Source organism: Prionailurus viverrinus, chromosome B1 (genome assembly GCF_022837055.1).
Source record: "Prionailurus viverrinus isolate Anna chromosome B1, UM_Priviv_1.0, whole genome shotgun sequence".
NCBI lineage: Eukaryota > Metazoa > Chordata > Mammalia > Carnivora > Felidae > Prionailurus > Prionailurus viverrinus.
Window position 1 is genome coordinate 60890478 of NC_062564.1, and position 72089 is coordinate 60962566.

General features: G+C 34.3%; 1 non-coding gene and 1 pseudogene across 1 annotated transcript; one reads left to right on the forward strand and one right to left on the reverse strand.

Annotated features, from left to right (window-relative positions):
* The first annotated feature begins 70156 nt into the window (after window positions 1–70156).
* LOC125164762 (olfactory receptor 4F3/4F16/4F29-like) lies at window positions 70157–70937 on the forward strand (annotated as a pseudogene).
* On the reverse strand, window positions 70936–71042 carry LOC125164990 (U6 spliceosomal RNA). The gene has a single exon (XR_007151899.1). It is a non-coding gene; the product is annotated as a U6 spliceosomal RNA (small nuclear RNA).
* Window positions 71043–72089: the final 1047 nt, after the last annotated feature.

Sequence of the window (72089 nt, forward strand, 5' to 3'; positions counted from 1 at the left end):
TCGGCTCAGGTCATGATCTCATGGCTCATGAGTTCGAGTCCCCTGTCAGGCTCTGTGCTGACAGCTCAAAGCCTGGAACCTGCTTCAGATTCTGTGTCTCCTTCTCTCTCTCTCTCTCTCTCTCTCTCTCGATCTCCCTCTGTCTCTCTCTCTGCCACCCCCCCCCCCGCTCCCACTCTGTCTCTCAAAAATAAATACACATTAAAAAAAGAAGAAGAAGAAGAAAATGGTAGTTAATTGTGGCAGATACTGTAGAGATTCAAGAAGGTGAATTGCTCTAGAGCAAACATAGGGAAACAAACATTGTTGACATTGGTTTAGGAAATGATTCCTTGGATAAGTCACCAAAAGCATAAAGATGACAAGAGGCAGCACTGATCTAGGCCTGAGGGAGACAGAGAATCTGAAGCAGGCTCCAGGCTTTGAGCTGTCAGCACAGAGCCTGATGCGGGGCTCAAACTCATGAGCCATGAGATCATGACCTGAGCCAAAGTCGGACACTTAACCAACTGAGCCATCCAGGCACACTGGTCATTATGGTTTTAATATACATTGTCCTGATGACTGATAATGCTGAGCAGTTTTTGTGTGTGTGCTCATTAGCTATTTGTATAAATACTTTTAGAAAATATCTAAATCTTCATTTTAATTGGTTCAAATCTTTTATTACTTATTTGTGCTAGTCCTTTACGTATCTTGGAAAAGAAAGTTTGTCAGACCAAGGAATGACAAATCTTCCACTCTGTGGCTGGCTTTTTCATTTGCTTAAATGATACATATATTTTATGAGTCAAAGTTTATATTCTGATAAAGTACAATTTATTAAAATTTTGTGTTTTATAAGTTTCTGTGTGTGTTATAGCTAAGAGATCTTTACCTATGCCAACACATAAATGAATTCTTGTTTTTTTTCAAATATTTTATAGCTTTAGTTTCTGCATTTAGGCCTATAATCTATCTCGAACAAATTTTTAAGTATTGTGTGAAGTCGTTTATATTTTTGTTATTTGGTTTGTGTTTTCAGTTGTTGAAGAAATATTGGTTGAAAAGATATTCCCCTTTGAATTGCCTTGGCAACTTTGTTGAAATTCAATTGATTATATATCTGTGGATTTATTTCTGAATTCCTTATCCTGTTCTATTGATCTATTTGTCTATTCTTTCATCAATACCACACTGCCTTAATTGCTGTATATTTATAGTAAATCTTGCAATCAGATAGTAAAAGTCATCCAACATCATTCTTAAGATTGTTTGGCTATTTTAAGTTCTTTGTATTTCCATATCAACTTTATAATTAGCCTCTCCCTTTCTACCCAAAAAAAATCTATCAGAATTTTTATTAGAATTCCATTAAATCTATAGATCAATATAGTGAAATGGACAACTTAACAATATTTAGTCTTCTAGATAGTCTATAACAATTATGTGTCCATTTGTTTCAGATTCTTTGATTTCTTTCCAAATGTACAACTTTCTATGTGGATACTTGCACATCTTTTATTAAATATATCATTAAATATTTTATTGGTGCTATAATGAACAGTTTTAATTTCATTTTATAATTTTTGACATTAAATAGAATTACTATTTACTTTCTCATATTGATATTATATCCTACAACCTTGCTAAAGTCACATAGTAGTTCAAACAGGTATTTCTAGATTATTTGTGATTTTCTATAAAAACAATCATGTTATCTCTTCATAAATTCTTACTTCTTCTTTTCCAATCTTTAAGATTTTAGTTTATTTCCCAAAGCCACAGTGAAAGAGGTTTTGTGTGCCAAACTTGAAAATGGCATACATGAATTTTGTCCATATTTTACAGTTCAGTGACACCCTGCTTTGTTAAACACCACCTCCCTGATATAGAAGATAAATTCCTTTTGGGGAAGTCACTCTGGTTTATGGTTGTGGAGCTGAATCCTGCTTGTGATTCTTTCTTTCTGAAAACTCTTTGGATTTGGGACTACCTTTATCAGCCTCAATAATTGGGTAAATCAGTTCTTTGTAATCAAAAAATACATAAACTCTTATAAAAAATATAACCCACTAATTCTGCTTCTCTGTTAAACACTAACTGCCACAAATTTTGCATATCTTTTCTATAAATTATTTTATAATTTATGAGATAAATTGGCTTAATGCATTGCTTTTGTTTGTGGTAGCTCTAAAAATCAATATATATATTTTAAAAATTATCAGTTTGGGGAATGTGGATGGCTCAGTTGATTAAGTGTCCAACTCTTGATTTCAGCTCAGGTCATTATCTCATAGTTGTGAGATTTGAGCTCCATGTTGGGATCCATGCTGAGTGTGGAGCCTGCTTAAGACTCTCTCAGCTCCTTTCCCACTAACTCTTTCTCTCTCTCTCTCAAAAACAAACAAAAAGAAGTTTAAAACTTATCAGCTTCATGCCTGCTACCTACAACTTTTATCAATGTCTAGCCAGACTCTTAATTTGAAAAAAAAAGTATCAATTCTTTATGGTGACATCTACACTTGTCTACACTGATTTTTATTATTATTAATGTATCATGTTCCACAAATTTGTCTACTCCATGCATACTATAATTTGTTTATCATGTCAATACATGTTTTACAATTATGTGAATTATATCAATAAATCCCCACCTTTAATATATATGAAAATAATTATTTTACATAATTATTATACTAATACAATAAAGGTATTAATATATCATTAAAATTTTTAAAAACATATCTTAAATTGATATTTATTTCCTCATTGGTATTAAACCCTGTGATTTTTAGCCTTAAGTTATAAAGATTTGATCGCCATTTCCCTTTTTTGTGCATACAGTATTTTTCTTTTACTGACTGTCTTACCTATCTTATTTTCTATTTTTTCCTGATCTGTCTATTCCCTTAAACTCTGTAATCTCCAAGATTTACCATCTATTTTTACGATGTGTTCTGTTGCTTCTGGAATGAAAATAATGGTGTCCTCAGAAGCCTAACCATCCAATTCCTCCTATTTATGCATTCCAAAAGTAGATCAATTAGTTAACAGCTAGAGTGGGAAGGTAAAGTTACTAAATAACTGTTAACATTCATTTGCTGTGTATGTGGCCTTTTTGTATGCATAGGCTGTGGTAGTTTGAAAGTGAAGTATAAGCATAAAAAATAGTAAGAAGGCAATAAAATCTTGAAGCTCACTCCCAATATGCCTTTTAACTAAATACATCTTCCAGAAAATATTTATGCCTCTGTGCATCTCTCTGCTTCTTCCAAATGTGAATTTCAAGAAGAGTTTCATCTTATAGAGATTATAATTTTATATATATTAGTTATTTTTTTCACTATTTTATTGAGAAATAGTTGATATACAACACTGTGTAAGTTTAAGGAGAATGGCATAATGACTTCATTTACATATATTATGAAATGATTACCACAAATTTAGTTAACATCCATCACTTCAAATATATACAAAAGAAAAAAAGAAAAAAATGTTTTATTCTTTCTGATGAGAACTCCTAGCAACAGTTAAATAAACCATAACTATGGTGTTAGCTATAATCATTATGTTGTATATTACATCCCCCAGTAATTATTTATAACTAAAAGTTTATACCTTAATCACATTAAATTCCCCTGCCCTTCACCCCATGCCTCTGGTAACCACAAGTCTGATTTCTTTTTCTGTGGGTTTGAGGTTTTTTTTAAAGATTTTGCATACAAATATTTATGCTTTTATGTCCGACCTATTCCGCTTAGCATGATGGTCTCAAGGACCATCCATGTTGCCACAAATAGCAGGATTTCCTTCTTTTTTATGGCTGAATAATATTCCAATGAACTCCTGTGCACGCGTGCGCGTGCACACACACACACACACACACACACACACACACTTGTCCTTCTTTTTCTTGCCTGATTGGTCAGGCTTAGAATTCCCATCCTTACATTGAATAGGTGTGTTGAGAGTGGGCACTGTTATCTTGCTCCTGATTTTAGAGGAAATGATTTGAACCTTTCACCATATAGCATGATGTTAGCCATGGCCTTCTAAAAAATGGCATTTATGTTGAGATATGTTCCTTCTATACCTAATTTGTTGAGATTTTTTTTTAATCATAAATAGATGTTGGATTTTGTCAAATGTTTTTTTCTTTATTTATTGATATGATTTTGATTTTTTTCTTTTATTCCTTGTAATGTATGACATTTCTTGATATGTGTATGTTGAACCATTGTTGCATTTCAAAAATACATCCCACTTGATCATGGTGAATGATTCCTTAACATGTGAATGAATTCAGTTTGCTAGTATTTTATTGAAAAATTTTACATCTATACTCATCAGAATTATTGGCCTATAATTTTCTTTTCTGGCCTTGGTCTTAGGGTAATTCTAGCCTCTTAAAATGAGTTTCATTCTTTGGAAACATTTGTAAAGGATTGGAATTATTGTTTTTTAATATTTGGCAAAATTCATTGTGAAGGGTCTGGGCTCTTCTTCATTTGGAGATTTTTTATTACTGCTTCAATATTTTACCTACTAATTGGTTTGTTTAGATTTTTCTATTCCTTCATGATTCAGTCCTGGTAGGCTCTATGTTTCTAAGAAGGTATGTATTCATTTCTTCCAGATTGTTTGGTTTATTGGCATATAGTTGTTCATAGTAACCTGTTAGGATCCTTGTAATGTCTCCTCTTCGTGTATAATTTTGTAGATATATACTTTTCTCTCTTTTCTGTTGTGTTCTTGTCCTCTATTTCTTTTATTTCTTCTCTAATCTATATTATTTCCTTCCTTCTGATAATGTGGGGTTTCATTTGTTCTTATTCTAGTTCCTTGAGGTGTAAAGTGAGGTTGTTTACTTAATATATTTCCATTTTCTTATTGTATGTATTTATTGCCATAAACTTTCTGTTAGAACTTCTTTTGCTGCATTCCATAAGTTTTGTTATATTGGGTTTCCATATTCCTTTAATTCATTATACTTTTTTATTTCCCCTTTAATACATTAGTTGGTCAAGTGTGTTGCAGGAGCACCTGGGTGGCCCAGTCAGTTGAGCGTCTGACAGTTGATTTTGGCTCAGGTCATCATCTCACAACTCGTGAGTTCGAGCCCTGTGTTAGGTTCTGCACTGGCAGTTCATGGAGCCTGCCTGGGATTCTTTACCTCCCTCTCTCTCTGACCCTCAGCACGCCCCCGCCCCCCCGCCCTCACCCCACTCTCTCTCTCTCTCTCTCTCTCTCTCTCAAAATAAATAAATGAACACTAAAAAAGTGTGGTATAACTTCCAAGTATTTGTGAGCTGTTCAGTTTTTCTCCTGTTTTTGATTTTTAATTTCATATGATTGTGGTGAAGAAGATACTAGCATGATGATAATCTTTTTAAATTAGTTAAGACTTGTTTTGTGACCTAATATATGATCTATTCTAAAATATATTCTATACAGAGTTGGAAGAATGTGTATTCTACTTTGGTTGGATAAAATGTTCTGTATATGTCTGCAAGCTCCATTTTGTCTACAGTGTTGTTCAAATTTCCTGTTTCCTTATTGATTTTCTATCTGGATGATCTATTCAGATCAGTATTAGAGTCCCCAACTATTACTGCATTGCTGTGTATTTCTCCTTTTATTTCTATAGTTGCTTTATATGTTATATTTGTGTGCTTCAGTGTTAGGTGTATAAATATTGACAATTGTTAAATCTTGATGGATTGACCCTTTTACATTATCTAACGATCTGTGTTTTGTCTCTCTTTACCATTTTTAATTTGAAGTTTATTTTGAGTGATCTAAGTATAGCTACCCCTGTTTTGTTTATTTACCCTTCGTTTGAAATGCCTGTTTTCATCCCTTCACTCTCAGTCTGTGTGTCCTTAAAGCTAAAGTGAGATTCTTATAGGCTGCATATCATTGGATTATATATATATATATATATATATATATATATATATATATACACACACACATATAGTCGGACATTCTGTCTTTTGGTTGGATAATTAAATCCATTGAAATTAAGTAATTGTTGATAGACGAGGACTTACTATTTCCATTTTGTTAATTGTTTTCTAACCTATTTTGTACATTCATTGTTCCTTGTTTCTTATCCTGCTGACTTCTTTTGTGATTCAGTGGCTTTTCTACCCATAGTCTTTGAATTCTTCATCATGATCTTTTGTGTAACTACTTCAGGTTTTTCCTTGTGATTACCATGAGGCTTAAATAAAATATTTAAAAATTGCACTTTTTTTAAACCAGCAAATTAACTTTGATAACATTCCTAAACTTTATACTTTTATTTCTCCTCCTCTTCTCGTTTTAGGTAATTGATGTTGCATTTTACATATTTTTAATGCCCATCCAATAACAGATTATTATGGTTATTTTAAGACATTTTTAAACTTTTAAATTAGAGTTGCATGTGAATTATACATTACCATTATCATATTAGATAATTTGACTTTGGCTAGATATTTGCCACTACGAGTGTGTTTTATATTACCTTCATATGTTTTTACAATGTTAATTAGTATCTTTTAATGTCCACTGAAAGAACATCATTTACATTTATTTCTTCTAAGGCAGGTCTAGTGGTAATGAACTCTCCCAGCTTTTTTTTTTTCTGCTGTAAAGTTATTTCTCCTTCATTTCTGTTCTTGACTGTCAATTTCTTTTTCTTTCGATATTTGAGTATATCATCCCATTCTTTCATGGCCTGAAATGCTTCTGTTGAGATTTCTGTTGATAAACTTATTGGGGTTCCTTTTATGTAACTTGTCATTTTTCTTTTGATGCTTTATAATGTATCCTCATGCTTCCTGTTCATATTAAACTTATGTGGGGAATTTGGGCCTCATGGAACTAGATGTCCATTTCTCTTCCCAGGTTTGGGAAGTTTTCAGCCATTATTGTTTTAAATATACTTTCTTCCTCTTCTCCTTCTTGGATTTCATTAATGCAGAGTTTTGTTTGTTTGTTTGTTTCTTTTATGTTATATAAGTCCCACAAGCATTCTTTACTCTTTTTCTCTCTATTTGCTCCTCTGAATAATCTTAAAAATCCTCTCTTCTCGGTTTCTGATTCTTTTGTATGTTTGAACGTAGTGTTGAAGCTCCCTATTAAATTCTTTATTTCAGTCAATGTATTTTTGGACTGTATCTAGGACTTCTGTTTTTTTTTTTTTTATTTTTTCTGTTTCTTTGTTGAACTCATTTTGTTCATGAATGATTAATTTGTTTTGTCTGTGTGTTCTTATATTGGCTAAACATCTTTTTAAGAGGATTATTCTAAATTATTTGACAGTTCATAAATCTATTTATTTAGGTTCAACTCTTGGATATTTATTAGTTTCCTTTGGTGGTGTTATGTTTATCTGATTTTTCATGATCTTTGATTCCTTAAATTGGTATCAGTGTATTTGAGGAAGTGGTCTCCTCTTCCAAACTTTACCAATTTACTTTGGCAGAGATGGTTCTTCACTAGTCTGCTCATCTTGGAGTTCTTGACATCTTAGCTGGTATTGTCCTTGGGCAGGTGGCTCTATTTGGGGTATGACCACTGCCCAAACTGTGAGGTTAGTGGCAGAGTGCCACTGGATGTGAACAGATGGATGGGACTAATGGCTTGGCTCTCTGCCCAAGCATGGCTACAGAATGGGCTCCACAGTTGCCTAGGATTTTCTGCAAGCTTTCTAGATGATCAGGACTGGGCACTGTATTCAGCAGTAGACAGGGCCATGAATTAACTTCTCTGCCCTGAAGGGACAGCAGAATGGGCCCCAAAACCTGCATGGCTTATTTGGGGACCTGAACTAGGCAAGACTATGCTCTGAATTCTTGGCTAGGCAGGCTTACCAGTTTCACTTTGCAGATAGGGAAATTCACAGGCTAATCTCTCTGTTCAAGTGCCACTAAAAAGAGGGCAATTTGGTGGGCTACACATTGCCTCATGTGCCCTGGTTATGTTGTCTGGTTGGGCCAGCTGAAGGCTATACTCACCAGTGGCAGGGCTACAAGTTAGTGTCCCTGTCCTAGAGGGGCCTGTACAGGCCCCACCGCCACAAAGTCTGTTGTTTGGAGATCAAATTAGGCAGAACTGTATACCAATTTTCCTGGCCTGATGGGCCACCGTCTTAACTTTGCAGAGGTGTGGGGCCACCAGCTGGGAGCTCTAGTTAGGTTTCTTGGTCAGGTTGGGTTGAAGCTATATTCAGCTTTGGGCAGGGCTTCAGACCAGACCCTGTGGACACCAAGGCAATTTGTTAGGGGATAAAATCAGAAAATCCTACGCTGCAGACAGTCAGTACTGCCTGCCAGGCTCTCTGCTCACAAACCGCTAGGCAAAGAAACTTTTCAGTCCAATTTCCTGGTTGGTTTGGACTGAGATCCACACTCAGCAATGGGTGAGGGTATGACACAGCTCCCTTCCTCAGCAGAGGGGCAGACTAATGTTTCAGGATCAACAAGAATCTTTGTTCGATTTCCCAAATTAGGCAGACCTGTATAATGTTAATTCCTTGGTCAGACTGTGTTGTCCTGGCTTTGCCATTGAGCAAAACCTTTCTTTGAGACTTTTATTTGGATACTGCAGGTACGAACTATGTCTGCAAAGATCTGAGAGCTGGTTGCTACAAGCCCCTCTTCCTCCTCTGACATAATCTAATTTCTAGCGAGCAAGCCCTGCAGATTCTCCCAGGATCCCCACAATGTGAGGCCACATTGGACCAGCTGAGAAGTGGCTCACAATGCTGGGGAACCTGGATGTCACATTGGGCTTTTTTTCCCCACTGAGACCTCTTCATGTGATATTATTCTGGTCTGGGAGAGGGGCTGTCACACTGCAGCTACTGCTATTTTTAAGGCCGTCCATCTCAGTCTCTGTGGTGTAAGGGGACTGCTTCAACTTCACCCTGTTCTAGGATTTTAACAGTGATGACTTGTTCATGAATAGTTCTTGTTCTTGTGAGGGGTAGTGAAGTTGGGAATGACCTATATTACGATCTTGGGGATGTCATTAATTTTAGTATGAGCCATTGAAAAGCATCATGTTCATTTTGGACAATTAATTTTCCTGAGAGTAGGATTCATGTAATTATAAAATTTATATGTCTTTGGTATTTTGAAATAAAGGTAAAATTTTTAAAGAAGCTTAAAGTAATTGTTAAGGAAAAATACGTATTTATTAAAAGTTCACTGAAACGTAGATTATAACTTTTTTTAAAAAGTATTCCCTCTTGGGGCACATGGGTGTCTCAGTCGGTGAAGCGTCTAACTTCGGCTCAGGTCCTGATCTCACGGTTTGTAAATTCGAGCTCCACTTCTGGCTCTGTACTGACAACTCAGAGCCTAAAGCTTGCTTCAGATTCTTTGTCTCCCTCTCTCTCTGCCCGTCCCCAGCTCATGCTCTGTTTCTCTCTCTCAAAAGTAAATAAATATTAAAAACATCAACTAAATACAGATTGCTATGCATATAGGACATTATGCAATGAACCCGAAGGTAACCAGAAATCAAAAACCTATAATAGGTACACAAAAAATAAGGAGAAAAGAATTTAATCCTAACACTAAAGAAAGTCATCAAACTACAAAAGAAGGAAGGAACAAAAATCTACAAAAATAACTAGAAAACAATAAAAAAACAATACTGGCAAGAACATGCCCACCAACATTACTTTAAATCTAAAGGGAATAGGGGCTCCTGGGTAGCTCAGTTGGGTAAGCATTTGACTTTTGATTTTGGCTCAGGCCATGATATCACAGTTCATGAGTTGAGCCACGTGTCAGGCTCTGTGCTGATAGCATGGAGCCTGCTTGGGGTCCCCTCTCTCCTCTCTCTCTGCCCCTCTTCTGCTCACTCATGTGCTCTCTCTCTCTGAAAATAAATAAATAAACTTTTAAAAAAAAGTAAATATAAAAGGAATAAATGCTTAGAACAAAAAACCTAGAGTGACTGAATGGATTTCACAAATAGACCCAGCAGTATGCTGCTTACAGGAGACTCACTTCAGACCTAAAGCTACAGACAGACTAAAAGTGAAAGAGCGGGAAAAGATATTCTATGCAAATGAAAGCAAAAACAAAACAGCCAGAGTTTACATCAGACAAAGTAGATTTTAAAACAAAGACTGCAGCAAGAAGAAGAAGAAAAAAGAGGGCATTATCTAATGACAAAAGGGATCAATCTAACAAGAAGGTATGACAACTGTAAACGCTTATGCATTTAACATAGAAGCATTCAAATACCTAAAGCAAATATTAACAGATAAAAATGGAGATATTGGTAGTAATACAATAGTAGGGAACTTTAACACTCAGTTTGCATCAACACATCAACAGACAGAAAATCAGTAAGACAACAGTGGCTTTGAATGACGTATTAGACTAAATAGAATGTCTTCTATATATTTGTTAAGTATGTTATTAACAGTAGAATACATATTCTTTTCAAGTGCACATGGAATATTTTCCAGGAGACATCACATGTTAGGCCACAAAAAATTCTCAGTAAATTTAAGAGAGTTAAAATTACATTAAGTATCTTTTCTGAACACAAAGACCTGAAAGTAGAAATCAATTACAAGGGGAAAAATGTAAAAAATATAAATGCATGGAACCTATACTTGCTACTATAAAACCAATGGATCAACAAAGAAATCCAGGAGGAAATTACAAAAAAATATGAAGACAAATGAAAATAGAAACACAATGGTCAAATATCACTGGAACACATCAACAGTAGTTCTAAGAAGTTTATAGGAACACAGGCCTAACTCAAGAAGAAAAATCTCAAACAATTTAACCATATACCTAAAGGAACCAGAAAAAAAAGAAAAAACCCAAAACTAGGACAACAGAGGTAATAATAAAGATCAGAGGAGAAATAAAATAGAGACAAGAAAGGAAGGAACGGAGGCAGGGAGGGAGGGAGGAAGGAAGGAAGGAAGGAAAGAAAAAACAAGAAAGAAGGAAAGAGAGGAAAGTTCAATGAAACTAAAAGCTGGTTCTTTAAAAAGATGAACAAGACATATGAACCTTTAGACTCATTGAAAAAAAGAAATGGCTAAAATTAGAAATGCAAGTGGAGAAATAAAAACCCCACCACAGAAAAACAAAGAATTATAAGAGAATACTATAAAAAATTATGTCAGCAAATCAGACAACCTAAAAGAAATGGATATATTCCTAGAAATACAATCTTTAAAACTGAATCTGAAAGAAATAGAAAACTTGAACAGACGAATAATAACAAAAGTGAATCAAATAACAATAAATAATAATAATAATAATAATAATAATGATGATGATGATGTTAACAACAACAAATCTCAATGAACAAAAGCCCAGGTGACTTCACACATAAATTTTACTAAAAAGAAGAATTCCACTAATCTTTTTTTTTTAAATATGACATTTATTGTCAAATTGGTTTCCATACAACTCCACTAATCTTTAAAGAAGATTTAATATTTATTCTTCTCAAATTATTAAAAACAAAAACAAAAACAAAACAGAAGAGTAAGGAAAGCTACCAAGTTTGTTCTGTGAGACGAGTATTACCCTGATACCAAAACCAGACAAGGCACTATTAAAAAGAAACAAACAAAAAACTACAGGCCAACGTTTTTGATGCACATAGATGCAAAAATCCTCAACAAAATATTAGCAAATTAAATCCAACAATACATTGAATGAATCACTTGCCACGATCTAGTTTAAAATTTTTTTTAGGGATGCAATTATGGCTCAATATTTGCAAATAAATCAAAGTGATATATCGCATTACCAAGAGGAAAAATAAGATCCATAAACAACCATCTTGATGAAAAAAAAGCACTTGACAAAATATAATGTCCATTCATCATCCTGAACAAGAGAAAGGTTATGTTCCATCACTACTTTTATTCATAGTACTGGAAAGTCCTAACCACAGCAATCAAATAAAAAAAAGAAATAAAAGATTCAAATTGGTAAGAAATAAGTAAAACTGTCACTATTTGCAGATGACATAATACTATATGTTAAAAAAAAACACTCTAAAGAATCCACCAAAAAGCTAATAGAATAAATATTGTAAAGTTGCAAGATACAAAATTAATATACAGAAATCTGCTCTATTTCTATATACTAACAACAAAGTAGCAGAAAGAGAAATTATGGAGACAATCCCCTTTACAATTGTATCAAAAATAATAAAATATCTAGGAATAAATATAACCAAGTAAATGAAAGACCTCTACTCTGAAAACTATAAGACATTGATGAAAGAAATGAAAGATTACACAAATAGAAAAGATATGTGCTTATAGATTGGAAGAAATAATATTGTTAAAATATTCATACTACCTGGGGTGCCTGGGTGGCTCAGTTAAGTGTCTGACTTTTGATTCTGACTCAGGTAATGATTTTGTGGGATCAAGACCTACATCTGTCTCTGTGCTGACAGTGTGGAGCCTGCTTGGGATTCTCTCTCTCCCTCTTTCTCAGCCCCTCCTCACCTCCTCTTTCTCTCTCTCTCAAAATAAATAAATAAATGTTAAAAAATATTCATACTACTAACAGTAATTTTCAGATTCAATGTAATCTCTATCAAACTACCAAAAATATTTTCCATAAAACTAGAGCAGATAATTAAAAAAGAATTTTATATAGAAACACAAAAGATCCTGAATAGCCAAAGTAATCTTGAAAAAGAAGAACAAAACTGGAGGCATCAAAATCCCAGATTTCTGGACACAAAGTTATAGTAATCAAAATAGTCTGGAACTGACAGAGATACACAGATGAAAGGATCAGAATAGTGAGCCCAGGGGGCACGTTGGTAGTTCACCTCGGTTGAGCGTCAACTCTTAATTTCAGCTCAAGTCATGATCCCAAGGATGTGGAATCAAGCCCCATGTCAGGCTCTGTGCTGAGTGTGGAGCCTAAAAGTCTCTCTCTCACTCTGCTTCTCCCCCTGTCATGTGGCACTTGCTCCCTCTCTCAAAAAAAAAAAAGCCCAGAAATAAACCTATGTTTTTATGTTCAAATAATCTGTGACAAAGATGCCAGAATATACAGCGAGGAAAATACTGTCTCTTCAGTAAATGGTATTGGGGAAAACCTGACAGCTATGTGCAAAAGAATAAAACTGGACCACTTTCTTACACCATACACAAAAATAAACTCAGATGGATTCAAGACACAACCATGAGACCCAAAACCATAAAACTCCCAAAAGAAAACCTATGCAGTAATTCCTTGGACATCATCAACCTTAGCAACATATTTAGGATATGTCTTTTCAGGCCAGAAAAACAAAGGAAATAAAACTATCGGGACTATGCCAAAATAAAAAGCTTTTGCACAACAAAGGAAACCATCAATTAAATGGAAAGGCAACCTACTGGACAGAGAAGTTTTCTGCAAATGATATATTTGATAAGGGGTTAATACCCGAGATATATAAATAACTCACAAACACCAAAATACAAATAACCTGAGTAAAAACTGGTACACGACCTGAATAGACATTTCTACAAATAAGACATACATACATCCAACAGACACATGGAAAGATGCTCAGCATCACTAATCATCAGGGAAATGTAAATCAAAACTTTAATAGGATATCACCTTATACCAATCAGAATGGCTAATACCAATAGAACAACAACAAAAAAAGCAAGTGTCAGCAAGGATGTGGAGAAAAGGGAACACTTATGCATTGTTGATGGGAATGTAAATTGGTGTAGCTACTGTGAAAAGCAGTATGGAAATTTTCCAAGAAAAATAAAAATAGAAATATCATATAATGCACTTATTTCGTTAATAGGTATGTACCCAAAGAAAATGAAAACACTAATTTGGAAAGACTATCCACCCCTATGTTTACTGCAGTATAATTTACAATAGGCAAATAATGGAAGCAACCCAAATGTCCATCTATAGATGAATGGATAAAGAAGGGGTAGTATGTATACACATGGAGTATTACCTAGTCACATTAAAGAATGAGATCATGCCATTTTCAACAACATGAATGGATCTACAAGGTATTATGCTAAGTGAAACAAATCAGACAGAGAAAGACAAATACCATCTGATTTCACTTGTATATGGAATTGAAAACAAAACAAAACAAAAGAACAGACACAGACTCATAACTATAGAGAACAAACTGGTGATTGCCACATGGGAGGGAGCATGAGATGGGTGAAATAGCTGAAGGAGATTAAGAGGTACAAGCTTCCAATTACAAAATAAGTCATGTAGGGGCGCCTGGGTGGCTCAGTCAGTTGAGCGGCCGACTTCGGCTCAGGTTATGATCTCGCGGTCCGTGAGTTCGAGCCCCTCGTCGAGCTCTGTGCTGACAGCTCAGAGCCTGGAGCCTGTTTCAGATTCTGTGTCTCCCTCTCTCTGACCCTCCCCCGTTCATGCTCTGTCTCTCTCTGTCTCAAAAATAAATAAACGTTAAAAAAAATTAAAAAAAAAAAATAAGTCATGTAGATGAAAAGTACAGCATAGGAAACATAATCAAAATATTATAAGATTTTATGGTGACAGTTACATTTATTCTTGTGATCGTGAGTAATGTATAGAATTGTCAAATCAGTATGTTGTAATTTGAAACTAATATAATATTGTATTTTAAATATATTTTAATAATAAAAGTTTAGAAAGGAGGAGAGAAATAAGTTTTACCATATTATGTCTAGAAGAGTCAAGATTTGAAAAAATAAAGTGGAGTATAATTTTCAGAAAAGAAATCAAGCTTACTATATTTAAAAAAAAATTTTTTAATGCTTATTCATTTTTGAGAGAGAGAGACACAGTGTGAGCAGGGGAGGTCAGAGAGAGAGGGAGACACAGAATCTGAAGCAGGATCCAGGCTCTGAGCTGTCAGCACAGAGCCCAACTCGGGGCCAAATCCATGAAACATGAGATCATGACCTGAGCCGAAGTCGGACGCTTAACTGACTGAGCCACCCAGGGCCCCAGAAGCTTACTATATTTTTTATCAAACTTTAAGTCAACTGAAATTATTTTTGAAATTTCATAGAGAATTGGAAAGGACAAAAACAAGATATATAAAGACAGGGAGATAGAGTCATAGATTAAGGGGTAGAACATTAAACGGAAAGGGAGAGAAACTATTCGTATTTGCAACTCTTTATTAATAAGGATTTTTCTGCACAATGCAACTAAAGAAAATAAAAAAGTCAGTTGCTGAGTCTGGCATCACATTATAAATGGTAGCTGTACATTATGTTTCAATTTGGGACATTACTGACCAAAATATGTCTTCACCTCTCCTAGTCTGTGGGGTTTTGGTACAAGAGAGTGATATATGCAAGCAGTATTTGCTGAATAGGATTTAAAAACATGGGAAAATGCATAATAATAACTAACTTTACAGTATTTCTGAAAGAAAAACTAAAGAAAACAAAATTGTAAGTCAAAGCACTCAAGGGTTGTTTTTAAGCACTTGAGAGTGGTGTTTTTATTCATATGACCTAGAAACTTGTGGGCAGTCTGTAAGTTGAACTGTCAACATGTAAAGGGATGGAGAGCAGATCTCAGATGCTCAGGAACAAGCTCTATTTTGTCTTGCCCAAGTGTGTTTATAGCATTGGAGTGGGAAGTAAAATAAAATTGGTGGGACCAACTCTTAGTTCTGAGACACTGAAATTAGATTTCAGATTCTTACCTGAAATATCGGCTCTCTGATGGGTTCACAAAAAATTATGATTTTTAGAATTACCTTTTTAAAAAAAAATTATTGTTGTCAGAGTGGTCAAAAGGCTCTCTCTAGCCAGAATCCAGAAGCTCTGTGTTTAGTTTTTCTGAAAGTTGTATTTTGACAGAACTAATAAGTTGATCCAACTTGCAGACCATACTGCTATATATGTGTTCATTTTAAAAATAAAAATGGAGTGGTACCTGGATGGTTTGGTCAGTTAAGCATCCAACTCTTGGTTTCTGCTGGGGTCATAACCTCACTGTTTGTGAGATCGAGCCCTGCATCAGGCTCTGCGCTCTAAGTGCAGAGTCTGCTTGGGATTCTCTCTCTCCCTCTCTCTCTGCCCCTCCCCCAGTCTCTTGGTCTCTTATTCTGTCAAAGTAAATAAATAAACTTTAAAAAGTATAAAATAAAAATGGAATGATATTATTTGAATAGATATTTAGACTATTAGGTGATAACTACATTTTAAACTAAGGCATGTTAATTTATACCTAAAGACTTTCAAAACTTAATGTTGTAAATCTTGCAGTATCCCTGAAATTCAAGTTGGACTAATTCAGATCTAGTATCTATTAATCATTTATATTTTGAAGTATTTTTTCCCAAAAATATTGTCACTCTAGAACATTTCTACAAGTGAGTTTGAGCCAGAAGGCTATCCCCATGTATATACTTGTAAAAGCAAGGTAGGTTTTTTCCTCTGAGGGACATGGCTTACCCTTGAATTAAGGGTACCCTGAAATAAACTCTGATCTGTGAAGGAACTGTGATCTAAAAAATGAGTGAGAGCTCTTTAATCTCCATTTTGGTGACTCATGGCAGGATTCAAGTCCTCTAACTGGAGTATTTACAGTTATACAAACAGCGTAACATTTTACTAGTTGGCTCATGAATTTCATTATAATGATCGATTAGTCACCGGTTTCCCTAAATCATTCTCATGACCATTTTTTCTGCTATCCTTTTATAGAATAAACATTATATAATTTGAAATATGTGACTATTAATATATATAAAATACAAATATACATGCTCTACTAGCTATTTTCAGACAGCTCAAAGCATATTAAGGGGCCGGATTAAGACACCTTAAGAATTGAAAGCCAGGCATGTTATTATTGTTAATGCCCTTACCTAGAAATGAGTGTCTGTTACTATACCAAAACATGTTTTCTGAAGAATTTATCTATTTTGGAGTTTTTAATATTAGAAACAGTTTTAAGGGTATTTAAGTTCATGTACAGGTGTAATATATATGTTAAAAAAATGAACAAAATACAACTACAAATAATGCTTTCTTTTACTTTTGCTTACATTCAGATCCTATAGAAATTATTGTCCGTCCTTCCCACACCCCCATCCCTGGAATATAACTTTTTTCTTGTATAGAATTAACTGCAAAAAAAAGATTATCAGAAAGAGCAGTTAGCCAAAGACTCAATTTTAGTACGTTAATAACAAAAATAAGTTAGGATAAAAAGTTGAACTAATTTTAGGAGGAAATGTTGTCCAAATTACTCAAAACATGGAAATAAAATGTGTTTATAATTATGCAAGGCTTGTGAATACATTATAGATAACTTGTTATTGTTTTTGTTATTTTGAATACCTTATTACCATGGCAACCTCTGGATCATACTACATATGGTCCTTTAGAGATTTCAAAAATATCCTTGTAGAAAAATGCAAATTCTTAATGTTGTAAAATCCCAGGAGGCAAAAATGTGTTACAGCAAACCATCACAGTTTAAAATTACATTTGGCTTAATGTTTATAAATATTTAGTATCTATTGAAAATAAACTTTCCTTAGGAAAAAATATGCAAACATTTATATTTGGCAGCACCTTTTTATCATAGCATGTTTCATGACACTAAATTTAATATAAAAAATGACAAATTATGTAATTATAATAACTAAATAAATGTAACTATATTTTTCCAATATTCTTTGTGCTTCTTAAGATGAATTGGTAGAAACACCACCTGGATTCATGCTGTGTGTTCTTTTACGGTCTCAGTGTATTTTATCTATGAAATTCAGAGTGTTCTAGCAATATGTCTTTAATATATTTTACTACTCATTTGTTCTATCAATCTAGGAAAATCATTAAATTCTCCCAAGTTGGTTACATTATATGTAAAATTAAGGGACAATAGCATTCTAGTATATTTTATAAATTTAGTTGTTTTCCTCCAGTCTGTAAAGAACATTTTTCTATATTCAAATGACCAATGACACATTATCTGTACAAAATCCTAAATGAAGTAAAAAAAAATTCCAATATTATATAAATGAATCCAAAGAAACAAATTAATTTGTCTTTATATCCTGTGTTGAAAAATTTTTGCAGTCATAATTTGGTTTTTTCCTCCCTATACTTTATTGATGATGTCATTCAGTTACTATGCACTAGCTCTAAAATACAAACACATATTACAGCATCTCCTATTATACAGAAGATGTTGAGGTGATGGTAATAGATATTTTGAAAAATTGAGAGTAAATGGGACACCTAGTTGGCTCAGTAGGTAAAGCATCTGACTCATCTGACTCTTGATTTCAACTCAGGTCATGATCTCACGGTTTATGAGGTCAAGCCCTGCATCAGGCTTTGCACTGACAGCTCGGAGTCTGTTTGGGATTCTCTCCCTCCTCTCTTTCTGCCCCTCACTCACTCGTGTGTGTGTGTGTGTGTGTGTGTGTGTGCGTGCGCACGCTCTATCTCAAAATAAACATTAAAAAAATTGAGAGTAAATGGAAAAGTAACATTACTTTTAACATTATACAAAACCAGGAAATAACCTAATATTGATCACTTACTGAATAGTTAAAATATTATTGTATAACTATATGACAAAATATCAGGTCACCAGAGTGACATGAAAAAAAAAAAAATTGGTGGAGGATGCCTGGCTGGCTCAGTCAGTATGGCATGCAGCTCTCAATATTGGAGTCATGAGTTAGAGCTCCATGTTGGGCTAGAGTTTACTTAAAAACTGGTGGAGACGGAAGTGCCAGGAATCTCTTTCTCCACCTCAAAAACAATTGTATGGCACAAAATGGTTGAAGTGACTATTCTAAAACACTGAGCTCTGCTTGAATACTTACAGTTTCCAGAGGAAAGCTTGGCTGGTAAATTACAGTGACTGTTGGTGGATTTGTGTCTTTAATATGATAGCTGGCTATTCATCCAACATCCCCGATCTCTGTAACAGGCAGCTGTGGAGATGAAAACCTGTCTTCTGGAATGGCTTTTTGAAGCCAGTGTGGGCAATTAGGGATTTTGTCCTCCAAATATTGGGCTTATGAATTCTGATTGCTGATAGCTGCCTCTTATTGACAAGATATAGGTACAGAGTCTCAACTTTATTACCTTACTAGCTGAAGAGGCCTCCAGGAGACTTGAAGGAGCCCATTCATTTTGTTTTTTGTTTTTTTGTTTTTTTAACATTCAAAAGCAGGGTATACAGGGATATTTAGAAAGCCATATTCTCAAGGGGGGAACCAGGCTCAGAAAAGATCTGAGAAGACTATAAGTTTTCACTTTAGGCTAGTTACCAGGAGAAAAACCTTACAACACTGTAATAAACAGAAAATCTTGTGGAAGGGGAATACTCTGAGGTTCAGAATTACCACATTATAAGATTCAAATGAATTTTTTTTTGTGACACCAAACAGCAACAACAACACAAGGCATACAAGGAAATAGGAAAGCATGACTTATTCAAAGGAATAAAGTAAGTTGACAGACAACATACCTGAGGAAGCTCAGACATCAGATTTAATGGAAAAGGATTTAAAATAACAGTCTTGAAAATGCTCAAAGAACTACAGGAAAATATGTGTGAAGGAAATGAGAATATCAAAAAATAGGCAAACATTATAAATAGGAGACAGAAAGAAGTTCTGAAACTTAAAAGTATAGGGGTGCCTAAGTGACTCAGTCAGTTAAGTCTCCAGCTCTTGATTACTGCTTAGATCATGATCTTGTGGTTCATGAGTTCGAGCCCTGTGTCAGACTTTGTGCTGACTGCTCAGAGCCTGGAGCCTACTTGAGATTCTGCGTCTCCCTCTCTCTCTGCCCCTCCCCTGCTCATGCTCTGTCTCTCTCTCTATTAAAAGTAAATAAACATTAAAAAAACTAGCAGAAGGAAGAAAATAATAAATTGGAATAAACAAATCCCCAAATAAATTGGGGATAAACAAAATAGACAATAGACAATCAATGAGACCAAAAGTTGGTCATTTGAAAAGATCAACAAATTGATAACTTTAGCTACCTTGACAATGATCAAATAGCGAAGTTGCAGATAACTGAAGTCAGAAATGAAAATAGAGATATTACCACCAACTTTATGAAGGAAAATAGTATCATAATAATATGAACTATTGTATGTCAAGTTATATAACCCAGAAGTGGAAAAATTCTTTGAAACATACAAATTACTTAACCTGACTCAAAATGAAACAGAAAATCTCAACAGGCCTATAAGAAATAAAAATACTGAGTCAGTAATGAAAAATTTTTCAAAAAGGAAATATCATTTTTGAAATAACAAAAGGTTGTTTTATTGGTGAGTTATACCAAACATTTAAAGAAGAAATAACACCAGTCCTTTTAAAACTCTTTCAAAAACTTGAAGAAGAGGAAACACTTTTTAATATTTTTATGAGTTTAGCATTATCCTGATACCAAAAATAGAGAAAACTATAAGAAAATTACAGACCAGGGGCATCTGGGTTGGGCGACCGACTTCGGCTCAGGTCATGATCTCACAGTCTGTGAGTTGGAGCCCCGCGTCAGGCTCTGTGCTGACAGCTCAGAGCCTGGAGCCTGTTTCAGATTCTGTGTCTCCCCTTCTCCCTACCCCTCCCTTGCTCATGCTCTGTGTCTCTCTGTCTCTCAATAATAAATAAACATTTAAAAGAATTTAAAAAAAAGAAAATTACACACCAATATTCCTTATATAGATGAAAAATCCTCAACAAAATATGATCAAATCCAAGAACATATTAAAGGGATTGTTCCCCAGGACTAAGTGGGATTTATCCCCAAAATACAGGGTGATTTAATATAATAAATCTGATCAATGTAATATATCGCATTAATAGGAACAAAAAGGGAAAAACAAGATCGTGCCAATGGAAGTAGAAAAAGCATTTGACAAAACCCAACATCCTTTCATTGCACAAGCTCTCAGAAAATTAGAACTAGAAAAAAGTTTCGTCAAGATGATAAAAGGTATTGATAAAAAAATAATCTACAGTTAACATCATACTTACATGAAAGAATGAAAAATTTCTCCCTAATATCTGAAACCAGTAAATGATTACTGCTTTCACTTACTGCTATTCAACATTGCATTGTAATTTATAGCCGCGTTTATTCACATTGGAAAAGAAGAAGCCAGTCCATATCTATTTGCAGATGACAAGATCCTATATATAGAAAATTCTCCCAAATCCACAAGAAAGCTCCTAAAGCTAATAAAGCCAGCAAAGTTTCAAGGTACAAGTTACTCTTTCCTTATGTCAGCAATGAGCAATAAAGAAATAAAGACAGTAGGCAGGATGTAAACATAAACTGATAGTTTTTGGTCTCCAAATGCATGTAAAAGCTATGTTTATTCCATACTATTAAGTGTATTAACTATATAAAATGCTTTATTGTTAAAAGTGCTAACCATCATCCGTGATTTCATCAAGTTGTAATTTTTTTTCCAGTCTTGTATAGAATACATCTAAGTGTCCTTCTGAAGTCCTGCATCATTTATACACAACAAATTTTGAATGATAACCTCAATGAGCTCAGATTTTCCCTAGATTTACACTCCACTTGTTATTATGAGGATGCCTGACCTTAGTGGGCAAGTTTTGAAATGACTCAGACTGATTTGTCCCTTTAGAGTCTATGTATTCCCTGGGAATCTAACACATGTTAACATGGGGCAAAGTAATGGTGTCGACTGCAACATTATTAATCTTATCACTCTCCATCCAGATTGTACCAGCTAGACTCCTCCTTTAAAAATTCTCAAAGTGAGAAACCAGCATCATTCTCTATGTTCATATACCCCCAAAAATTCCCAGAATTTTTTTCAAGTTCTTCAAGGATCATCATTATATTTCATTTCACAGGCCACACCTAGTGGGCAGAGATGCTTCAGCCTACCACTAAATGTCCACCTGCCAGAAAGGATGTTCAACTTTCAATCTACTGGGCACCACTAAACCAAGGGATTTCTCTCATTTGTGTCAATGGAAGAACAACTCCATGAATGATGGAAGGGAAAGATTATACTAATACTCCCAATCTCTGCCAGGACTCCTTTGAATTCTCACATTTTCAGCTTTCTTTTTCTATTGACTCTTTTAGAGTGGTGAAGTGAGCATTATAGCAATGGAGTGCTATATTTTGAAAATCCCTAGAGAAGGTATCTGGAGTTTCCTGCATGATTTCTGAAGCATGGGGTATACTTAACATCTACAATATTTTTTTAGGTTTGGGGCCTAAGTCAAAAATCAACACCATGTATTTTAAGTGCACTTGGAACATTCTTCAGAATAGATCATATTTTAGACCAAAGAAATGCCATTAAATTTAAGAAGATGATGGGGCACCTGTGTGGCTCCGTCAGTTAAGCATCTGACTTCAGCTCAGGTCACGATCTCGTGGTCCGTGGGTTGGAGCCACACGTCGAGCTCTGAGCTGATGGCTCAGAGCCTGGAGCCTGGTTCCGATTCTGTGTCTCCCTCTCTCTCTGCCCCTCCCCTGTTCATGCTCTCTCTCTGTCTCAAAAATAAAGAAAAAAAAAAGAAAAAAGTTTAAAAAATAAATAAATAAATTTAAGAAGAGGAAATCATATCAGGTATTTTTTTCCAACCATAATGGTATGAAAATAGAAATCAATTACAAAAAAAAAGTAGGAAAAAAAAAACAAATACATGAAGGCAAAACAAATGCCACCAAATAACCAATGGGTTGACAAAGAAACAAAAGTGGAAATGAAAAACAAAAACAAAACCTTGAGATACATTAAAATGGAAATACAATGTTCTATAATCTGTGGGATACAGCAAAACAGCATTTCTGAGAGGGACATTCAAAGTGATACAGGCCTACCTCAAAAAAACAAAGTGTTCAATCTAACCTTAAACCTAAGAAAGTAGAAAGAGAAGTGCAAATGAAGGCCAAAGTTACTAGAAGAAAGGAAATAATAGAGATTAGAGCAGCAATTGATAGAAGAGATAATAAACAATAGAAAATAATGCATATGAATCTAAGAAAAGATAAAATTGATACACCTTTAGCCAGATTAATCACACAAAAAAGGGGTGTGTAAAATAAATAAAATCATAAATTGAAAATTTTTAATGTTTATTTTTGAGAGAGAGAGAGAAACACAGTGTGAGCAGGGGAGAGACAGAAAGAAGAGTGAGACACAGAATCCAAAGCAGGCTACAGGCTCTGAGCTGTCAGCTTATCAGCTGAACCCTGAGATCATAACCTGAGCCAAAGTCAGATACTTAACCAACTGAGCCACCCAAGCACCTCATTAAAATCATAAATTAAGGAGGAGAAGTTACACCTGAAACCACAGAAATACAAAGGATTAAAGAGACAACTATGAACAATCTAGGTCAACAAATTTGACAGCCTAGAAAAAATACACAAATTCCTGGAAACATGCAATCTTCCAAGACTGAATAAGGAAGAAAAAGAAATTCTGAACAGGCCAATTACTAGTAATAAAGTAGAATCAGTAATCAAAAATTCTTAACAAACAAAAGCTCAGGAAAAGAGGTCTTTACAGGTCAATTATTTTAAATATTTAAATAAGAGGTTAAGACTCATCCTTCTCAAACAATTAAAAAGAAAACGGATGAAAAGGAATGCTTCCAATTCATACTAGGAAGTTTGCATTACACTGATACAAAAATCAGAAAGAGACACTAAAAAAAAAAAAAAAGAAAATTAAAGGCCAATATCCTTGATGAGCATAGATGCAAAAATTATCAACAAAATATCAGCAAACTGAATTTAATAATATATTGAAAGTATCATTCACCACAATCAGGTGGGATCTATTCCAGGAATGCAGGGATGTTTCAATACCCACAATCAATCAATGTGATATATCATATTAACAGAGCTAAGGATAATAATTATATAATTATCACAATAGAAATAGCAAAAGCGCTTGAGAAAAAAACCCAACATCCATTCATGATAAAACTCTCGAAGTGGTTATAGAGTAAACATATTTCAATACAATAAAGGCCATCTATGATAAACTCACAGCTAACATCATACTCAATGGTGAAAAGCTGAAAGTTTTTCCTCTAAGATCAGGAACAAGACAAAGATGCCTAATTCTACCACTTATTCAACATACTATTGGAATTCCTAGCCGCAGCAATCAGATGAGAGAAACAAGTAAAAGTCATCCAAATTGGTAGGAAATATGTAAAACTGTCACTATTTTCAAATGACATAATAGATACAGAAAATCCTAAAGACTCCACCAAAAAACTATTATAGGTAATAAATTCAGTAAAGTTGCAGGATATAAAATTAATATAACATAACTTTGTTGTGTTTCAATGCACTAATAACTATCAGAAAGAAATTAAGGAAGAAAATCCACTTACAAGTGCATCAAAAAGAATAAAATATCTAAGCATAAATTTAACCAAGGAGGTGAAAGACCTATACTCTGAAAATTATAAACATTGGTGAAAGAAAATGAAGATGACACAAATAAATGGAAAGATATGCCATGCTCATGGACTGGATGAATTAATATTGTTATAATGTACATATTACCCAAGACAATCCACAGATTCAGTGTAATCCTTATGAAAATACCAATGGGATTTTTCATAAAACTAGAACAAATACTCCTATAATCTGTATGGATCCACATATGAGCTTGCATAGCCAAAGCAATCTTGAAAAAGAAGAACACACTACCAGAGATATCACACTATCAGAGATTAAACTCTATTACAAAGCTATGTTATGAAAACAGTATGCTATTGGCACAAAAATAGACACATGGCTCAATGGAGCAAAATAGCCCCAAAATAAACCCACCCATATTGGTTAATCAATCATTACATAGTCTATTTTGTCATTATACGGTTAATAAATCACAAAGGAGGCAAGAATATAGAATGACAAAAGGAAAATTTCTTCAATAAATGTTGCTGGGAAAACTATACAGCTACATTCAAAATAATTAAACTGGACCAGTTTCTTACACCATTACAAAAATAAACCCAAATGGTTTAGAGACCTAAATATAAGGCCTGAAATCATAAAACCCCTAGAAGTAAACATTAGCAGTAAACTCTTGGACATCAGCCTTAGCAATATTTTTAGGGATATGTCCACTCAAGTAAGGGCAACAAAAACAAATATATAGAATTGGGATCACACTAAACTGAAAAGATTCTGCACAATGAAGGGGAAAATATCAACAAAATGAAAAGGTGATGTATTGAATGGGAAAGAGATTTGCAAATCTCTCTGATACAAGGTTAATATCAAAAACACCAAAAATCCCATTTAAAAATGGGCAGAGCACCTAAATAGACATTTTTTTCAGACATACAGATACAAAATAGACGCATGAAAAGATGCTCAAAATCACTAATGGTCAGGCAAATGCAAATCACCTCATATCTGTCAGAACAGCTAGTATCAAAAAGACAAAAAATAACAAGTGGTGAAAATGTGAAGAAAAGAGAACCCTTTGGTATTGCTGATGTTTGTGTAAATTAGCACAGCCACTATAGAAAACAGTATGGAGTTTCTTTAAAAAAACTAAAAATAGAAATACCAAATAATCCTGCAAATTTTATTCTGGCTATTTATCCAAAATAAGCCCCCAAACATTAATTTGGTATAAATGTGTGTGTATGTGTGTGTGTGTGTGTGTATACACATGTGATCCCATATATATTATATGATCATACACACACACACACACACACACACACACACAAGAATATTACTCAGCCATAAAAAGGAATGAAATCTTGCCATTTGTGACAACATGGATGGACCCAGAAGGTATTATGATAAATGAAATAAGTTAGAGAAAAATAAATACCTTATTATTTTATTTATATTGGAATCTAAAAAATCAAAACAGAAACAGACTTAGAAGTACAGAAAACAAACTAGTGACTGCTAGACAGGAAGGGAGGTGGGAGGAAGGGCAAAATAGGTAAAAGGGCTAGGAGGCACAAGCTTCCACTTATAAAATAAGTAAGTCACAGGGTTGTGAAGTACAGCATAGTAACATAGTCAATACTATATAATAACTGTATGAGAACATAGTAACTAGATATATTGATTATCATTTTATCATGTATATAAATATTGAATGAATGTGTTGAACAGCTGAAACTAACATAATAGTGATGGTCAACTTTACTTCATTAAAAAATCAAAAGGAAATCTCAATATCTAGTTGCATGCACATTTATTTTGACTCAATAATTGCATAAAATAAAAACACTAGTTTATAGTGTCAGATATGCAAGGGTATGGGAAAAACAAAACAATATAAACACAAACTAGAAATTACCTGAATTTGCTAAAACAGAGCACAATTCGTTAAATGGTGATTTGGTACAACAAGTTATTATACTGCTCTTAAAATAATGTAGATCAAGATCTATGAATATGAAGGATTTTTTAGAATACATTTGAAATAACAAAAGAAAGATATAGGGAGATATTTGGAGCATGGTTTAGAAAGTCTTTAGAAAAACAAGCAAAACAAGTCCCCTTTATACTCATATATAATTGTATAATCACGGAAAATGATGTGGAAAAATATATGTCAAGATTTTTATCCTATTTTGTAAGAATTCCAATGAAGAGAGAAAAGAAAAATACTTTGTAAAATAGAAATAAATTATGTATGGTATATATTAACGGAAAATATATTTCTATATATGAAAATACTATTAAAAAAGATTGAATAATACAAAAATACCAGAAAGCAAAAAGGAAAAATAAAAACATTAATTTGATTTTGCTTTGGGATTGTGACCAAGTTACTTGGAATTTTTGTTAATTTTCATATAGCTTCTTCAGTGGGGGAAATGCCTGGGGTTTGTTTTGTGTAAATATTTTCAGGTTTTCTTTCAACTGCAATTTCTCTATTAAATCTTCTGTTAGCACTTCAAATTAAAGTACTTAGTTCCCCCTCTAAAATATTATAGCAATTATGTTCTGTATAATGTAACAATTAAAACTATTAATCACCTAATGTCTCATGATATAATTTTTCCTTTTTGACCTACATACATTTTAAATTTGTATTGGAATTTAAATTTTGTCATACTATCCAATTAGATTTTGAATTCCTTGAGGTTAGAAAATCTGTCTAATAAATCTTGATTTTCTCTAATTATTCACGACTTTGTGTTGCATGTACAGATGCTCTGAATAAAAGTTGTGGAATTCATTTAATAGTAAGGATTTTTGTCTTAAGAAGGGCAATTGATTTAATTTGCCACCCCATTCCTTCACTCAACAAATATTTACTTAATTGGCACTTGAGTAAAAAGTGCTTCTGTGGGCATTTGGATTACTAGTTAGAAAACTGTCACGTATTCCTTATAGTAAATAAAAACACAATATAATAGCAGACACTGATATGAGCAGTAAAGAACAAATAAGACAGGGAAGGAGGGAAGGGAGATAGTAATAATTTCTATTCTGATGAGGTACCATTTGAGAGGAGACCTAAATTCCATGAGAAAAACATCATATGGATAACTGAGACAAGATTACTTCAGGCAGAATGAGTAATGCTGGTTGTGTTCTAGGAAAGAAAGAAAGCCTCTGTAGCTTGAGTATCTATGATCAAGAAGAAACATGGTAGGAAAAAAGGTCAGGCAGATATCAAAGAACGCATGGAGGTGCTTCTTGGATTTAGGATTTTATTCAAAAGCATTAGGCAGCCATTAGAATGAAGAATGAAGAAAACCTGAAGAATGATCACATATATATTTTTAAATCCTTCTTCTGGCTTGTTCAGAACACACTGTAGGGGCATAAGAAGAGAAATTAGGAGAAGAGTTAGGTGGTATTATGATATACCAGGCAAGAAGTTGTGTAGGATAAACCCATAGAAATAATGAGAAATAATCAGAATTAAAATATTTTGGAAAGAAATTGTTCACAAATTCCATGTGTCTTATGAATAATAGAAGACTCCATTTTTTTTTATTCAAGGCTTGTGAAGCTAGGTGATTGATAGTACCATATAATAAAATGGAGAATATTTGGAGAAAGTAAGGTTGGCATATAGAAATGAACAATTCTGTTTACAACCCAGCAAATGTGCCAGAATCGGAGTGGTGTAAGGAGGGTATCCTCAGAAATGATTTGCCTTGCATGAGGTATGGAAATAAAAGTAGAATGAGCAGGACATCTGTGCAGCAAGTAGAATTAAATGAGATGTCACAGCCCACACTATGGCAGGAGAGTGGCTGCATGGAGTGGGTTGTTGGAACATGGGCAGGTTGCAAAAAGAGTCTGTGTGATTTGAGAGTCTACTTGGGTGAGGCAGCAGAGTGGCTCAGGGTGTCACATTCTGAACGGGGTGAGGAGAACATATTCTCAAGACAGGGGTAATGGTAGAAAGAGGAGACGGTTACTATGGCAGAGTGATATGATCCCTGACTCCTTGTGTTTATGTTCTTGTATGCTTTCCTCAGCTTGAATATCACAGGGACTTGTGACTTGCTTCAAGCCAGTATAACTCAGCAAAGGTTACAAGATGTGCATGATTATTTATATATGAGTTATTTTATAAAAATGTGGTACTCTCTTCCTGAAGTTTCTATTTCCCTTGCTAACTTTGAGGAAGGAAGCAAAACCCATATAATGAGGAACTTCAGGGTAGGATTTAAGGGTGGCTTGTAGGCAACATCCTGCAAGAAAATGAGTTTTTCAGTCTGACAAGTATAAGAAAATTAATTTCTACCACAACCTGAATAAGCTTGGAAGTTGATTCTTCCTCATTTAGGAATCCAGATGAGATCACCCCTCCAATGCTCAACCCCACAGAAGACCCAGCTAACCTGTGTCTGGATTTCTGATCCATAGAAAATGAGAGTTGATAAATACGTAATGTTTAAAGCTGCTAAATTTTTAGGGATATTATTACATGGGAATAGTTACTTATGCAGCTACACACAAGGTAATTAATCAATAGTTCAATATATTCGGGATAATGAGAACCAGGTCTCTTACTGTCACATGAGAAAAATATGGAAATATACTAAAAAGGTGGGGGAGTTATACTTATATCAAAACAGACATTAAAACAAAGACTATAAAAAGAAAGAAGGTCATTACATAATGATAAAGGGGTCAATCCAATAAGAAGATATAATATTTGTAAATATTTCAACAGAGGAGTACCTAAATGTATAAAGCACACACATTAACACACCCAAAAGGAGTGAGGGACTTTAACACTCCACTTACATCATGGATAGACTTACAAACCTAAGAGCAATAAGGAAACATCAACCTTATATGATACATTAGACCAACTGGAATTAAGAAAAATATACAGAATATTCCATTTAAAAGCAAGAAAATACACATTCTTTTCAAGTGCACATGGAACATTCTTCAGAATAGATTACACAGAAGGCTGCAAACAAGTCTTAATAAATTTAAGAGGTTTGAAATAATATCAAGCCACTTCTCTAACCAAAATGGTATAAAATCAGAAATTAGATACATTAAAAAACTGAAAAATTTGCAAGTATGCGGAGATTCAGCAACACATTTCTGAACAACAAATGAGTCAATGAAGAAATTAAAAGAGAAATTTAAAAATAGCTTGAGACAAATGAAAATGGAAATACAATGTACCAAAACTTATGACATGCAGTAAAAGCAGTTCTAAGATAGAATTTTATAGTAATAAATGTGTACTTCAAGAACTGAGAAAGATATCAAATAGACAACTAAACTTACACCTCAAGAAATAAGAAAAGGAACAAAGTCCAAAGTTAGTGACAGAAGGAAATAAAAAGATCAGAGCCAAAATAAATGAAATAGAGACTTAAAAATTAGAAAATAACAATGAAACTGAGGGCTTTTTTGAAAAAGATAAATGCAGTTTACAAGCTTTTAGGTAGATTCTTTAGGGAAAGAAAGAGACAGTATTAAAATATCAGAAATAAAAGAGGATATGTAAAAACTGATACCACAGAACTACAAAAGATTATGAGACTATAAACAATTATATACTAGCGAATTGTAAACCTAGAACAAATTCCTAGAAATGTACAACCTACCAAGACTGAATCATAAAGAAATAGAATATTTAAACACAGTGATTATTAGTAATATTGAATAAGTAATAAAAAAAAAACTTCCCAACAAAGAAATTCCAGGATCATTGGATTCACTGGTGAGCTCTACCAAACATTTAAAGATTTATTACCAATTCTTCTCAAATCTTCCAAAAAATAGAAAAGGAGTAGGCACTTCCAAACTAATTTCACTAGGCCAGCCTTACCCTGATACCAAAACCAGACAAGAATGCCAGAAAAATATAAAATATAAACCAATACCCCTGATGAACATAGATGTAAAAATTCAATAAAATATTAGCAAACCCAATTCAACAATACATTAAAAGGATCATACACCATCATCAAATGGAATTAATTTCAGAGATGCAAGCATGTTTCAATTGATATACCACATTAACAAAATGAAGGATAAAAATAATATGATTATCTCAGTAGATGCAGAAAAAGCATTCAACAATATTCAACATTTATTTATGATAATAATTCAACAAATCTGGTATAGAGTAAGTGTACCTCAACAATATAATTGCCCAAAGCTAACCTTTCAAAAATGAAAAGCTGAAAACTTTTTCTCTAAGATTGACAAGGATGTCCATTCTTACCACTTTTATTCAACATAGTACTGGAAGTCCTAGCCATAGTAATTAGGCAAGAAAAAGAAATAAAATCTTCCAAATCAGAAATGAAGAAGTAAAACTGCCATTATTTGCAGATGAGATATTATATATAAAAACCTCTAAAGACTCCACCAAAAATCTGTTAAGGCATACAAACTCATTAAAGTTTTAGGATATGAATCAATATGTAAAAATTTGCCACAATTCTATATGCAATTAATAAATAATCAGAAAAATAAATTAAGAAAGCAACTCTATTTATAATTGCCTCAAAAGGAAGAAAATATCTAAGAATAAATTTAGCCATCGAGGTAAAAGGTCTAAACACTGAAAAGTATGATATTAATAAAAGAAATTGAAGAATACATGAATAAATGGAAAGATACTATGTGCTCATGAGTTGAAAGAATCATTATTGGTAAATGTTTGTGCTACCCAGATTGCCAGAGATTATAAGCAATCCCTGTCAAAATTCCAATAGCAGTTTTTCAAAGAAACAGAGCATACTATCCTAAAAATTGTATGGAACTTCAAAAGACCCAAAGCCAAAGCCATCTTGAGAAAGAAGAACAGAGCGCCCTAATTTCAAATTACATATAGTGTTGGCACATAAACAGACACATAGATCAATGAAAAGGAGTAGAAATCCCAGGATATGGTCAACTAATTTATAACAAAGGAGCCAAGAACATGCAATGGGAAAGGATAGCCTCTTCAATAAATGGTAATGGGAAAATTGGACAATCACATACAAAAAAATGAAACCAGACCATTATCTTTTATTATACACAAAATAAACTCAAAAAGGATTAAATTGTTGAATATAAGACCTAAAACAACAGAGCTTCTACAAGAAAATATAAGTAGCAAGCTTTTTGATATTAGTCTTGGCAATTAATATTTGACACCAAAAGCACAGGAAATAAAAAGTGAAAATCAACAAGTGAGACTGCATTAAACTAAAAACTTCTGCACAGCAAGGGAAGCCATCAACAAAATAAAAAGGAACATACTGAATGGGAGAAAATATTTGTAAAACATATATCTGATAAGAAGTTAATATCCAAAATATATAAAGAATTTAGACAACTCTATAGCAATAAAAATTCTGATTAAAAATGAGCAGTGGATATGAATAAACATTTTTTCCAAAGAAGACATATAGATGGCCAACAGACACATGAAAGTATGCTCAACATTACTAATCAGAAATATGCAAAATAAAACCACAATGAGATACCACTTCACACCTGTTAGAATGGCTATTATCAATAATACAAAAAAGAACAATTTTCTGAGGATGTGGAGAAAAAAGAACCATTTTCCTTGTGGAAGGAAATGTAAATTGGTGCAACCACTATGGAAAGCAGTATGAAAGTTTTTCAAATAATTAAAAATAGAATTATATAATCCAGGAATTCCACTTCTGTGTATTTATCAGAATAAAACAAAAACCTAACTCAAAATGTATTTGCACCTCAATGTTCACTGCAAGCTTTTCGGTAAGCAAGACATAGAAACAACCTAAATGTCCACTGACAATGAATGGATAAAGGAAATAGGGTAATTTACAGTTGACCTCGAACAAGTGTTTGAAATGAGCAGGCCCAATTATGAATTGTTTTGATCAATACAATCCAGTATTATCCCTGTGTTTTTTCTTCCTTATGACTTTCTTAATAACATTTTATTTTTCCTATCTTACTTAGTTCCAAGAATACAGTATATAATACATATAACATACAAAATATGTGTTAAACTATTTTTTGTGTTATGAATAAGGCTTCCAGGATATATATAGTAGGGTATTAGTAGTTAAGTTTGGGGTGAATCAAAATTTATAAACAGATTTTCAATTGCACAGACAGTTGGTTCCTCTAACTTCCCTGTTGTTCAAGAGTCTACTGTATGTTGACTCGAATATTATTCATCTTTATAAAACAATGAAATCTGGCTATTTGCACTAACATAGATAAATCTTAAGGTCATTATACTAAATGAAATCAGTCAGACTGAGAAAGACAAATACCATATGATCTCCTTTACACGTGGCATCTAAAAACAAAACAAAACAAAACAAAAAAATAAGCTCATAGATACAGAGAACAGATTGGTGGTTGCCAGAGTTGGGGTGCCAGAGTGGAGTAGGAGAAATGGGTGAAGGAAGTCAAGAAGCATAAAGAAACAAACATAAATTTAAAAAAAAATTTGCTTGTCCTTAACTGTCTCCTCACTTCTCCATTTATTTGTTAATAAACAGCTCAATTTCCTTTTAGGATCCTTCCTACCATTCATTCACTATAAGTCGTATTGTTTATCCTAATGCAATTATCAAGATAAGCTTTAAAAAAAAGAGCTCTGTTTCTAGTTTATTTCTTTGGTAGTGTAGTATGAGGGAGAAGAAGAGAAGGTTGTAAATGTAGAACTATTTTTAATGGTTGTCCTACCATATAGAGGAACTATATGAATCATGGGCTTTGGAATTATAACAATGTTTTATTCGTATCTTGTAAATGCCATTTAGAAGTTTGTGATATCAGAAACATTGCTAAGTTCTCAAAACTATTTTCTCATTGAATAAGTGAAGGTGTTAGAATTAAATATGATAATACATATAAAGCATATCGCCCATTTCCTTTCAAAAAATATTCCATATAAGTAATTGTACCCATGATTTCTGCTTAATGGCAAAATAATACCCTAAAAATATGTACTTTTACTTTTCTCTCCTGAATAGTTTTTTATATGACCTTCTGGTAACATCCTTCCTGCTCTGTTAGTGAAGATACAATGAGTCATAAGTACACACACAAACCTTTCCCACCACATCAACAGAAAGAAATCCTAGTTGTCCAAGAGGATAAAATTTCTCATTTATTTAGCAGAATCACCATTATGGGTGGCTTATATTTGCTTCTTTATGTATTGAAAATTTGCCAAATGTCTGTAATTAATGTATATTGCTTTTATAACTGGAGAATAATATAGTTTTATAAAATATATATACTTTGCTCACTTCAAATCTTATTTATTGTAAAACAGTAAATTTTTTAGGCTCTAGTTTTATCAAAACATGGTTAAAATGTAGGAAAATTGATGTAGTATGTCTCTCATTCTGTGTTGAAATACAGCTATATGAGTCTTTAATTTTATGGGACATTTGCTCCTTCTTCTTCGTCTTTATGATCCACAATGACATATCCTAATAGTTTTAGGATGTTTTTGAACTTGGCAGGAAGACATATAGAGGAAATACTCATCTCAACATTATAAAATAAGTATCAAAAACTCAGTCATAAAATTAATTGTTTGTTCAGGGTCTGAAAGAAATCAAGGTGTTCCTAAAAGTAACTAAAAAGGTTTGCTTCTGCTTTCTCTATTCCTTAATTTTATTAGGAAATATATATCTTTTGGAAATTTTTTGTCTGTATTTAACATATCTTTTTATTTCCATTTTTTTTGTTTGCTTTTATGTTTGTTTTTTAGCTTCAAGGATTGGAAAGTGATAAGTAGGGTATTAGATTGAAATACACAGTAATAGATGTTTGCGGCAGACAAAAGTTTTAATGTTGAGGGTATCTAAGCACATTCAAAAATAAAGTTACACATATTACTGACCTATGCCTCATGTGTGTGTGTATATATATATATATATATATATATATATAATTGACTATATATATATATGACTATAGTATAGTCATATATATATATAGTCAATTATAAATATGTTTTATTTAACTGTTTATGATAAGCCAAGAAGAAGCTATTCTGAAAAGTCTACATACTGTATAATTCTAACCAAATGACATTGTGGAAAAGGTAAAACTATGGAGACAGTAAAAAGGTTAGTTGGTTGCCAGAGGGAAGGGGATGGAAGCATGAATAGGTAGAGAACAGTGGAAACTATTTTGCATTATACTTTAATAGTTGTATGTATCATTATGCATTCTTCAAGTCCATTGAATTGGGCACATGGAGAGTGAATACTAATGTAAACTATGGACTTTGGGTGATAATGATGTGTCAGTGTACATTTATCAATTGTAACAAATGTACCAATGGTGCAGGATGTTGATATTGGGAGAGGTTGTGTCTGGTCTGTTACCCAGGAAAGTGGTATGGGGGTCAGATGTTATAGGGAAAGTCTAGGTACTTTCCACCCCATTTTGCTGTGAACCTAAAACTACTCTTAAAGAAATGAAGTTTATCAATTAAAGAAAGTGAAATGGAACTAGTATCTATTAAAAAAATTGCCTGCATTACATAATGTCCTTTTCCATGTCTGAGAGTCATAAGAACCATGATCCTTTCCTTCAAAGAGAATTAGTAAGTTACAAACACTGTTGGGGCTATAAATATTTCTAGCAAAGAGTGGATATTCTTGCTGGAATTCACATGTCCAATTCTTTCCCTTGGCGGTTCATGAACAAAAGTTTCAGTAGACCTGCAAATAGGACTTGCAGGAATTGCACATTCCACACTGGAAGAAATTCCAGCATTAGCACTGACATAAACACCTGAACTCAACAGCATCCAGCATCTTCCTTGTGACTGATGCATAGTTCTCTACTCCATGAGGCAGCTCGTTGGATCTAAGCATATGTTTTTTTATCTTAATATAGACTCCAAAGTTACTTAATTAAAAAAGAAAGAATTATAGTTGAGACACGTTGCATTAGTTTCAAGTATAAAACATAGTGATGTAACAATACATTATGTTATGCTCACCCCAAGAGTAGCTACCATCTGTCACCATACAAAATTTTATAATATCATTGACCATATTCTTTATGTTGTTCCTTTCATCCTTGTGACTTGTACATTCCATGACTGGAAGCCTGTACCTCTTACTCCCCTTCATCCATAAAGTAACCCCTAAGGTTACTTTAAAACTTACAAAGTTAATTGACTTCACAAGTAATAGGCTCTAATCCAGTGCCCTAAAATGCTTATGAATCAGCTGAGGATCTTGTTAAAAAACAAATTCTTAGGTGGCACCTGAGATTTCTACATTTCTAACAAGCTCCCAAGAGTGGCTAGTCCTGTTAATAGGAGGACTATACCTCTATCACAGACTCTTGACCAAATTCTTCAAAGTGTAGTCTAAGAATAACTTGCATTAGAATTGCCTGTGGTGGTCATGAAAATTCAGATTCTAGGGCTTAAGGCATACCCAGTTATATTGGGATCTGCCTTTTAAACAAGTGTCCATGTGATTCTCACGTACACCAATATTTGAGAACTAGTGCATATCTAAGTAACTTGACTCTGCACAGATCTATAAAGCAGTCCCTCTTTGGATTGAATTTTTAAATTTTCTTTCAAGTTTTATGTGAAATGCCACTTTAGAATAACTTCTTAGAAAATCAGGTTTTATAAAATCACTTAAATTTTAAAAGACTTAGAAAGGCAGATAGAGTGTAAGCTTATACTATGTTTATATATTATTTGATTTATGGTGCTATTTAATTTTTCTGTCATTTCATGAATTTTAAATGCAAAGAGAGGGAATATTTTTGCTTTTGCTCTAGGCAGTATTTTGATTTGCAAGCCTGATATCTAAACCCTGATGAGAACTACTGTGTCTTTATTGTGGTTTGTCTCTTATTCTAGAAAATTATTTGAGGAACAAAAAGCAAACTTTTTCATAATACTGCATTTATTGGGAACTCTGCCTCCAGCAAACACTACAGCTTAGAACACAGCCAAAATCTCAAAATACACAAAAGTGGGATCTCAAAAACTGAATAACAGTCCTAAGGTCTCCTATACATGCACACACACATTCCTATAGGTTTCACTTTTAGATCCTAAGTCATTAATTCAATCAAATCCATATTTCTTTTTTGTGTCTTCTAGAAATTTTATAAAAGCTTAGGGGAACGAACTATAAAACCTTGGAGACAATTAGAGATATGGACAAAAGCAAAATGTAAGAAGTAAAAGGTAACAACTCAAAGGAAAATAATGTAAAATTCCAAGCTTTCTAAAAATTTTTAAAGGGCGTCTGGGTGGCTCAGTCAGTTAAACATCCAATCTCTACTTAGGTCATGATCTCAAGGTTTGCGGGTCCAAGCCCCACATCAGTCTCTCTGCTGTCAGCATGGAGACTGCTTCATATCCTGTGTCCCCCCTTTCTCTGCCCTTCCCCCACACACTCTCTCAAAAATAAACATATTAAAAAGTATTTTTAAAAATTAATTTTAGTTTCCCATGTTTAATAGTGAATGAACAAACATGCTTGGATCAATTTTTATTAAAATTTATCTTAATAATGTATATCATAATTATATTTCATGTATCTCAACATTTTATTCTAAGATATCTTCATTTGATTCTGATGACACTGAATATTTATCTGTATATCATTAAAAAAATCTAGAGTATCAGCAGCCTTATATGTGCTTACTATTTTCCAAATTAATGAACATTTAATAAAAACTGATTCCTAAAATTTAGTCAGAGGTATACTTTGTCTCCCATATCCCATTGGCCTTCTTTAATTCTGGAACTAGAGAATGAAAGGCAAGTAAATCTTAATGTTTTCATAATCACAGAAGCTGCATTTTGCTAAATAGAGAGCACTAAGTATAACTTGAACCACTGCATATCTAAAGTGGGATCCAGTTAATCAAGCATGACAGGTAGGAAAAGAAACAAACAAACAAACAAACAAACAACATTCAGCAGAGTAAGACAGCCCATTTAAAATGGTAATATACTCAACTGTCATCTTATTTTGCTCTTGACATTCCCGTGGTATTTGCTCATGTCAGTCATTTGGTATAGTTTGTCAGCTGAATATCAAAACAATCATGACAAGCAAATAAATATATAAGTCCCAGAAAATATACTAAGACAGGAGCCACAGCTGAGTATGAATGGCAAGCACCCAGTGATACTGATGATTGAATTTTATTTTGTGACTAGAAGCCTAAGAATCCTTCCTCTCTATTCATAGTTAGACGTATTAGGATTTTTCTCATGTTAAACATGCACACATACACACAAAACTTAAGCAATTTGGAAATATTTCATTCTATATTGGTTAACTCATCAAATCTACTTTATAAGCCAATTATGTGGACAAATATGCCTGGTTTAATGTTCAGAATGAATTAGCCAGGATCTAAAACATCAATCAGTATGATACTTCCAATGAGCAGGAATCACCTGATCGGGAATTTTCATTTGTTGTTTAAATAAGTTTCGTCATCATTGGAGAAAAGAGAATTCCATTCTGTATAAGATAGACTTCACTTAGAAAATTCAGTGAACTGATTTGTTCACATTTTATCAACTAAAATAATTTCAAACATCAATAGAGTCATGAGAATAGACATTAACTTTCAAACAAAGTGCTATATGTTATTTTGGGGGGAGGGAAAATTTCAGCATTTCAAATATATTATACTTAGGTTTGTAGCATATAAAAACTCAATTGTCTTTTAAGGCTCTCAATAATATGCTTGCTCTAATTCACAAAAGCAAGTGCTTGGAAAGTTGACTGCCCCCACACATTTAGTGCCCGCCTTCTGCATAATACATAAGTTACTGTATCTCTTCCCCATTGGTCAATAATAGCAAACACTCAATTGCTAGGTAGGAAAAAAATTCATTTTTCCCCCATGCTGAGGAATTAAATTTGCTATTCCAAGTGTCCCTTCTGTGCTTTATCTGAACTCCACAGGGTTTTGTTTGGAGCCACAGAGAATCAAATCCTCCTACTTCTTTTTCACTGATTCTCAACTCACTAAGCTTAAATCCAGATTAATGAGAATATCACTCAAAATATCCCAGAGCAATCAAAGAGGGCATATTTCTAAGAGCCCTAAATTACTTTAAGAAATCAAGAAAAGCAAGCTGTAGCAGCTACACACAGAGAAAAGTTCTCTGTGCTACTAGCCACCACAAACAACTGTTAAAATTCAGCCTTACACTACTACTACTTGGACTTCCTATTTTTTTCTCAAATAATAAATAGCAGTAACACCATTGTTTCCTGTGAATAAATATATGAAAAAAAATCTTCCTAGAATTTACATAAATACTAAATCCAACCGAAGTGTCAAATGATTAGGCATAGTTAATATATAAGTAGTATATTTCCCACTACAATGCAGCTTAATTTAATTTTCAATATTTTTTAAAGATTGCAAAGACCTATGACTTGCCTGAAAATAAATCGCAAAGTACTTAGCATTTTATTTTCCATTCATTTATAACCTCATTAGCTAAGAAATAGTATTTGAAGAAATAATTGGCATAGCTGATAAAGGATTATTATCCAAAATGTAAACAGAACTCTTAAAACTTAACAATAATAAATAGCCTGGTTTGAAAATGGCTCAAAGACCTTAACAGAAACCTTACCAAAGGAAAATGCATATGAAATAAGCATATTAAAACATGCTCTACATCATATGTCAACAGGAAAATGAAATTAAAACAACAATGAGGGGCGCTTGGGTGGCTCAGTCCATTCAGCAGTTAAGAATCTGACTCTTGATATGGGCTCGGGTCATGATCTCACAATTTGTAAGATTGCCCGCTTTGGACTCCACCATGACAGCTCATAGCCTACTTGGGATTCTCTCTCTTCTCTCTTGGTCCCTCCCCCTGCTCTGGCATGAGCACCGAGGCATACACTGTCTTTCAAAACAAACCAACAAAACAAACATTTAAAAAAAACAGTGAAATATCACTACACACCTATTAGAATGGCCAAAATCTGGAACACTGACACAGCCAAATGCTGGTGAGGAAGTGGAGCAACAGGAATTTTCAGTCATTGATCATAGGAATGTAAAAATGCTACAGCCACTTTGGAAGACAAATTGGTGTTTTTGTTTTTGTTTTTTTACAAAACTAAACATACTCTTATCTTACAATCCAGCAACTATTCTTGGTATTTCTCCGAATGAGTTGAAAATGTATGTCCTCATCTGCACACGGATGTTTATACCAGTTTGTTTGTTTGTTTGTTTGTTTGTTTGTTTTTATAATTGACAAAACTCGGAAGCAGCCAAGAAACCCTTCATTCAGGGAATGGATAAATAAACTGGAGTATATGCAGACACTGGGTGTAAAAATGACTAAATAAATGCCATTAAAATAAAATGACCCATCAAGCCATGAAAAGAGGAAAGTTAAATGTCTATTTCTAAGTAAAAGAAGCCAGTCTGAAAAGGCTAGTTACATACCAAATATATGACTTTCTGTGAAACACAAAACCACATAAACAATAAAAGGATCAGTGGCTGCCAGGAGTTAAAGGGGAGGGAGGAATGATTAGGTAAAGTGTGGAGAATTTTTAGGGTGGTGAAACTAGTCTGCATGCTACTACAATAGTGGATACATGTCACTATGCATTTGTCTAAACCCACGGAATGTACTATACCAACAGTGAATCCTAATGTAAACCATGGAATTTGGGTGACAATTGTCAATGTGAGTTCATCAATTATAACAAATTTTCCATTTTGGTGGAGGATGTGGAAAATGAAGAGTTTATGCATACTAGGGACAGGGAGTATTTGAAAATTGTTTGTAGTTTCTACCCCATTCTATTGGGAACCTAACGCTGCTCGTAAAAAGAATACACTGAAAATGTGCAGGATTTGTATAAACGTTCCAGATTAAGTGAATTTAAAGTCCTTAGTATTCCCCAAAACCATTTTCCAGATTGCAGTTAATATATTTTCTACGGTACTGATGTGTGACTTTAGTTTTTAGTATATGTTCTTCCATCTTCCATTTATTTTGTGCCTAAATTAGTCTATAATTGTCAAAATATATTACTTCTTAATACTTTCTCTTTATTGCATTAAAAACAGATTTTAACAGCCAAGATCATTTTGGGTGGGACTTTAAATTTTTTGTGTAGGTTTTAAAGGTAAAAAAATAGCTCACAATTTGTTTTGTGTTCGCTAAAGGATAGAATTCCACTATGTTAAATGATATGTTTTGTAATTTTTATGATAAACATTAAAAGGAAATGAATACTTAGCAAATAAAACTCATAAAAATAAAAATTGGATCTCGCCTATTCAAAACTTCAAAAGAAAGAATTGCTTGGAGAAAATGTGTAAGTTTGTGACAGAGAAGCCAGTTATACCACTGATATATGAAGATATAAGGCATGGTAAGTTTTTTTTTATGTGACAATAAAAAGATGGTGTAATAAATCCTTATTATCTAATACATTGGCTTTCTATTGAGACCATCTTTAGAATAAAAGATTTTTATAGTTCAGTAGATTGTATTTCAGTCAAAGAATAACAAAAGAAAGGTGACTATATAAATATTTTAGGGTTTTTTGTAAATTGTATTTAAAACAAAAATCAAATATCTTTAAAAGGAAATTTTGAAAAGTGGAAAGTCTAAGAAATAGGAGAGAAACATATTTTGAATAGAAACAGCTGCTGCTAGCACCTAATGAAAGAAAACTAGTTTTGCATATTCAAGACACAGCAAATGGGCCAATGTGAATGGAACAAAAGCATTGCACAATGTTTCTCCTTTCTACAAGACAAAGATGGATAGAGGGAATTACCTAGTACAGAACATCAGCAGAAACTGATGACTGATTAATGTTAGGGGTTGAGAAAGACATAGGATTAAGTTCAGGCTTGAGCAACTGTGTAGACTTCGCATTAATTAGATAGCAGAGAGGGGATAAATGGTTTTTGAAGAAAATATTATAAATATTGAAGGGCAAACAAAAGGGAAACCAATGAGCAGTAAGATATATGGACTGAAGTTCATATGGGTCAGAGAGAAATAAGGTGGAAGGCTTCAAATTTGGGAAACACCAGCATATATAATTAATAGTATAGGAAGACAGGACTGACTAGAAAGGAGGGTCTACGTAAACCCTGAAGAACTTCAGCAATTAAGGGAAAAAAAAAGATGAAAAGGACACTGAGAAGTCTGTCAGAGAAGTGGGAAGCAAACAAAGGAGTGTCTTCTCATCAGAGCCAAGAAGAATTTCAGGAAGCAACAATTAGTCAGAGGGTCAAATGCTTCAAAAATTCAAGATAAGATGAAAAATGCCCATTATATTTAGCAAAGAGGATATTTCATTGAAATCCGTGTCAGAAGATTGCTAAATGTAGAGACCAGAATGAGGTGAGTTGATGAGAGACTGGGCAGTAAGGAAAATAACAGTAAGCAAAGGAATTTGATTATGAAGAGAAGCTTGAGTGGGTTGCAATTAAATATAGGGTCAGAGAAGGTTTTTAGTTTTGATAAGACTAAGTTAGGTAAGGTGAATTAAGTTAAAGTAAAGTAAAATAAGATGAAATTTCCTATACTTAAATGGATGGTACCAACAGTAGGTGAGGCAAGGTACCAGTAAAATGTTAAATAAAAGGACAAAAGAGATAATTTATGAATTAATAGCCTATATAGGTGTGACAAGATGGGATTCTAAACTCAAATAAATGAGTTAACCAATGCCAGTAGGAGGGACACCTCAATGGCTTAGAACCTGGAGTCCAGACTTCTAAGACTTACTAGCTGTGAGACCTAGTTTAAATAACTATCTGTGTTCCACTTTCTTCTTTTGAAAAGTGAGGAAAATGATACATACCTCTAAGGTTTTTGTAGGGCACCTGGGTGGCTCAGTCAGTTGAGTGACTGACTTCGGCTCAGGTTATGATCTCATAGTTCGTGGGTTTGAGCACTGCATCAGCTCTGTGCTGACAGCTCAGATCCTGCTTGAGATCTCCTGCCTCCCTCTGTCTCTCTGCCACTCCCCCGCTCACTCTCTGTCTGTCTGTCTGTCTCTCTCTCTCTCAAAAATAAACATTAAAAAAAAATTTTAAGGGGCGCCTGGGTGGCGCAGTCGGTTAAGCGTCCGACTTCAGCCAGGTCACGATCTGGCGGTCCGTGAGTTCGAGCCCCGCGTCGGGCTCTGTGCTGACAGCTCAGAGCCTGGAGCCTGCTTCAGATTCTGTGTCTCCCTCTCTCTCTGCCCCTCCCCTGTTCATGCTCTGTCTCTCTGTGTCTCAAAAATAAATAAATGTTAAAAAAAAAATTAAAAAAAAAATTTAAGGGGGTTTTTGCAAGGATCAAGTGGGCCAATACTTGCAATGCACTCAACCCATGTCTGTTTCATAGTAAAATTCCCAAATATTTTATTGTTATTATTATAACATTAAAAATTGAAATAAAACAATATTAATAACTGAAAGGATAATTGGGCATACAATTAGAACTATAGGGTTATAAAAGCCAAAAGTACATGAAACAAGATGCTCAACATCATTAAGGAATGTAAATCAAAACCAAAATGAGGAATGCCTGGGTGGCTCAGTCTTTAAGTATCTGACTCTTGATCTTGACTCAGGTCATGATCTCTTGGTTCATGAGATGGAACCCCCATATAGAGCTTTGTGCTGTTGCAGCACGGAGCCTGCTTGGGATTCTCTCTCTCTCCTCCTGCCCCTTCACCACCTTACGAGAAAATAAACTTAAAAAAAAAAAAACAATGAGATACCACCTCACACCTATTATAATGGTTACTATTAAATGGGAAATCAAAAGTGTAAGGGAGGATGTGAAAAAATTGGAACCCATACACATTGTTGTTGGGAATATAAAATTATGCACCTGCAGTGGAAAAGAGTATGGCAGTTCCTTCAAAAAAATTTAAAAAAATAAAATTACCTTATGATCTTGCAATTCCACTTCTGGGCATATACTCCCAAAGAATTGAAAATGGTCTTCAACAGATATTGTATGCCCATGTTTATGGAAGCATTAATCAAAGTAGCTAAAAGGTGGAAGCAACCCAAGTGTCAATAATGGATGATGAATAACCACATGGGGCTTACATATACAATTCCACCTTAGAAAGAAAGAAAAATCTGGGGGGTGCCTGGGTGGCTCAGTCTGTTAAGCATCCAACTTTGGCTTAGGTCATGATCTTGCGATCTGTGGGCTCGAGCCCCACAGGCTCCGTGCTGACAGCTCAGAGCTTGGAGCCTGCTTTGGATCCTGTGTCTCCCTGTCTCTCTGCCTCTCCCCTACTTGCTCTCTCTCTGTGTGTCTCTAAAAAGCAAACATTAAAAAATTATGAAGGAAAGAAAGAAGAAGAAAGAAAGAAAGAAAGAAAGAAAGAAGAAAGAAAGAAAATTAAAATCTGACACATGCTACACCATGGATGAACCTTGAAGATCTTATGCTAAATGAAATAAGCCAGTCATTCTATGATTCCACTTACATGAGACACCTATGGTAGACAAATTCATAGAGTCAGAAAATGGAATTGTGATTGTCAGAGACTAGGGAAGGCAGCAATGGGGAGTTACTGTTTAATGGGTAGAGTTTTCGTTTTTCAACATGAGAAGAAATTTGGAGATGGATTGTGGTAATATTGGCACAATAATTCAAATGTACCAATATTACTGAACTGTGTACTTAAACATGGCTTAGATGGTAAATTTTATGTTGCATGTATTTTACCACAATTTTGAAATATTTTTTAAAGGATTTTAGGTTTGTAGGCCATTGTGCAAGTTCTGGTCTTATGGATTCTGTTACCTCTATGAATTAAAAAGCAATCATCTGTGATGAATGAAGGGAATAAGTGGATATGAAGTCGAGAAACAGAAAAATAAAGATTCTTCTATTAATTTTCTCTTGTTTGTATTCTTATTAATACAAACCTGACCATAGATTGTTCTTTTGCATTAATCCATATTTTAGCTATAATATCTCATTGATAGGTGAGAAATAAATTTGGGGAAAAACAGCATTATAACTACTATTTCCTGCTCTATACCTTGGCCTATTGAGAACATTTGCACACTGATTCGACAACTTCAAATCAAATTAACCAATTGTCAACAAAGTTTACACTGTTTCCCGATGACCATCAATCCCAAGACTTTCACAATTACTCAGTGTTACAGTTCTTTATTAAGAAACCTCTCCCGTTAAATCCAAAAAATCAGAGGCCTGAAACTTTTATCAGGTCTTAGTTAGAGGAAGATCTAGTTTCATCCACTATCCTGTGCTAACTATACCCTGGATGCCAATCTCCACGCCACAGGGATATACAGTCAGCAAAAGACATGGTCTGTGCACCTAAAGCTGCTAAAATCGAAAATGAGGATTTTTGTCCTAAACCATTTAGGACTTGAACTTCTCAAATTGTACACCAGTAACTTGAATGAGACTGTTTTGTATTTATGTGAATCAATTATACTTAAAATGTAGGCAGTAGCTTTTCCAACAGGATTTCCTAGGAAATTTTTGCTTTCAGGACTCAGGTTCCTAAATGCCTACTGGTTCAAATGTGTTCTTCACATATCAGACATTGTCCACCAGTGTGCAGTTTGCACCCTCATAAATGTGCACACCAGTTGGGCTCAGGGGTGACTGATTGGATGGGGTGCCACACTTATTTCTTTGACTCATAAAGTGCATTGACGACCCTGTGGTGAAAGCCATAGGTAGAAAAGTACTTTGTGTTACTGGCAAATATCCAGGTCCTGTGGTGGTTGGACAAACAATAATCACTCCCTAATACTATTCATAATTGTTCTTTTTTTCTTCAGCATGAAGGACAAAAAACATACCATGAAAAATAATGTAAAATAAAATGAGGTAAAGTTCTATCATTAACATTTAATCATAGGAACTGCTGACAAAACCTACGTAATGGTTAAGCCAGACAGATTTTTCAACATCTGGGTGTATTTCACTTAAATGATTTTTATAATTGCATTTTACATACACTTTGTATTTCAGTTAGCAGTCCGTCATTTCCAAACAAATTATCTACTATTTCCTGAAGTTTAAACATTTAGGTAAGAATACAGAATTTCCCTGGTGGTCATTGCTGTGAGGTACACTCAGATAGAATTTATTTTCCTCCTAATTCCAAAATAAAGATTTCAATTTTATTTATTTATTTATTTTTGAGAGATAGAGTGCTAGTGGGGGAGGGGCAGAGAGAGAGGGAAACAGAATCCGAAGCAGGCTCCAGGCTCTGAGCTGTCAGCACAGAACCTGACACAGGGCTTGAACTTACAAACCGTGAGATCATGCCCTGAGCCAAAGTCAGACACTTAACCAACTGAGCCACCCAGGTGCTCCCTAAAATAAAGATTTCAAATATTTGGTACTAAATGTGCCACATGAGTAAGAGTGTATTCATTACCTTCACTGATGCTAGATATTTGATGGTCAAAATTGCCTGGAATTTGAACTGATGACTGATGACAACTTTTATTTACTTGTTCTATTTCAGCTACAGTAAAATTTCACTTGGATTTTGATAGCTACCTTCAATGTTCTGTTAGGAGGATCTTTTATGACCCCTCTGCAACTCACAGGGATGTGATGTGAGACATTCTTTGTCATAATTGCTGGTTCCATAAAGGAAACTTTTATCATCTGTTTATTCCCTTGCAAATGGCACTTCCATCCAAACAAGTTCATTGTCCTTACCGATCCCCTCCTACTTATGGGTCAGGGGATTGGAGGATCCTGAACATCAGTAAATGAGCATTCGGATTTTGCATTCTACCTCTAGCACCTCTCTAGGCTTGCTTGCTAGAGTCTTTGCTTTACTAGGTAGATAGGCCAGGTTCCCTATTCTGATGAACTTCTTAATTTTCTCCTCTGCCTACGGAAGTGATGCTAATTTGGATTTTATTTGATTCTGAAGTTTATCTTTGCTTCCTGAAAACTCTTGTCAGTCTCCTTAGCACCATGTCTCCCCACCAGAGGCAGCGTGGACCTGTTCCCTGCCCAGAACCTCTCAGTGGGCTCTTCCAGGTCAGAATCTTTGATGCCCTGCTTGTTCCTACTAAGAAACTAAAGGCAATTATCTCCCTATATAAAATCCTTGATGAAATTCCTCAGGCAAATTCAGCATGGTTCAACAAACATAGAACATAATCCTTCATAGAAAAGGAAGAGCACAGCACATCAGAATGGGTCATAGAGACAGGTATACTACATTCAGATGAAAAGAATTACATAGTTGTTTTATATAATCACATGAGTGGATTGTGGAACTGGAAGTGGAATGAGACTTCACATTCTAGGAATGTCAAAGTGCCTATTTCAGATAGGTAGCTCACTTTCCAATTATTATTAGTTAGCAAGTGATGTTGTAGAAATCACTATGAAAAATAAACATTCACACAAAAGTTCAGATCAAGAAAAAAACTTTGGCCGAATAAGCATATGCATGCACAAACATTAGAAACTATATACATTGGGGTATTTAATTATTGCACAATGACTGAGTCAGATGTCCATTTCTTTATTCATTCAGCTAAGGATATGATCATCTTTTTAAAAAAGGGGACAATTGCACACACACATATACATGGATGACATAGACAGAGGATCAGTACATGAAAGATGGAAGTTGGGAGGAAGCAGGATGAGAAATGAAGAAATAAATGAATATTCGATGACCAAAATCATGACCTTAATGATGTTAAGGAATATAGAGAGGAGATGAGAAAGATAGAAATGGAGAGAGGAGACATAAAGGGAGAGATACATGTATACTCACACTCACACACGTACAAAGAAGAAGATAAACATAATGAGCAAGAGTGAAAGAGGCAAGAAGGAAGCAGAGGTAGGTAGCAAGATATAAAAGAGAAAAAGATGGGTTGCCACACTGTCCATGGTTCAGATGATCATAAGTTCCCCTAGCTGGTTTTTGAAAACTAAAGTTTCATGCCTGACTGGAATATCAGCAAAAAATTAGTGATGTGGCTAATTTTATGAATTTGATCATGCAGTGAATCTTTTTTTTTAACGTTTATTTATTTTTGAGACAGAGAGAGACAGAGCATGAACGGGGGAGGGTCAGAGAGAGGGAGACACAGAATCTGAAACAGACTCCAGGCTCTGAGCTGTCAGCACAGAGCCCAACGAGGGGCTGGAACTCACAGACCGAGATATCATGACCTGAGCTGAAGTCGGCCACTTAACCCACTGAGCCACCCAGGCACTCCCATGCAGTGAATCTTAAGAATGCTCTATCTCCTATTTTCCTTTTTACTTCATGTACTAAACAGAAGCCTTCAACCCTCTTTATTATGGTCACAAAGTACAAGCTTTTCTAATGTAATAATGAAGATATTTGCTTGGACAATGAAGTAAAGGTAGCATCTAAACACTTAGAGAAATGCAGAGAAATACCTTGCAAGTTGTATCACATGTTTTCTCTGTCTACAGAGCTTGGGGGACGATACAAATGATATAACTGAAAGCAAAAGAATTTAAGCTCTCAATTATATCTCTATATTTGTGTCCATAAAATATGCACATACATATCATATTGTATGACCCTAAGTTATATATATATGTATATATATGTATATATGTGTATATATATGTATATATGTATATATACATATATATGTTATATGTATATATATATGTGTAAATATGTATATATATTCATGTATATATATGTATATATATGTGTATATATATGTATATATGTGTGTATATATGTATATATATGTATATATATACATATATATGTTATATGTATATATATGTAAAAAATCCTGCCAATTTTATTTCAAAAGTATTTCTGATACCCAGTCCAATATCTATATTCCATCGTTCCTCTAATGGATTAGTAAAACTCATGTCTTCCCTGATCATATGGTATTTTCTTGTTTGCCTGTTGATTATCTGTCATCCCTGCTTAAGAATATAAACTCCAAGGAAGCAGAGATCTGTCTTGTGCACTGTTTCCCCATCACCTAGAACTCTTCCCTGCAGAGTAATTGTTTAATGCTGAAGCACAAAAAATCTTTCATTCACTGACAGTTACTGAAGGTACCCTCTTCAGTTCATTGTTACTGCAAATCTAGTTACTTCTTTTCCATTTTATGCTTTAATAAATAAAATATGACTCTGACACTTTTTTGAGAAGTATAGATTTTCTTTTTGTTCCCTGTATTACCACAGTTTTACACATACACTAGTCAATAAAAATTAAAATATGTACATTACCAGATATTGTCCTGATCATAAATCATTATTAAGCAGTAATTTAAAATATTTCTTAATAATTGATGTTGCAAACATTGACCTTGAGTGCCTTTTTATTACCCAAAAGTAAATTTTCTACTGTATTTTTTCTATTTTGTTGTTTTCCTAATCATTTTATTTTATTTTTAAAGCTTATGTATTCAATTTTGAAACAGTGAGAAAGCAAGAGACACAGAGAGAGAGAACAGGGGAAGGGCAGAGAGAGAGGGTGAGAGGGAGAATCCTAAGCAGGTTCCACACTGCCAGCGCAGGGCCCAATGCAGGACTTGAACTAAGAAACTGTGAGATCATGACCTGAGCTAAAATCAAGAGTTGGATGTGTAACCAACCAGGTGCCCCATGTTTTACTAATTATTTTAAAGCTCATCACTTATCCTATCTCTCTCAATAGACCACACATTTCCCTATGTGACATTTAAATACATTTTTTTAAAAATTTTACAGCCTTAGTAAATCTTAAAATGGAAAGTGAATTTTGTATTAACTGCAGTAGTATAACAAGTCCACATTAACATATTGGGAAGCTATGACGAGATATAGATGGATATAGATGGTATAGATATAGATTTATATAGATATAGATGATATAGATATAGATAGATATGCATTTGCCATTCCTTGACCAGTGTGATATCCCCATACTCAAGGACCTATGATGTAACCTTAGATTAGATTTATTATTTACATGGGACTTATCACTATATAATGATTAAGCACTCTATTACTTTGGAAAAAAAAGTTGTTCTTCACATATATATATATATATATACATATATATATATATATATGATGTTAGAATACAGTGTGAAGTTTGAAAAGAGATATATATTAAGATGACTTATTGTTCTTGGCTTTCCTGTCATGTACTTCATTTGACTTCTCACACTATAACCAATATCTCATCATGCACTATCAGTTAATAACAAGCTATGGTTAGTCAGAGGAGGAATAGGTTTTGTGCATGTTATTTCAATCCTAGAAGGCAGAACAATGCCCCAAGACCTCTATTATTTCTTTTCTAAATGTCAAATTCACTGAATATCAGACATTTATCATTTGTATGATGAATCCTTGACATCAAGGACAGCTCGCTGTTACTAATATGGAGAAAGAATCCAAACATACCTTAACTCGGAGGCTGCTTTCCTTTTGATAGATTAACTGATTTTGTTCTTTTATTACATATAGTATGTTGAGTGTATATTTGACCAACCCTTTAACTATAGAAAAATATTTATTTATGTGTTTTTCTTTCTCTGTGCTTTAGTATTGGATATGAAATCAGAAAAATTATTGCATGTGATTAAATTCAAATATTAGAATATTATGCTTGCACTGATAAGAAGGTAACTGCCACACATGAGCTCAAACCAATAGTTTAGTTCCATGACAAATCATTAAAAAGGGAAAGCTAATCAATTTATACCTGCTTTCTAAAGCAAGTTGGTACAACCTTGACATATTGACTTTAAAACAACTTTATTTCAACTCTATACAGAGTACATATACATATTCTGAATAGCTTCCTCTAAGTAAAAATTCATATCCCATTTGGGAAATATTGTTGGATGACTTGAACTGGAATTGTGTTATAAATACCAATATAATTTCTATATTGTATTCCTAGAAATGAAGAAACAGTTTAAAATTCAGAGTCAGTCTGCAAATTTTATTTTCTATGTTCACTTGTTATTCTAAACTCTTCCTCATCTTTAAAAATATAAGCATTACAAGAAGTCAGATTCACTTACTTCACCTCTCTCAACTAACTATATCAAAGGGTAGTAGAAAGTAGCCAAAAAAAAGAATAACTGTTTGAGAATTTATAAACTGGAACAAAATTATATTCCAGTGTTAGATTCCACAATCTAAACTCAAAATGAGACCATTCACAATTATTACTAATAGTTAATGTTAATAATTAACCTTAACTCTTAGAAACCCAACAACATTAATGTTGGAAAGGATTGCATTAAGTATGCAGATTTCTATGATCACTTTGTAAAACTATTTGCATTACCCATTAAAGGTAAACATATATCTACTTATGTCAAGGCAAAACCATTGCAAAAATTGTGAGTGTATTTCCACAGAAAACATGTGCATAAAAATATTCATAGCAGCTTTATTTATAATAGCACCAAACTGGATACTATTCAAACATCCATCAACTGTAGAAAACATAAATAAATTATAGAATATTAATACTAACACTACTAGCAATAAAATGGACTTCTATGAAACACGTGTATACATTTTTTTTTTTAATTTTTTTTTCAACGTTTTTATTTATTTTTGGGACAGAGAGAGACAGAGCATGAACGGGCGAGGGGCAGAGAGAGAGGGAGACACAGAATCGGAAACAGGCTCCAGGCTCTGAGCCATCAGCCCAGAGCCCGACGCGGGGCTCGAACTCCCGGACCGCGAGATCGTGACCTGGCTGAAGTCGGACGCTCAACCGACTGCGCCACCCAGGCGCCCCACGTGTATACATTTTATAAACATAATGTTGAGCCAAGAAACAAAACACCAAAGAATAAATACTAGATATATATTCTGCTTCTACTGAGGATGGAAACTAAAAGAGGAAGGAGGAGGAGGAAGAGGAGGAGGAGAATACAGCACTCAACCTAACAATGAGAAGAATCTTATTACAAAATTAGAACTTTAATTGAAACCATCAGAGATCTGGGTTTGCAAAGCAACCAAGTAACCAACGTTCAAAAGAAAGATAGACATCTCCAAGGAGATATGAAACATGTAGTCTGGTACATGTGTGGCAGAACACAGAATAATAGGCACCAACTACCCCACAAGTAAGTAAGAAAAAATTAGCTAAACATTTAAAAATATGCTAAAAGCCAAATGGGCTAGTGTGACAGTGTGGAACTTGTGGGAACCTATTCAGAAATAAAACTTTCATGGTTGTTCTCAGTGGTTCTGTAAATAGCCCTACTCTTCTGAGACAGAGAAATGTAGATGATGTAAAGATAGGAAATATTGCTTTTATTTTCCCTGAGAGGATTTTACTCTTCATATACCATTAAAATTAAGCCAGTAGCCATTTTTCTAGTTTATTGTCCTCATCCAAAAGGATAATAAAATATCTCATATATCTCAGAAAGACAAATGTTTACAACCTGGACTGGGTCACTAGGTTAAGCCACAAGGTGCCAGAAAGACTGAAGTGCTTGCTCCCTAGGTATTTACCTTTCAAATAGTATGTAGTATAAAGCTCCGAGATATTTTTCCATTATGAAAGCTGGAGATATCTGGAGCTTATCTGGCTCATGAACAAAATGTATTTACATTCCATAGGTAAGAGTAACAATCCAAGATTCCATTTCATCCTGAAGAAGCAAAAACTTTAAAAAAAAAAAAATTCTCCCTTTTGTGGAGGAAAAAGGGACTTCTGTCTCTTATTGCATGTAAATAGAGACAGTCTGTCATTCTCCACCTTTCACATATGGAGTGTTTGGATAGTCATGAGGAGGGAAATTACCCATTTGACTTTTATTTCATCACACCAAGGGTAATAATTACATGAAAAAGGACTGGTTCACTTGTTTATTATAAGATAATAAGAAACGGGTGTCTGATCAGAACATCATGTGTTCACATTCAGGGAAATATTAATAAAGATGAAAATTTCAAACTCAATAGAACTCCAAACACAAGGATAGTTCACCCTCACCCATAGGTTATTTTCCATGAAACTCCTTAAGGTGCTCAGAAAAAAGATTAGAGGCAGTGTAAGACACTAGAGAGAGCTTTCCTTTATGATGCTGGTGTACAGAAGATTAGAAGCTGCTGGTTGAAAGACATCTGAACTCATCCTTCACACAAAGCAAAAGCCATAAAGCATTGGGGAACTGACAGCAAGCCCTCTCACTCTCAAAGGAAAAGATTGATTCCAGCTGCCAGAGTGTAGAAGGGGATAGGGGAATAAAAAGAACTCTGCCCAAAGGATGGGGAGAGGGGTAAAGGGCATAGTCTCAGACACAGTATCTTAAACCAATACCATTAAAAATCTGTCAGTATTGTGGGAGATGTGAGAAACTTTCTCCTGAACAATAAAAAGATAAAAGGGAAAAAAGGCAATATTTGGCTACCATAGTAAGTAGGGCAGAGACAATGAATAAGCCCTATCCCCAAAGGTCCAGACATTCAAATCCCCCTTAAGACTGTGGTTAGATTAGTAAAACAATCATATCTGTGACCCATGACAAATTTAGTAATCATTCAAATGATAAGGAATGCCTTTTTTTTTTCCAGAGGGGCAAGAGCATCCAGAGAGACTCATTTTATGGTAAAGACATATAGACATAAATGAAAACTAACTATAAAACATGCATACTGATAAATATACCCCAACATCCCAGCCTCCATTCCAAACTCAAGGCAATGACACCCAATATCGTTAGCAAAATGTCAAGCACAGGTACAGAATAACATAATTTCAGCTAAACTTCAGACCAGACTGATAAAACCACCACAGTGACTAAATGAAAGAAGTGTGCCCATTTTCAGGCATATATAATTTACTTAAGTGTCTACTACAAGTGATATTGAAGATTTAATAAAAAATTAAATACACACAAAAAATCGGGGTTAAAAAATGTTGAGAACCAAAATAAGAAACATAATAAGAAACAGAAATGACCCAGGTGCAGAGATTATTAGAAAAGGTCTTTAAAATAATGGTGATTAATAGGTTAATATAAACAACATGAATAAATAGTTTCAGGAGAGATGGAAATGATAAATTATGCTAAAATGTCAAATGAAATACTAAAATTTAATAAAGTATCAGAAATAAATCATTCTTTTTATGAGATCATAAATAGACTTAAGACAGCTAAAAAATAAATGGATTTGGAGATTTTAATACAATTTATCAAGACTAAAAAACACAAGAAAACAAAGCAAACAAAAGTTTAAAACAAAAGTTAAAACACAAAAAAGGAAGAACTGTGGGACAATAGCCAATGATCTAATATATATGCAATTGGAGATCCAGAGGAAGAGAGTAAAGGTGACAGAGAAAAAAAATTGAATAGATAATGGCCAAGAATTTTTTTAAAAAATGATGAAAGACATCAAACTCTCAAAACTCAAGAGTACTACAAAAATGGTAAATGCAACAACAACACAGCTCTAAACACATTATATTCAAACTGCTGAAAATCAAAAGTAGAGAAAATTTTGAAGGGCACCATAGAAAAAAGACACATTGCACATAGAAAAACAAAGATACAAATTACAGTAGAGTGGAGGGTGGCCAAGATGGCAGAGTAAGAGGACCCTAAGCTCACCTCTTCATATGGACACAACTAGATAATACATCAATGTAAATAATCCCAAAAAATGACTCAAGCCTGGCAGAACAAATTCCACAACTAAATATAGAGAAGAGGTCACGTTGAAGAGGGTAGGAAGGATGGAGACACAGTGGGGAGTAAAACTATGGTATTCTGCAGGGTGGAGAGGGAGGGAGCTGCAAGTGAAGATAAGGGCAAGAGACAGACTATCACACCAGGGAGTCCACATGCAGAAGATGAGTCCCCATAACATTTGGCTTTGAAAACTAGAGGGACTGAATTTTGTGAGTGCTTACAACCAGCAAGACTTAAATCCTGGAACTTAAAAAAACAGAGGGTTCAGCTCTGGGATAGCCCAGAGAGCAAGACGAAGCTAAGTCCCCATCCTTAAAATAACAGCATGAAAAATAGCTCAAGGATGTATAGCAACAGTTTGGAAAATGCAGGTGAACATGGGAGGGAGATTTATTTATGCACCACAGAGCATGTCCCAGGGACACAGTTATTGAAGGGACCTCCCTAGGAACAAAGGAGCTGGCAGATGCTATCTCCCTCCCTGTCTGTCAGCATAAACACACAACCACCTGCAGGATCCAGGGTGTTGCCTACATTCACTACCCAACTTGCTTACACCAAGTGTGCCTCATTGCACTTTGGCAGATCTACCCTTTCCCAATCACATTTGCCTCAGTCCAGGTGCATCTGTTCCTCTCCCCCAGAATACCAGCACAGATCTTTCCAACTCATGCATTTTTGTGGGACCTTGGTCCTAGCAGCAGTGGTCATGGGTCCTGTAGAATCCTGAGGTACACCTTGTTAAAATTGCACAACCCATCCATGCAGCCCTGGTTCTAGCAGAGGCATGGGCAGGTCATATTTTGTAAGCAGACTGTGCACACACCCTAGCTGAGGATAAAACACTGCCCACAAATGGCAAAGAGAGCCTCTGCAGATGACTTATGGGAAGAGTGGCCAGGACTCTCAACAGCAATGCACACACAACACACATAGAAGACACCCCTGAAGGGTGAGGTTCAGGTGAACAGGAGATACTACACTGCAGGGCAGTACAGAAACTTCTTTATGAGCCCATTACTTTCAAGAACAGGAGATGTAGCTGAACTCTTTCTTTCTTTCTTTCTTTCTTTCTTTCTTCTTTCTTTCTTTCTTTCTTTTCCTTCCTTCCTTCCTTCCTTCCTTCCTTTTGATAATTTGAGAGAGAGAGAGAGAGACTGGAAGGGGGGGGGGGGAGAGAGAGAGAGAGAGAGAGAGAGAGAATATTAAGCAGGCTCCACACTCAGCACAGAGCCCAATGCAGGGCTTGATCCCACAACCTTGGGATCATGGCCTTAGCTAAAACCAAGAGTTGGATGCTCAGAGTGCCTGGCTGGCTCAGTCAGTTAAGTGTCCGACTTCAGCTCAGGTCATGATCTCGTAGTTCATAAGTTCAAGCCCCGTGTCAGGCTCTGTGCTGACAGCTCAGAGCCTGGAGCCTGCCACAGATTTTCTGTCTCCCTCTCTCTTTGCCCCTCCCCCTTTCTTTTCCTCTCTCTCTCTCTCTCTCTCTCTCTCAAATATAAAGATTAAAAAAATTAACAACAACAACAACAACAAAAACAGTTGGATGCTCAACCAACTGAGCCACCAGATTCCCCATAGCTGACTTTCCTAATGTACAGAAACAGACAAAATGAGGAGACAGAGGAATCTGCTTAAATGAAAGAACAGAACAAAACCACAGAAAGACACCTAAGTGAAATGGATATAAGTAATATGCATGATAGAGAACTTAAGTAATCATCAGAAAGATACTCAATGGACATAAGAAGAGTGGAGGACCTCAGTAAGACCCTTAACAAAGAGATAGAAAACATAAAAAAGAAACAATCAGAAAAGAACACAATGAGTAAAATTAAAAATATATGAAATAGCATAAATAGCTGGCTAGAAGAAACAGAGGAATGAATTAGCAACATTCAGGACAGAGTAATGGAAAGTAATCAAGTTGAGAAGTTGAGAGAAAAAAAATATGCAAAATGCGAATAGACTCAGAAAACTCGATGACTCCATCAAGCATGACAACATTTGCATTATAGGGATTCCAGAAGAAGAGAGAAAAGGGGACAGAAATTTTACTTGAAGAAGTAATAAGTAAAAACTTCATGAATTTGGGGAAGGAAACAGATATCCAGATTCAGCAAGCACAGAGATTCCCCAACAAAATCAACCCAAGGAAGTCCACATCTACATATAGTAATTAAAAAGTAGTGACAAAGAGAGAATCTTAAAAGCATCAAAAGAAGACAGCTACATACAAGGGAAAGCCCATGAGGCTATCTGTGAATTTTTCAGCAGAAACTTGGCAGGCCAGAAGTGAGTGGCATAATACATTCAAAGTGCTGAAAGAAAAAAATCTGCAACCAAGAATATTCTATCCAGAAAGGCTATCATTTAGAATAGGAGGAGAGAAAAAGAGTTTCTCAGAAAAACAAAAGCTAAAGGAATTCATGACCACTAAACCAGAACTATAAGAAATGTTAAAAAGGACTCTGAATGGAAAGGAAAGAACGTAAGCAAAAGTAAGGAAAGTAGGAAGCACAAAAGCAGTACAATTAAGCGCATAGATAAAAATCAGTCAAAGGATTCACAAAATAAAAGGATGTAAAGTATGATACCATATCAAAAACCTGGAAAAGAGGAGTAGTGAAGAATGGGCTCAATTGCAATAAAAGGAGACAGAGTATAAGAGCAAATTAAAAAAAAGATAAAATAGAAACAACTAGCATGGTGACAAATATAAATATAGCCATATCAATAATTAGATTAAACATAAATGTCTGAAAACCCCCAGGTATAAATGTTCTAAAATACAGAAATTGTCTGATTCAATTCAAAATCAGGATCTAACTCTATGCTATCTGCATGCAGCATTCTGGATATCAAGATATAGGCACATTTTAAAAGTAAATATATGCATAAGATGCACTATGCAAACACTAATCAAAATAAAGCTGACATGGATATATTGTCTAATAAAGTACACTTCAGAATAAGAAATATTGCCAGGGATAGGCACAGACATTATTAATGATAAAGTAGTGAGTTCATTGAGAAGACATGACAATTTTCAATGCGTATGCACCTAACAGCAGAGCTTTAAAATACATGAAACACAAAATGATGGAACTGAAAGAAGTATAGTTGAAAAGTCAATATTCTGCTCTCATTAACCAACAGAATAAATAGATAATGTTGGGTATAGATAGTCCTCGACTTATGGTGGTCTGACTCAACAATGTTTTAATTTTACAATGGTGTGAAAGAAACACATATTTAGTATACATCGTATTTTGAATTTTGAATTTTGATATTTTCCAAGGCTAATGATATGCAGATGATACTCTCACAATGCTGGGCAGTATCAGTGAGTAGCAACTTCCACTGATTATGAGCGTAAACAAGTGATAAAACCATTTTTTATCCATATGACAATTCTGTTTTTTCACTTTCAGTATTATATTTAATAAAGTACATGATATATTCAATACTTTATTGTGACACACCTCAATAATAAGATGACAAATAATGCAATAAAAATGAACAAAGATTTGAATAATGCTTTATTAAAAAACATATAGAGACAGCAAGTAAGGATGTAAAAAGGTCCTCAACATCATTAGTCATTCAGGAAAATATGATTAAAATCACAGTAATATACCATTACATGCTGGTAAAGATGCAGAGCAAATGTGACCCTCAAGAATTATTGGTGAAAAAATGCAAAAGTTATTATTATTTGGAAATCAATCTTATAATTTCTAATATAGCTAAATATATTTATCATATTATCTAGCAATCTTTCTTGTATGTCTTTTTTTTTACCCAGGAGAAATAAAAATACATATTTCTGTAGTTAAATATCTAATCCCTGAAGAAATTCTTAGTTTTGAAGAAATCCTGTTTTTTGTAATTTTTAACTATATGTTGTGTTAATATTAACAACCCATTTTTTTTCAACATTTATTTATTTTTTAGAGACAGAGACAGAGGATGAGCGGGGAGTGGCAGAGAGAGAGAGGGAGACAGAATCCAAAGCAGGCTCCAGGCTCTGAGCTGTCAGCACAGAGCCCCACACAGGGCTCGAATTCACGAACCATGAGATCATGACTTGACCCCAAGTCAGACACTTAACTGACTGAGCCACCCAGGCACCCCTTATCTACGCATGGTCTTCAAATCATGATAGGTTTCTTTTCTTGTGTGGATTAGACAATTATGTAACATCTGAGTTGGACAATAATTTTTTCAAAAAGGGCAAAATATTTGTTTATACATGTAGATATGTTTATGGAGGAAATGACAGTAAAAATTAAACTTTCATTTATAAGCCTGAACTTCACCAAAACTTCCCTATAACTCAACATGCCATTAATAGTTTGTTCTTTCTCGTTAAGGAGTAAATAGAGTTAGCAAATTTTTATGGTTATATTTTGTTTAAGAAAGCAAAACTAAAATTTGCAAGCATCTCTTTGGTAAGACTATGTATATATATACATATATAGGTGTGTATATATGTATATAAATATATATACATATACACAGATACATAAATATATATATATATATATACATATACACATATATATCTATCATGATTACCAATTTACTGTGGAAAATATGGTTTTTCATTGAGTGTGCTTGTTTACTATGTAATATTGCTATTAAAATATAGAAACTTGATTAAACCTGCCAAAAAAGTGGAAACATAACTAAAACTGTGTATTACAAATGGCTCATTTTCTCTGCTCTGTGACACACACACACACACACACACACACACACACACACACACAATGCCAAACAACCAACAGTCCACTTTAGAGGCAATAGCCACATTCTTGCGTAAAGAGTGGACTGTAACTTGCGAATAAAGTAGATTTGAGGAAAAAGCTTGCACTCAAATTAATGATATTAATTCAGTAATATTTACATTTATTCATCCATGTAACAAATATTTATTGAACCCTTACTGTGTTCCAAATATTGTTCTATGTTTTGAGAAGTAAATAAAGTAATTTCAGATAGTGCTAATTTCTATGATAGAAATAGAGAAAGGTAAGAGTATAGAAAATGACAGAACAACTCACTGAGAAGAGTTTTTTTTTTTTCAACGTTTTTTTTATTTTTATTTTTTTTGGGACAGAGAGAGACAGAGCATGAACGGGGGAGGGGCAGAGAGAGAGGGAGACACAGAATCGGAAACAGGCTCCAGGCTCTGAGCCATCATCAGCCCAGAGCCCAACGCGGGGCTCGAACTCCCGGACCGCTAGATCGTGACCTGGCTGAAGCCGGACGCTTAACCGACTGCGCCACCCAGGCGCCCCTGAGAGGAGTTTTTTAAACAAAGAGATGAGTGATGAGAAGAAGCAGGGTTTATCTCATCAATATTTTTAGTGGAAATTGGTTGACTATATTCAACTAAATATCACAAATTTAGGGGCACCTGGGTGGCTCAGTCGGTTAAGCTTCTGATCTCAGCTCAGGTCACGATCTCATGGTTCGTGAGTTTGAGCCCTGATCGAGCTTGAGCTCTGTGCGACAGCTCTGAGCCTGGAGTCTGCTTCCGATTCTGTTGTCTCCCTCTCTCTCTGCCCCTCCCACAGTTGCGCTCTGTCTCTCTCTCTCTCAAAAATAAACATTCTAAAAACTAAAAAATATATATCGCAAATTTAACATGTCCAAAGACAAAGTCTTTACCCTGCAAAACTTTCATTGTCAATTACCTCCAACTGCTCTCAATTCATGGCATCATTATGATGCGATTTCACATTATTATGCCATTAATATGACAACTATTAGGTAAAAATAGCATCATGGGTACAAAATAGGGTAAGATAAGCAGTAGTGTCTGTGGGGTATTTTAAATATGAAATCAAAGGCCAAGTGTAGTGATAATTGTTTAAGAAAACCATATATTAATTGTCTCTAATATTACTTTGCTTATGGTTAATTCATACTCTCTGAAGGGAAACTAATGAAGTAAGAGACATGTTAGTGTAATGCCCCCGATTTCGAATCCGAGAGACCACCAAGGAGCCAATACTGATGCAAACGCACGAGGGTTTATTTGCAAGCTCGAGCTTGGGCCCAAGTATACCCGACACAGGGGAGCAGGGACTTGGACCCCTAGGTTAAGAGGCATAGCAGTTTTATAGGGGCCAGTGGCCAATGAGATTGTAACACACACAGAAAGTTGCATAGTCATGTCAGGCCACACGCAGGTGGCCAATTGAATTACAATTTACCCTTTAGTAACTGTTTGAACTAGCCTATCACTCTGATCAGAATTGGCGCGCAAGTTTGGAGAGCAAAAGGCGGGGTTTACATTCTTTGGTGGTTAGGGGTTCTGCATTCCTAAATGAGCTGGTTTCCAGTAAGGGTGTGCTCAGAGGCTTGACTAGGGTAGGGGAGTGTCTTAAGCAATAAGTAGGTCATGTGGGGGTTACACATGAGACAGTGGGTGTAGCACAAAATGGAGTTAGTCTTGCTCTACTTGTCCAGGGGTAGGGGATTTTTGTTAAATTCCTTGGGCCCCACAGTTAGGAGTAACTCTAAATTTGTAATTGCAATTAAAATCTTTAGATTTGTAATTATCTTTTAAGCCTTTAGAATTTATATGACCATTGCTCTCTAAAAATGCCTTATACTCAAAATTTAGGTGTGTAAATTTAAATGACATTCTGAAATGAACTTTTTTAAAAAGACTGAATCTAAGATTCAATTAAAGTTAAAATGTTTATTTAAATGTATAACAAATTTGCAATACCTATTCACCTGATCTAATGAAATAGCTATTACTTTGATAAAAATGTGTTCATAGAAAATTTTATCAGTTGCTTTAATGTTTACTTGGAACTAAAACATCTAGTTTACTTAGAACTAACCTCTCTAAAAGCATGTCCATTTTAGTATTGCAATCATTTTAACCTTTATCTTTTCAGAAACCTGATTGTGCACGTGTGCAATATGTTAGGCTAGACTTAACTTTCATTTACCAACGTGTCTATCAGCGAAATGCAAGAATATTTATCTCTTTGCCCCATACTTTAGAATTCTAATAAATGATTGCACCACAATTTGACGGTTTAACTTGTTAAGTACATGCATGCACACACGCACATAAATGGATTCTGAGTCACATGTAGAAATGTTTCTATAAATATGCTTGAGGACATTTTGGTTTTCTACAATCTGTTATAATCAAAACACATTGAATGTTAACATAATTGTTGTGGCATATGTTTTTGGGCTACCTTAATCAAGAATTCCAAAATTGGCCCAAGTCACAAGTAACAGTCAAGCTCCATGAGATCAGAATTAAACTCAGGATACCAAAGCCAATCACCTGAAAATGGTCTTCATGAGTCAAGCCCAACTGATTTTTCATGGATTTTTTTTTTATTGCTGCAAATGTTTAATAATGCACTACTTTCTAGACAGCATGGCTCTGTGTCCTGTTAAGGCTATCAAGGGATACAATAACCTTAAAAAAAATAGTCTTGCTTGATAGCATGTTTTTACACATAAGCAACATCACGGGATTCAATCAGACTAAATCAACATACTCCACATAGAGAAATATCCATAATATGAAATCAATGGTCAATGCTATATTCTCTATTGGGGGGGGAGGAGGCTTGTTGAATCCATGACTGAACACTCTTCCCATGCATTTGAGCCAAGGGTAGATTCTTGAAAGGGTCTAACTTTTAGGCAGTGATTTTCATAACATATTTTTTCACAGTTCTATGAAAAACAACTCAGATTACATGGAGACTGAAAAAAAGAGGGAGAGATAATGGAGGAAATTAGAACAACCCATTTCTAACTATTTTGCATGGTCCTTAAATTACTCATAAATAATAAATTACAAGCTTAGAAAATTGCTTCAATCCTTTCTAGAGTATAAATATCCAAGAGAAACATTACAAATGTTAGGTTGGAAAATAAGCATAAAGCAGTTTTCCACTTAACATTGGATTTTATTGATCCAAACAAAGATTCAAGAAGATAGATTGAATAAAGGCAGAGGAGAAGATAACTAAGAAATGAGGCAATCTTACAAAATCTGGAAATTAGTTATTTTGAAATGGGAAAAATACAAGTATTAACTATGGGCATTCTGGAATGTTTCAGGCACTTTAAATGGTTTTAATAATAAGGGCAGAAAACAACTCTTCTACCCTTAGATGAAAAAAAAAGTCTTGCTAATATTAGGTTTAATTATAAGTTTCATGGTGGTTTCACAAAACCTGATCTTAGGACACGGCACTTATGCCATGATAGGAGAAGTTCTGAAAACAATTCTTAAATTAAAATGGTACCAATTCATCCTGGGAAAATTCTACAATATTAGGAAGTAAAATAAGAACAAAGGAAACTAATTTGCTATTCACACACATATATAGCTTAATTATTAGGTAATATAAGGTCCATGTGTACTAGAAAAGGAAGCAAGAATACAAACTATAGGAGATTTGGGAAAACCTTGGAATTTGTCTTGGTGTTAAATGGGTTTGTTTTCCATATTCTTTCTTATTTGTTTTTTGTTTGTTTATTTGTTTTTGTTTTGTTTTTTTAAATTATCAATATTAGATATCCACACCTTTAGCAAGGAATGAAATTCCAATAGAGACATCTAAGAGGAGACATACTGGAGTATTCCTACACTAAGGCATTGATTAAGTGGGCTCAGAAGAAAGAAATATTCAGAGTCCAGGAAAATATATTTCTAGGTGGTAATATATTACATACAGTTTTTATACCTAATATGTGAACTGTATGTAGTTCAATGTGGTATTTATTATATTAATACGCTTTCAAAGTCACCATAAATTGAAGTAGTCCAATTTATGTTCACTAAATGATGTCGCACAAGCAGTATCTACTTTTAATTACATGCTAGCCATTTATATGTCAAACTTATCTTCTATGTTCAATGGAGATAAACGGCTACTCAAGATTTTAGACTAAGTTAATAGTATTTGACTGGGAATGTCAGAGTCAGATAAGTTCTTTACATCTGATTACTGCTTCCTCTATTATTGACAAGAAAGATTAAGCTGAATCATACATTAAATCTTATTTCTACTTCTTTTTCTTCCATTTTGCTCATGAACACCTTGTCAGAGATTGAGACAGAGACCAAATTCTCTTTTGTCACTTTATCTCAAGCTTAGCTTTTCATGGTCAAATTGAAGTAGTGTATCTGGTAGTTAAGAGCTCTGTCACAAGAGGGCTAATAGGTCATCAATAAGAAAGACAAGTAACCTGGATTCAAAATCTGGATTCAAAGAGGATTAGAATGGATTATGCTAAGTGAAATTAAATCGATCCGAGAAAGACAAATACCGTATGATTTCACTCAAGTGTAGAATTTAAGAAACAAAATAGGCGAACATATGGAAAGGCAGAAAAAAGGAGAAGGAAAGAAACCACAAAACACTCTTACTAGTAGAGAAAAAAACTGAGGGTTGAAGGAGGGAGGTTTGTGGGAGATGGGTTAGATGGGTGATGGGTATTAAGGAGGGCGCTTTGTAATGAGCACTAGGTGTTGTATGTAAATAATGAGTTACTGACTTTCTACTCCTGAAGCCAATATTGCAATGTATGTTAACCAACTAAATTTTAAATTAAAAAAAAAAAAAGAGCACCTGTGTGTGTTTGGAAATAGGAACTAGCCCAATCAGATATTAAAACATACTATAACACCCTATAATTAAAACAGTGTGGTATTGACTGAAAAAAAATAAAAAACACCAAAATGATGGTAATATACTATATAATGTAAATTACATCTGAAATTGGAAACAAAAATTACTTTCAAATAGATAATACATTGAAATATATAAAATTTATCCAATATCTGAGAATGTATTCCAAATGAATAATAGATCTATATATTAAAAATGGAAACATCCAAGTATGTATTAAGCAGTGGTTTCAATTTTATTGAGGTTTTGACTATTTTTTTTTTTCAGAATCTCTTCACCATGAATTGGTTAGAATTGACCAAAAGAAAATGTAAGGCAATATCCAGAAAGATAGGTGGTCTCACTTAGTGACTAAATATGATCGACTTATTTCGTTATTAGCCTCCAAACTCTGACTTGTCCATTCATGTAGTATTTCAAGAGGATTCAGTGGTGACTTTAACATAAAATGGGTGGCATTGATTTTGTGATGAGAAAGTTGAATGAGGCAGAGAAAGTGGCAAAGAAACTGTTAATAAAGTTAAAAAAAAAGGTAAGCTAACCGTTCAAAGACACTGAAAAGGCAATGAATTGTTGTAGCAAGTAGGAAGAATGGTGACCTGTGTTTGTAGTTGCAAAACAATTGGAAAAACTGTTATCGACAGTAAACTGGGAAGATAGAAAATTGTCTAATAAAATCTGTCATCCTGGAAAGATGATTTATAGGAAAAATATCTGAAAGTGTCAATTCATTTGTTTTAATGTCTATGATAAGATACAGAAAGAAAAATAGAACGGAAGAATGAAATGTTTAGTTTGCAAGCAGAATTTAGAGATACTAGAGCAGTACCAAATATGATAAGTGAATCTGCTTCTTATCTTCAGACTCTAGTCAGTGAAAATCTCCCCAAATAAAATATTAAACAAGGTCTAAGGGTAAGATCAAATCCATGGATATGGTAAGACTTTTTTAAAGAGCTGTACTGAATTTGAGTTAGTGTCTAACAGCCCTTTAAATCTGACAACAGGACTTAGTATTTCCCATGTTGTTCCCCTGAAGATTGATATAATTTTGTAAACAAAGTTTTGTCTTCCAAAGAATACAGAGGTGGCTTTGAGCACATGAAATCCACTTGAATCAGATTCACAGAAAAGTGATAGTTTTTAAAGGAATTGTACTAATGATTATACAACATACTTGGTCTACAATCGATCGAAATTCTTTAAAAAGAAAAAAAAAGTTTGGGCCCACAATTTTCTATAATCAGGAAACAGGTGGAAATGTTATTCAGCTTTTGTTTTGGTTACCCAGGTGGATGTAATAAATTATTCAAACTTATGCAGTCATGGTTTTGTTAGTCCAGAATTAGGATGGAATTTATCTAGGTGCTTTTCTCTTCCCTATCAGGTTGACTGGAATAAATCACTTGACAGCATTCACCTTGTAGTCGCACTGGTCTGGAAGGACCAAGAAAGATTTACCAAAGTATCTGGCACCTTTTTGCTCCTACACATGGCATCTATCTCTATATAGTTAGGTTAGGCTTCTTCACATGCATATTGGGACTTGTCAGCTTGATGATCTTGCAAAGTCTTTGACTCCCATCATACAAAACAGCCCAAGCTAACCTTCTGATGGTGAGAAACATGGGACTCAGGGCAATTCACTTCTAATCCATTCAAAGCTTATTTTTTTCTATTGGTTATTTTTTTGCCAATATCCTCAAAATCAAAAAGTTCTAACTACCTCCTTAGTATCTTAAAATTCTAAAGTATTTGTCTTGGCTTATCCTTAAGAAGAAAGGTAAAAGCCATATCTCATGTTGTTTATATTCATTTTTTTACAGAGTTTGGTTACCAAGGTGACTATTCCCATAAGAAATCTTAATATGAAATATATGGAATAATATTGCTTTCGTCTAAAAATTACTTCTATGAGAGAGTGAGAATGTTTTCTTTAGAAAGGAAAAAGTTTTCATGTTTATAACTATTCTTTATTCAAATGTACTTTAAATAAAATAAGAAATCTCAAAGCATAATAACCCGTAAAATTTCTTCAAACTTCATTTTCAAATATTTTAAGTTATTAACTTTATAGCATCATATTCTAGAGATGTCTCACTTACAGTATTGCATAACTTATGCTCCAGTAGAAAATAATTAATTATGAAGACGCTATTGCGAGGCTAATTCAGAACACTTATAGATTCCTATATAAATCTATTTTTGAAAAGGTTTTACTTAGAGATAGGCTTTTTAATATATTTTCTGAAACATAATATCCAACTACTGTGACTTCTTGGCAAGTTACTCAAATTTTAATTATATAAAACAATCATCATTATGCTTTTTAATTCTATGGGCCAGAAATTTTGACAATGAACAGTGGAGATGCCTTGCTTCTTCTCACAGTATTGGAGGTGTAAGCTAGAAAGCAAGATGTTGAGGACTGTAATCATCATAAAGCTGGTAGTTGACAGCAGCTATTGGCTGAAAACTTACCTAGGACTGTTGGCCAGACCATCAGAAAGATATGTAGACAAACAAATAATCTGATAGGTGAGAAATGGTATCTCAGTGAAGTTTTAATCCCTATTTCTTTCATTATATGCAAGGTTGATAATTATTTTTATGTTTAAGGATAATTTTTTACTTATTACTTATAACTTACTTTTTTTCTTTTAGAACCTATTAATATCTTGCTTGTCTTACTTTTAGAATCTCTTTATATACTGGAGTTATATATTAACTCTTTATTAGTGATATCATTTGAAAATATGTTTTCTTATTTTACCATCCGTCCATCCATGAGAAATACTTTTATTTTTATGTTATCAATTACCATTTACTTCCCTTACATTCTCTGAAATTTTAATCATAGACAATTTTTGTCTTCACTTACAAGAAGGCAACAACTCATATTTTCTTCCTGTTATATGTATTACAAAGCTTTTGCCATGTAACAAAGCACCCAACATTGAGTGGTTTAACATGGGTTGGTAATTTTTTTTTTCTGTAAAGGGCCAGAATATAAGTATTGAAAGTTTTGTAAGCTATATGGTCCCTATTTTGACTGCTCATCTCTGTCATATTTTGCTGACTCCTCTCTTCCAACACCTTGATTTTGCAGATAGGAATGTGGCATTATGCACATGCTTATTACAGCTATTTGCTTCTTAGATGAAAGGAGACAGGAGGCTGAGCCATGAGCAATGGAAAACACTGGAAGAGAGGATCATGCTCAGAGAACAGAATAGTAGTACAATAAACTAAACTCATCCTTGATGATAGAGAGGTCAATTAACTGTGAAGTCACTTCTAGGAATAAAATCTGAGTCCCTCTCTAAATAAGAAAATACTATTCTTCAATAATGCATAAAGTAGAATAACAAAATTTTAATAGTTTAATATTGTAGAATTTAAACTGCTTATATTAAATGAACTTATATTAAGTAATATATTAGAAAAATAAAGGAAACATATTGTTCTTACTGAGCCTGAATAGAATAGGTTTACTGATTTTAAATAGGTCATATTAAAATTGAAAGTATTATAAATCTAATGTTTAAAACATTTTGCATAAAGCAAGGTTACACTAAATATGTAAAACTTACAATGAAAGGCAAAAAAGCTATGTGTTATTTTTGAAGTAAAACATAAATAAATTTAAACATAAAATTTGATAAGATATTTAAGAAACAAGAAGTGTGTTAGCAATATTAGAATGAATAATTTTATAAGTATTCCATAAACATTGAAAGGCACTTTTCTGGCACATGTTCTGAAAAATAATCATAATATTTTTGGGAAAAAGAGCTGTACTATAAATCACATGAATAGGACACGATTCCAGATTATTAACTTTCACAGAGGATATTACTCTAAAAATTCTCATAGAAGACTATTCTGAAATCTTTATTTTTTTCTAAAAGCCTAGGTAGTCATTTCTGAATGCAACCAATACATTCAGAAACTATCATGTTTTAAAATATATATATATAAACAATTTTTATGATATAGGGATCACTGCCTACATCTGTCCTTTAGTGATAGCATGTGTTTTTGTTTGTGTGTTTATGTATGTGGAGAAAGAGGGAGAAAGAGAAAGAGAAGTTATGCAATTCTCTTTGGTAAACTGACAATTTTTTTACTGTAATTTTAAATCTAGTAGTTCTGTAAATTTCTATAATGGTACCTTTATTTTCTCAACTGGAAATAATGTCCAGCTGCTCTCACAAGCTGAGAATTGGCCCAGTTAAATTCTGTAGTCAGTAATAACACTTAGCACTGTGATTATTATGCCTTATGATCCATACACAGTCATTAAATCTCGGTTTATATGATAATCTTGGTGTTAATGAGAAATACTTCAGTCAATTTAATTTTTCTCTGCCATATTGAGAAAGATACTAATACCAAGGTTTATCCTGATTATTCGCAGTGACTAAAATTATAACTAATTTTGATAGAATAGATAGCTCCCCAACTGTGGCTCATTTTACCAAGGGGAAGAGGGCCTTTGGTTGAATTTATTATCTCATGGAAAAAGTAAGACCTAATATCTAACTTGAGACATTCTTGTCACTTATTCGCCAATGTCATGATCCTTCCGTGGGGCATATCAAGGACCCATAATGCCAAACATAGTTTACATGGATGATGAGTGCATTTGCTTAAACAAAGGGACCCACTGTTTGTCATGTGGACTTTTGTTTGAAGAAACTATGAAATAATACAAATTATTTTTCGAAAAACTCATCAAAAATATCTACATTATAAAACAACTTTGTTGCAATTCCACTTATACTACAATTGCTAAAACATTATTTTTAGTATTACCTTTAGCGTCTACCCAGTGTGGGAGCTGGCTGGCACTAGCTCAAGAGTCATTCGCATTCACCCCTTTCCAACTCTGTGTTTGCTAATCCTCCATATTGGCAGCTTAAAATTGGCATTTGTAGGGGTATATATACCTCAGAAATAAATTGTAAAATGCTTCAAATCAAGGTTCCTATGGAGATCCCATTGTTAATAGTCACCACCATAGCATACTGGGTCAACTTGCTTGTTTCTTTTTAGTTCAGTTATTTTCTTAACTTTTTTTTTTGTTTGTTTTTGTTTTTGTTTTTTCCTATGTCTTTGTCCTTTCCTGGTTTTCCAAGTTTGTTTTGTTGTGTTTTGTTTTGTGTTTTCACCGGGTGTATTCTGTGCCAAGTCATTTACTTAGGGTTATATACTAGTGACAGATTTCCTTACTTATCATTTATCTGAGAATGTCTTGGTTTCCTCTTCATTCTTAAAGGTTATCTTTATCTAGTAAAGACAGAATTCTGGAATTATAATTATTTTATAACAGCACTTGAGAAATGTTATGTCGTCTTTTTCTGGTTGACATGGTTTCTGGTGAAATATCTGCTGCCATTTGAATTTTATTTTCCCCTCTCAGAAAGGTACTATTTCTTCCTCACTGCTTTCAATAATTTTGTGCGTGTCATTTGTTTTCAGTTTAATTGTGATAAATCTTGACGTGGATTTCATTGGAATTATCCTGTGTGAGTTAAATAAGCTCTCAAATCAAGTTAATAAGCTCTCAAATATAGGTTTATGTCTGTTGGTGAATTTAGGAAATTTTTAGCCTTATTCTTTTCTTCTCCTTCTGTGACACCCACGATACAAATATTAGATCTTTTGAGATAGTCTCCTGGGCCACTAAGGCCTGTTTATTCTTTTTTTTTTTAATCTATTTTCTTTGTTATTTGGGTTGGTTCATTTCTTTTTTTAATTTTTTTTTAATTTTTAAAAACTTATTTCTGAGAGAGAGAGAGGGAGGGAGGGAGAGAGAGAGAGAGAGAGAGAGAGAACAGAGTCTGAGTGGAGGAGGAGCAGAGAGGGAGACAGAACCAGGAGCAGACTCCAGGCTCTGAGCTGTTAGCACAGAGCCCCTTGTGGGGCTCAAACTCACGAACTGAGATCATGACTGGAGCCAAAGTCAAATGCTCAACCGACTGAGCCACTCAGGTACCCCTCAGAGGTGATGAATGTCATAGATACTCATGTGTCCATGTTCATGGCTAATATGTTAATTCACGAACAGAACATTGCAGAGTATTGGGGATAAGTTTAAATTATGACTTAACTCACACATGTGATCATAGTGTATTGATTTTTGTTTCTTTTTTTTATATGTGTGAAGATGTAGATAACTATATATCTTTCATTCATAATAATAATATTGAAATATTGGTAATTCTATGACATATTATCATCTCTATAATCACATCTTCTCCTCATTTTCTTAGTTCTTATCATTTCAGTGGCAGCCCAGTTGGCTGGATCAATGGAGGAAGGGAATCACTTGATTGCATCTGAGTTTATATTTCTGGGACTCACTCATTCATGGGAGATCCAGCTTCTCCTCCTGGTGTTCTCCTCTGTGCTCTATATGGCAAGCATGACAGGAAACATCCTCATTGTGTTTTATGCGACCATTGATCCTCACTTACATTCACCTAAGTACTTCTTACTGGCTCGTCTCTTTTTCATTGACTTAGGAGCCTGCTCTGCCAAGATGCTTCACCCAAGATGATTTATGACCTTTTCAGAAAGCACAAAGCCATCTCCTTTGGAGGCTGCATTGTCCAAATCTTCATCCACGTCATTGGTGGTGTGGAGATGGTGCTTCTCGTCACTATGGCCTTTGACAGATATGTTGCCATTTGTAAGCCTCTCCACTACTTGACCATCATGAGCCTACGAATGTGCATTTTGTTTCTGGCTGCTGCCTGGGCTCTTGGTGTCAGTCACTCACTGTTCCAACTAGCATTTATTGTTATTTTACCCTTCTGTGGTCCAAATGTATTGGACAGCTTTTACTGTGACCTTCCTTGGCTCCTCAGACTGGCCGTACAGATACCCACAGATTGCAGTTCATGGTCACTGTTAACAGTGGGTTTATCTGTGTTGGTTCCTCCTTCATACTCTTCATCTCCTACATCTTCATCCTTTTTACTCTTTGGAAACATTCCTTAGGTGGTTCATCCAAAGCTGTTTCCACCCTGTCAGCCCACACCACTGTGGTCCTTTTGTTCTTCGGTCCAACCATGTTTGTCTCTACATAAAAATATGGAATGCTTCATGAGTTGGTGTGTCATCCTTGTGCAGGGGTCATGCTAATCTTGTCTGTATCATTCAAATTTTAGTATATGTACTGCCAAAACAAGCGCCGAGTTGGTTAATTTCTACTGTTCTTCTTAAAGTTTACAGATTTTTTTCCCTGCCTTCTTCATTTTGCTATTGAACCTATCCGTCGAGATTTTTATTTGATTACAGTATTTTTTAGTTCTAAAATTGCTTCTTCTATCTTCAATTTCTTTCCTGAGACTTTCTGTTTTATATTTATTTCAAAATGATTATAATTGCACATTGAAGCATTTGATATGATAGCTGGTTTAAAATCCTTTTCTGATAATTCTGACTTCTGAGTTATTTCAAAATTGGGATCTATTGATCATTCTTTCTCATTCAAATAGAGACTTTCCTGGTTTATAGTTTGATGAGTGATTCTCTCGTTTTCTGGATATTTTGGGCATTATGGTTGAAAACTTGGGTCTTATTAAAATCTGTTTTAGCAATTCTCCTAGGATAGTGTTCCAGAGAGGGAAAAGAAGCACTGTTTTTTATTGACAGGTGGAGGTGAGAGTCCAGATGCTTCTTTCAATCTTCTTTGATACCACAGGGGGAGAGAGGATACCTCATTACTGCTGGAATTTCAGGCTTTGAACTAGATATCCACTGACATCATCTTGACTGAAAGGAAGAGGAATGCATCATTTCTGTTCTCCATGTGGCCTCCACTGTGATGATAGGGAGCAGGTAAGAGTCCTGAATCTCCTCAGAGCCTCCTCTGACACCCCAATGGGGAGAAGGGATGTTTTGTTGCTATCCAATGGTGGTAAAGACTAGGTTCTCCACATATTCGCCACTGGCACCAGAAGAGAGGAGCATATTACTTCCAAGTAGGGGTAAACGTCCTGAATTCCCATTGCATTTAGCCTTCTCTGACACCACTCTACCAGAGAGTAGGTGGTTAGGAGTTTCTTATAATAGCCTGGTGAGGATGGAAGTCTAGTCTCCTCACTCAGTCTTTGCTGATGGGGGTAGGAGTAGCACCACAATATTTTTCTTTGGTATTTGTCTGAAGTAGGATGGTCGCTGCCTGAAAGTTTTATAACTTGTTTGGCCATCACTTTCCTGGTCATTGAGCTAGAAAA